Raw genomic sequence first — 72,089 nt, 5'->3', positions numbered from 1 at the left:
ACACTGTTCTATTTTTCCACAAATTCTCTCTTTCATTATTTGTTTTTCCTTTCTCTTATAGTGAAAATACTGGTTACAAAAAAAAATCAGTAATTTTACTCCTTTGCTCCATTTTATAATAAATACAAAATAGTTTCAGAATTATGTTACCTCTAAAAAATTAGAAGCCTATCATGTAAGTGTCAATAGTTTTGTAGGTTTTGGTTTTGTTGGGTTTTTTTTCTATTTTAGAATTTCTCTGCATATATTTGGTGGGTTTCTTTTAGCCATATCATCTTTAGAATAAATTTTACTAGTTTAAGAAAGAAAAGTTTATAGTTTTTATAGCGTTAGACTATGTTGTAGCCGAATGGAGACATCTTTCCAATGTGGAAACTTTTATATTTTTTCTTTATTTGATTACATGTTGTAAATAATCTCACAAAATGCTTAATAAAATAATGAGAGCAGACATCCTTACATTGTTTCCAATCTTGGTGACTAAATGTTCAATATGTTACATTTAAGTATGATAGTAATTATAGTTTTCTTTATAGCTGCCATAAAATATTACCACGAATTTAGCACCTTTTATAAAATATTATTTTAAAATTATTTAGTCCAGAAGTCCGAAACAGGTCTCATTGGCTAAAATCAATGTGTCAGCAGGGCTGTGTTCCCTTCTGGAGACCCTTGGGAAAGGGCTGTTTTATTGTTCCTTTGTATTGTTGGCAGAATTACAAAGGCTCTTCACTTTTAAGAGTGAAGATTACATTAGGCAACCCAGATAATCCAGGGTAATCTCACTATATCAAGGACTTTAGCTTTAATATCATTTGCATATTTTTTTGCCATGTAAGATATCATTCACAGATTTTGCGAAATTAGGGCATTAGGACATGGAAGTCTTTGGTGGTGCTGTTATTGTACTCACCACAATGCTTTTTTTAAAATTAGGAAAATGTAATCTTATTCATACATTGTGGAAAATTTTATTAGGAGTGGATGCTGAATTTTGACAAGTTTTTTTTTAAATGAGCATAACTTTTTTCCCTCCTCTATTATCTAAATACAGTGAATTACCTTTATTTTTAAACACTAGGAAAACTTTGCATTGCTGGGTAGAGCACCACTTTTGTATGATGTGTTATTCTCTGTATAGTCTACTAGTTATGAACTGCTAGTATCTTATTGAAGATTTTGTTTGTTAGTGTTCATAAAACATACTGGTTTATAATGTTCTATTCTTGTAGTATCCTTGTTTGATTTTGGTATCTAAACTATGGTGGTGTCATAAAAGGAGCTGAGAAACATTTTCTCCTGTTTTCTGAGAAAGCTTGTGTGAATTGGCTTTATTTTTATCATATTGTTTTATGTTCTACCATTGAAAACATCTGAGCCTAAAGTTTTCATTATGGAATGATATTGATTATTAATGTAATTTTAAAATAAATATGGATATGTTAGTCCATTTTAATGCTGCTATGAAGAAATACTCGAGACTGGGTAATTTATAAAGAAAATAGGTTTAATTGACTCACAGTTTTGCATGACTTGGGAGGCCTCAGGAAACTTACAATCATGGCGGAAGTGGAAGCAAACACATCATTCTTCACATGCCAGCAGAAGAGAGAATGAGAGCAGAGGGAAGGGGGAAACCCCTTATAAAACCATCAGATCTCTCATGAGAACTCACCCATTATCAAATTATCACGAGAATATTATGGGGGAAACTGCACCCATGATTGAACTATCTCCACCTGGTCCTGCCCTTGACACATGGGGATTATTACAATTCATCGTGAGATTTGAGTGGGGACATAGAGCCAAACCATATCAATGGATATTCCAAAATTCTATTTTTATTCAGTTTTGTTCTGTTGTGCTCTTTAGTGAATATGTCCATTTTGTTGAGATTAACAAATTTACTGATAAAAAGTTATTCATAATATTCTTTTTATTCTTTTAATTTCTGAAATACATGGTAATATTTCCTGCTTCATTACTAATATTAATAACTTGTGTTTCTTTGTAACCTTAATTAGTCTAACTAGAAATTTGTCATTTTATTTATCTTTTCAAAAATATGATTTATTTTTTCTTTTCTTTTTATTTCAAGAATTTCTTGTCTTAATTAAAATATTGTTTTTATTCTATTTCTGTGGGTTTAATTTCTTCCTCTTTTCCTAGCTTGTTAAGAAGGAAATTTGTATCATTTTTAATAAGCATTTCTTCCTTTTGAGATCTCAGATCTTTATAAAGTTCTATCGTATATCCTGGAAAGAAAGTATGTAGCTGTTCATTCATAGACTAGGAAGAAATACATTTTCCTCTACTTTTCATAGTTTTACTTGAAATGGACCCTGCAACAATAGACAGATTAGCAAAAGAAAAATAAATGAAAGTTTCATACACATACATCTCATGTATATGTAGAAGATACTTTGAGAAATGAGGAAATCTCAAAGAGGTGGCTTTGAATTCAGGCTTAAATTCCATTTTCCACTGAAAGAAGGAAGGATGTTTAGGGTGAGCAATAATGGGGAGGTGACCAGAAAAAGCATGGCAAATGAGAGTAAAGTTTTTATGCTGATGTAAGTCTGCGCCTTCTCCTTTGACAAGATAATCTATTTAGAGGCATCCTTCTCTCCCTGGTACAGAGCGAGACACTCTCGCAAAAGGAGATCTCCTTTAGAAATGTAAATTGCCCTTACTAAATTGTATCTTCTACTTTGTTTTCAGAGCTTCTCCTGTGTCTGCAGTTTCTCAAAATAATCAGCTCAAAATAATCCTTATGCGAAAGAGGAATGATTTTGTGTGGCATTCTTGTCTCCATACATCAATTCTTTTTTTTTCTTTTTGTGAGGGAAGATACTTTAATGTTTTCTTGTACAGGTTTTTCATATTTCTTGCTGTAATATCTGCTCCCAGCATATTTTAGAGATTTTTGTTGTTGTTTCCACAACAAAAGACAATTTTTATTACTTTATTTCACCTTAAATTTTTATTTCGATCGTATAAAATCTGTTGATTTTTAATTAATTTTTAAACAATTGTTCAAGGAATTTTTATCAATGAATTTCTAGTTCTTTCTAGTTATTTTATTAGTAAGTACAAAAATTTAAAAATTTAATTCAAATTTTTGTAACACTAATTATTCTCCTCATATCTTAATATAGTAGCTAAATTTTTCAAAATAATGGTACATCATAATGGACTTTTTTGCTTTAAAAAAATGGAGCAAAAAAGCCTGTAGCATTTACCCATTAAGTAAGCTGCTGGCTTTGAGCTAGGTATATTAACATATTTTATTATGTTAAAGAGTTACCTTTCAACTTCCATTTTATTGATGTTTTAAACATTAATAAGCACTTAAAGATTTAAAGGCCTTTTCAAGTTCTATAGAGATAACTGTACTATTTTGTCTTAGATGAATTAATATGATGAATTCCTAATCCATCATTCCTAAACTCCTCTTCATATTAGTGTATTTTTTAATGCTATTGGATTATGTTTGCAAATATTTTCTTTAGGAATTTCACATTACTATAAAAAAGTGTGATTTATATGAAAATTTATTTTTTTGCTATCCTTACCAGATTAGAATATCAATATTTTACTTGTTTGTGGCAAGTTGAGTTTTCTTCATTTCTTGATCTCTGAAACACTTTGTGTATTATTAGAACGATCTGTCTTAGAAAATTTTGTAAAATTATTGTGTAAAAAATCTGGGCCTGCTTACTTTCATGTGGATATTCTTGAACAATGTTCTCAATTTTTTGTTTTTTGTAGAAAATGTCTTTTCTAAGTGGAATCAATTATAGCATACTAAAATTTCCTAAGAAATTGTTAATTTTACCTGAATTTATTTTTAAAAAATTAATAAAATTAGTATTTTAAAAATATTTTTCATTTTGAATCATTATTTCCTACTTATTGTGACAGCATCTGAATATTTATGTCTTCCCATTTTTGCTTCCTTATGTATCCATTGGTTTATCTATGGCATTGAAAATTTAAGAATCAATGTTATGATTTGTTTTGTTGTTCTGCCAATTTTTCATTCTCTCCGTCATTCAGTTTTGATTTTGCACTTGTTATTTTCTTCTTCATTTTACTTTTCTCTTTTGCTCTCTGTGCTTTTTGAATTGAGCATTTTCTTTCTCTATTTTTATTCTTTCATTTGTGTTTCTGTGTCTAAGTTTATAAATTTTCTTCAGAAGCTGTCTTATTTTTATCTCAAAGAGTCTGATGTGTAGCATGTTATTGTTGTTTTAAGAAATCTGGAAATTTGAATTTTATATCTCTTTAGAACTAAAAGTTGATTAATAGAGTTAAAAAAATCTTAAAATACGTGACATTTTTCTTGATTTTGTTATTATTTTCTTGTTTTACTGAATGTGATAACTATTTTTTCTACTCCCATGGAATTTGATGAGATTTCCTGCATAAAAATTGACTATCAAAAATTTTTGTGTGTTCTATTAAATCTTGAAGTATTGTTTTGAAAAAAATCGTGTACTTACTATTATTGGAATACAAAGATCTTTCACACACATACACACAACATCAATCTTACAGATTTTTATTGTTTATGTCTTTTATCTTTTAGTTATTTGTTGGCTTGCATTATCTTGCCAAAATTTCAATTAAAATTCTAATTTTAGTGTTTTCATTTTTGTATCACCTATCCTTTCTGCTTTATAGAATGCATGTTGTGTTGTGTTGTGTGATGCATAGATATTCATAAATATTTTACCTTCAATGTGAAATGTGGCCTTTCAATAGCAGAATATTCTTTGGACTGTTTAATATTCTGGCTCCCTTTTCTGATATCAGGATTACATCAAATGCTTTCCATTTGCTTGCATAAACTTCTATAGTGTTGTCCATCCTAATTCATTTTTTTCTCAATTTGTGTTAGGTGTGTCTTTTGTAAATAACATCAAATTTGGTTTTGAGCCAATTTTAATATTTTTTTGCAAGTGAGTTAAGCAAATTAACATTTATAAATATAACTGATATAATTAGCATCAACTGTGTCATAATATGTTAGATTCCTAAATATATTGTGAACTATATTTATTGTAATTTTTCCTTTATGTGGTCTTTGTTTGATCTTTACTTGTAATTTTTTTGCTTTGTTTGATCTTTACTTGTAATTTTTTTTGGTGTATATGGAGCTATAGGAAAAGCATCCCCTCAGCCCTCTGAAGGTTCACAGAAAATGAACTGACAAAAGGCAGATTAGTACGAGGAAAATCCATACAGAATTTCATTGACGTGCATGAGGGAAGATCACAGTAGAGTGAAACCCAAAAACCCAATGTGGTCCAGAGGCTTGTACATACTTCTTCATAGAGGAAGGGCATATAGGGTGTGTATGAGTAAATAATTTTCAGGAGAAATGAATGAGCCCAAAGAACAAGGACCTGGGACAAAGTTGTTTGTGGTCTGGGGGAGGTGGTGGGAAAGTGAGGGGTGAAACTTCACTGTGAACAAAGGCAGTTTTATTATGCAGATAAAGCCTCCCAGATAATCTCTCAAGCTGCCCTCAGAACAACAGATGAAAAAAATCTGGGTATCATGAGGACTTCCAGTTTCTTCTCTTTTCTAGTGGGTAATCTTTTCTGGTTATTTGATAAGATTTCTAAGAAAGGAGTCTTAAGACAATTGCGTTACTTTTGGAAATAAAGATTTTAGTCAGATAAGGACAAGGGACTCTGGTGCTTCAGGAAAGAAAGAGGATCAGAGAGAGTGGGGCAGAAGGTCACAGAGAGACTTTGGTTCTGAGTCTTATTTCTGAGGCCTTTCACCTTTAATTCACAGCACCCAGCATATCAAAATGCCATATTTTGGGGTATTGCTTTCTGTGTCCTGATAAAGCTTTATGTTTTTATTCAAGTAGAAGCCTTTAATAATACCTTTGATAATGTACTGAGATCTTCTTTTAGTTTCTACTTTTTGTTTAATCGTATTTAAATATTTTCTTTGAGTGTTATCTATCCATGTCATAAATTAATAAGCTTATACAACATTTTTCTCTCTCACTTTTTCCTCCAATTTTAAGTTGTTATTTCTACTTAACCAAATCATCTATCATTTATATACTACTTTTCCCCCTTAGAGATACTTTTTTTAAGTCTTAGATTTACAGTTGAACTTAGTCAATACTTATTACCAGCTGCCTCTCAGTCATCTCTTGGTGGATGAAGCATGTTTTTATTATTCTTTAGGAATTTCTTTTGAAAGCATTTTCCTGGCATTAGGGAAATGCAAATTAAAACCACAGTGAAATACCCGCTACTCATATATTAGAATTGATTTTTAAAACACTGAAACTACTGAACCCTGGCAAATGGGATTGCAAAATGGTACAGCTGCCTTGGAACAATGTTTGGCAGTTTCTTAGAAAATGAAACAAGCACTTACTACATAACCCAGCAATCACAGTCCGAGCCATTTACACAAAAGAAATGAAAACCAATATTAAGAGACAATTACATGTCTTGGCCATCCTTTGGCATTTGATTTCCATACAAAGTTATAACGTTTTTGTTAATTTTAATAAATCTAAATCAGTCTAGAGGTAAGTAATTTCTTTATATTACTGAACCTTCATTTAAAGATGTGACTTTTTTTAAAATGTTGTTCTGCTTATTAGTATCATATAGATACTCAATTTACACATATTTTTACTTTGTATACAACAAACTGAGCAAACTAGCAATGTCTTCTATAGCGAGAAGGCTTTTGAGTTTTCTGTGTACATAGGTATGTCATTTGTAAAACTAGATTAATCAAAGCAGGGATAGATTTGCTTGGAAGCTGTGTTTCAAATCCTTTGAGGAAAGGTCTATTTCAAATAATCCTTACCCTTTGTGGCCCCAACTTAATGTTGGATGATAATTCCAGGGCATCTCTCCCTCCTTTTTGAGAACAATTTTTGTCTCATTAGCCTCACAAGGGGGTTAACATCTGCACTCAGCTTGTCAGCTTCTCAATGCCTCCACTGAAAGCAGAAGCCAAAAAGAAACACTAGAATTGTCGTACATTTCTATAAGAAATATGGTTTCAATGCTAGGCGCATCCTCCTGGTTTTCCATTTCTTTAGTATTTTAAGCATAGCTTTTAGCCTTCAATTAAATTTGTATTACCAATTGTAGGTAATCAAACATATGTTACCATATGGGATGCAACAAAAAGATCACAGTATCCCATATGTAATGTTCTTGCTAAGTTCCAATATGAATCAAATCATGATAAATAAAAATGAAAAATGGGAAACATTCTGCAAAACGACTGGCCTGTAATCTTCACAAATGTCATGGTAAGGCAATCACTTATATATATTTGAAGTGATCAATGATATTCTTGCTCTATCATGGCTGAATGTAATGGTAAGATAGAGATTACAGTTTCTAAAATCACACCATCCTGTGAATCCTGAAGAAATCATTCAAATTCATTTTATGATGAGCCTTCTGGAAATATCTGAGTGGCACAGAAAAATTTGTTCATTAATGATAACTTGTCAAATGACTTCATATAAACACATTCATAAGGCAGAAAAGGAAACAGATGATATGATAGTATTTTTTATACATTTAGCAGTAGTTTATTAGAAGCAGGGTACCATGAGAACTGTTAGCTTTTGCACAAGTTTCTGACCTTAGAATCAATTACTTAGAGACTGTCCATCTAACTATTCCCCAACGAGAGTCATCTAATCACACACACAGGCGTCAGGCGTACCCTAAATGATTTCTTGTTTTGTGTCAGGGTGGGATCCAATATCTGGCTGACCATTCAAACATTGAAAATTCTGAAGTACACAGCAGGCAATTCTCAAGAATTAACTATTTTGATACAGCAACTCTTATTGCAGATGATTTTTATTTTCACATAAATATAAAAATAAATCCACAACTACTTTTTATAGGTATAGAAAGTGTTAGCATTGATATGAAACCGAACATGAAAAAACATAACTTGTTTGCCAAGAATATCAAAAAAATTACATAATTTAGAATATTTACATGAACCCAAAGTTGCCCAAAGCATTGAACAAATGATCAAACCCGGTCTTCTTGAATAGAGGATAAATGAACACTGAAAATGCAAAGTAGATAGTGATAATGTAAGTACTGGCCATGAAGATTCATTTAATTTCATCAATATTTTTTCTTGAAAGAGTTTTCAGAATGCTATTGGCTAGTTAGGTCAATATTGCATTAATTATGACAGGTATAATAGCCATAATAAGTGTGGATTTCTCCTAAGTGCTATGACACAAGTAACATAAGGCTGTTGATCTTCAAAATGAAGAACTAGCAAGACAAATAGTTGGAAAATCCCAAATTTAAATATATATATATATATATATATATATGCACACACACACATATATATCCTCTACTTAATATTTCTCTTAAATTAAAAATGGGAAAGTGTAAAGAATACACATAGAGTAATTTTAAATTGCACATTAAGGAAAGGAAAAATATCTTTGTTGATGAGTAATACTTTAAAGAGTATAAGATAATTTTTAAGAAGCCATTTTTTAGTATAAAATAAAATGCCTGCTATGTAGAAAATTAAGAGTAGAAAAGCTAAATAAATAATTCTACCATCCGGAAATAATTAATGAAAACATTTTATTTTGTTGAGACACATGTACCTATCTTGAGATATTATCTTAAGATAAAAACACCTTAGATCTTTTGCCTCCTCCCATTCATGCCTTCTTTCCCTCACAATTTATTGTCACATTATTTGTTAGAAATATTTATATTTCATGAATAGTGCTACAATAAACATATGTGTGCATATGTCTTTATAGTAGAATTATTTATAATCCTTTGGGTATGTACCCAATAATGGGATTGCTGGGTCAAATGGCATTTCTAGCTCTAGATCCTTGAGGAATCACCACGCTGTCTTCCACAACGGTTGAACTAATTTACACCCCCACCAACAGTGTAAAAGTGTTCCTATTTCTCCACAACCTCTCTAGCATCTGTTGTTTCCTGACTTTTTAATAATCACCATTCTAACTGGCGTGAGATGGTATCTCATTGTGGTTTTGATTTGCATTTCTCTAACGACCAATGATGATGAGCTTTTTTTCATATGTTGGCCACGTAAATGTCTTCTGTTGAAAAGTATCTGTCATATCTCTCGCTCACTTTTTGATGGGTTTGTTTTTTTCTTGTAAATTTGTTTAAGTTCCTTGTAGATTCTGGATATTAGCCCTTTGTTCAATGGATAGATTGCAAAAATATTCTCCCATTCTGTAAAAAGATTTGGAACCAACCCAAATGCCCATCAATGATAGGATAGACTGGATAAAGAAAATGTGGCACATATACACCATGGAATACTATGCAGCCATAAAAAAGAATGAGTTCATGTCCTTTGCAGAGACAGGACTAAGCCAGAAACCATTTTTCTCAGCAAACTAACATAGGAACAGAAAACCAAACACTGCACGTTCTCAGTCATAAATGGGAATTGAACAATGAGAACATATGGACACAGGGCAGGGAACATCATACACGGGGGCTTGTTGGGGAGTCGGGGGCAAGGGGAGGGATACCATTAGGAGAAATACCTAACGTAGATGACAGGTTGATGGGTGCAGCAAACCACCATGGCATGTGTATACCTACGTAACAAACCTGCATGTTCTGCACATGTACCCCAGAATTTAAAGCATAATTTAAAAAAGAAATATTTATCTTTACTAAATGAGATCTTTCAGAAATTGCATATTCACCAACCCACTCTTAGTCCCCTATCCCAGAAGAGAACCATACTTTTGTGGATGGGGGAAGATGGGTGTAAAGCTAAGGTTTACAAAATATTTAACTTAACATCTTATGTTTATTTCAGAAGTTTATGTATATTTACATGTTCCAGATCAAAGAGGAAAACTGATTTTCATGGTAAAACAAAAAAAAGAGACAGAGAATATAATGGTAGTAAAAAAAAAAAAAAAAACTGTCAATCTAGCATCCAAATCCATCACAAATATGTTTCCAGAATGAGGATAGAAGAAAAAAAATTCAGGCCAAAAAAAATAATAAGAAAAAATGTGTGACCCACACATCTGGTTTAAAGGATGTAGTAAAGGTGTTTTATGGCAGAAGAAGGAAAATCTTACTGAAACATTCAAGAAGTAGAAAGGAACAAAAAGAAACAAAAAAAAACCATAAATATTTGGAACCCTATTGGCCCTTAACGTTGGTCTCTAACTTCCTGTTCCAGACTTCATACCAGGATTCTTCTTGGCAGCTTCCCCTGAAATACTCAAAAACATTATGACATATCTTCTCATTTCTTCCATGTGAGAAAATCCTCATTTAGATTCATTCTGAGGCTTGAGAACTGTTGCAATCTGTATTTTCTTAAGACGTGGTGATATTCTATTAATATTATCAGCATAGTCAATAATAGTATTTTCTTCGGCACTCAGGTCATTCCTCTTCAAGCTGCTGCTGTGAAGTCAGACATGATTGATTTTCCTATTTTACAGAATATTGTTAAAAATTTGCCAAATGATTTGAGGATTTCCCAGGCCTATCTGTAGTGTTTGAGGTACGGTTAGCATTAGAAAATATAGGAACTGAAATTCTAACCTGCTGTCAGCTGGATGAAATCTTGTCAGAGCACTGTCTAATTAATAAAAATGCACATCTCTAATACTTACTTGTCAACCCTATTTCATGTCAAGTACTGATTTGTTGGCATTGGACACTCACTTATTCTGAAATTTGACAGAATGCTTCCATTTCAACTGTGTAGACAATGGCAGAAATATGCTAATCTCTACTCTTTCTTCCACATGGACTTTTTCTTTATCATATACATGACTTAGTTGTGTCAAAGTGAAGTTTTTCTCTACATAATAAGTTGAATAAGTTATAGTGTTTAAAGTGAAATTTGACAGTTCAAAAAATAACATTTTTGTTATTTTGGCCAATCCTAGTGCTTAATTATCTTACTGTGCCACTTAGAGGTAGATGAGAAATAATAAGAAAAGAAAATGTTTCCATTGGACAGAGTTTTAATTTTATTCCTCCAAGGTGCTTTTTCTGCTTCTAATAGAAAGACTGAGGTGTTTACCATCTATGCCTTAAACATAAAGACATCAACTTTCCAAATATCACCTAAAGTGGTCTGTGTGGTTGTATTAGTTCTTCATCAAAAAATAATGATTTTTTGTAAAAATGATGGACTGGTATAAACTGATATTATCCTTGTAGCTTTGCTAATTGTATCTTCATTTATCACTAAAAAATACAAGGTCCAAAGTATGTTTAATTTCCGTGCCATGTCTCAACCAAAGGGTATATTATTGTAAATGTACAGTAGGCAAAGTTCTGTTTTCCCACTTCATCTAGGGAAGTCATTTCTGTCAGACACAGATTTAGGTACTTTGAAAATAATGATGCCCTTTTTCTCATATAGAGGCTTCCGGTTCTGTTAGAGTGATTACAGGAAACCACGTAGAAGGGATATAAATATAGATTATTACACTTACAAAGGAGAATCCAATACAGAGGGTCATATTTGCAAACTGAATAAAAATATATCAATTTTCAGATTTAATGAAAAATTTAAAATACACTATGGCCTGTTTTTTACACGACACTCATGTAAGGTTCATAGAATCACCGCTTAGGGCTTTAAACCCTCAGGTTCCCATGTAGCAGGGGAATCTTGACTCTTCACACATGTTTCTTCAGTATCTCCTAATAATGCAAACTTGGAAGGACCATATATTCAGGCTTCATAATTATTTGGAGTGCTTTAGTTCACAAGAGCCTATGTAAGTATATATTTTTCCCAATTACCATCACAGAATAATCTGTACTCTCTTCTGGGTTTTTGATATACACAGTATTATATATATATGGGATACATACTTCTCAACATTAGCTAATATCTCAGTTATGAAACTGATATCTATAGAGGGTTAGAGGGTTGCTTGAAAGGTGCATAGTCCATTCAACTGCCTTACCTGTCCACATTCTAGACCTTATTCAAAACTCCAGAAAGAGAATGCATATGTGGATTTGTTTGTTTGTTTTTGTAGGAGTTTTTGCTTCTTTTATATAGTACTTTTACTGAATTGGGGTTTGGCATCATGCCCTCGACTTCCGTAGAAGAACAGGTAAGAAACACATAACACCATAAAACATGTATTTAGTTTGGGGATGCTGTTTTGGTTGTTATCTACTATGTCACACTGTGCCTCTTTATGAGGACTCACGGGAGTAATTTCCTTCAAATTTCTGTGTTCCTTCCCTGAGAAAATGGTTTGTTCTTCTCTTGGGGACATAATTTATTTGCTCTTCCATCTATACCAATTATATAAGGCCTTATGATATTCTTCACCTTATTATCCTTTACCATGAATTTCTCTCAACTTCTTAGTCTCATAGCAAACTGTAGTGATTTTTGTAAGTTATGCCATATCTTTTTTTCAACATTTTGTCATGAAAATAAATAAAATACATTTATCACCCTCATCATGTTGTTGGAATGAATAAGCACTGAAGAGGTTACTGAACACCTCTTGCTGGTGAGGCTACCATAATTAAAACCCAATTTAGATTATTAAAAATAGCCTCTGATTCCACTTCTGCCTAGGAAGGTGGAAAGAGTAGCTACAATATTAGCAGCCGGATATCCTGCAAATCATAACATACTCTGAAGCTAACAGAGAGCAGGCAATCAAGCAGCCAAAAATTCAAGGAGAGGCAAGATCACTGGAGACACAGTGCAGGAGTGAAGAATGGTTGCCATATATGTGGGTGAAAAGAAAGCAGCTAACATTTTTAAGAGTTGCTGAAGACTGTCTGTTGGCTGGCATGAGAGTTAAGAAACTCCAGGGAACCCAGACACAAAGGGAGCTCGCGTGTATTCACAGGCTCTTTTCCATTGGTCCTCAACTGGATGATCACAAGAAGAGTAGGAGCAGAGCTGAGGTCCAGAGAAAGTCTTCTGCAAGGATCAGTCACCATTGCAGGAAAGGCATGACACCATCCCTATTCCGGCTGCCCTGTCTCATATAGAGCAAACAAAAAAATTAAGCACAGAGCGGAGAAGAGACAAATTTGTCCTGTAAAGATCCATCATTGATGGGAGACAGCAAAATAAAAGTCCTTCCACCCTTAGAGAAGGAACAGAAACACTTCTGTGATCCAGCACCTATACCAGTACTATTCGAGCTTTCATACCAGTAAGGGAGAGTCATGAAATTCTCTCCCACAAAAGACCAGCCCCAAATATTTGGCAATGCTTGTTTACCACAGAGAAGAGGGGGAGAAATGAAGAAGAAGCCTCACCTTCAAGGAGCAGTCACACAAAAAGTAACAAAACCTGCAGGTGGGCTAAGACAATCCAGAATCCCCCTGCCTTTCACTATGAGGCTATCAAGCAGTGATTAAAGGCAGCAGCAGATGTATCATTTCCAGTCTGACATGTAAAGAATTTGGAGATTGTCACTCCCATCCTCACAAGAAAAGCAAAAAGCTGAACAAGGAGAAAATCATCATCTCTTACACCTGTCAGAGAACTGAGGTCACAGGACAAACATCTGCCCTCAATATTGGGGATACAGGTGAACACAGAGAACCATTCTTACCAGGAACAGAAACTCATGAGCAGAAGCAGACTGCTGGCACCTGTCAGAATACTTAGACTGCAATTCATGAATTTCTGCAGATTCAGTGAGGAGGAGCTTGAGAATTATAAAGTCTGTTTGAGCAATCAAGATGTACTTCAATAGGTGAATAGATGAACATACCGTGGGATATCCATACAAGGGAATAGTACCAGCAATGAAAAGAAATCAGCTACTAAACTATGAAAAGACATGGAAGAATCTTAAAAGCATATTGCTAAGCAAAAGAAGCAAATGTGAAAAGACGATATACAGTATGATTCCAAATATATGACATTCTAGAAAAGGCAAAACTATGGAGACAGTAAAAATGTCAGCAGTTGCCAAGCATCTGGAGGGAGGGAGGGAGGGAAGGAGGGATGACTAGGAGGAGCATAGAGGATTCTTAGAACAGGGCAACTGTTAGCATCCTGTAGTGCCAGAGATCTGTAATTATACATTTGTCAAAACCCACAGAAAGTACCACACAGAGAATGAACTAATGTATCAATATTTGCCCACCCATTGTAACAAATAAACTGAACTGATTCTAATAATAGGGAAACTGTGTGTAGTTGTAGCATGTGTATGTGGAGCATGTGTGTGTGCGCACATACACATTAGAGTATATGGGAACTCTCTAATCTTTCTGTTCAATTTTTTGTACACCTAAAACTTCTCTGAAAAATACAGTTTATTTAATAAAAAAAAAGTAACAACAGTTTACTTCTGGGATCAGGGAAAGAGTGGAGTGCCTTCTTTGTCATAAGCATATAAAAAAGCTAAAAGGTGAAATTGCAAAAAATTGCTAAAACTCCTCTGATCCCGAAGCCCTCACTCTACTAACAGATCCTAAACCCATCTCAAAAACTGACAACATACACACACATACACACACACACACAAGCACACACTACTGGTTTGAACAGAAGAACGATGTGCCCATTTCCAAGTAAAACTACTGTGTGCACCTTTCCTATAGCATGATGCCTGGCATACAGAGTCAAACACTATGATACAAAAAAAAAAAAAAGAGCAAGCAAAAACATTCCATTTTCAAGAAAAAAGAAATCCAAACAACCAGATTCAGAGATCACCCAGAAATAAATATATAGCAAAATCATTAGAAAACATGCATTTAAATGGGGAATTTGAGCAGATCTTTAAAAACTATAAAAATCATATCATGGCAGTACTAGAAATAAAAATTGTGTCAGAATTCCTTTTATGAAATTATTATTAGACACAAAACAGCTGAAGAAAAAATAAGTAAAATTGAAAATAGGACAATAGAAATTATCCAAACTGAAACACAAAAAGAAAAATGAGAATTTTTTTTAAAGATGTACTTAAGAGTGGTGGATGATAAAAAACGGGCCACTATATTTGGAATACCAGAGGGAAGAGAGAGGGAAGACATAGCAGAGACAATGATTGAGAATTTTCAGAAATAATGATGAAATCAAATCACAGATCCAATAATTTCAGAGAACCCCAAGGAGGTAAAAAGCCTAAATATGTAATATTCAAAGAGCTACAATGCAAAGATTAAGAGAAATGTTTGAAGACAGAGAGAAAAAGACATATTACATATAGAACAAAGATAAGGAATACGTCATACTTCTAATAAAACATTATATAAAACAAAACAGCAGAGCAGCCTTTTGACAGTATCAAAAACGAAATCTGAAACCCTGGAATTCTATGTTGTGTGAAAATATTTTTCAAAAATGAAGGTAGAATAACATATTTCCCCTGAAAAAATATAAGAGTATTCATTGCCTGGAGATCTGAACTTAAAGAAATATGAAAGGAATTTCTTTAGTTACAGGAAACAAAATCAGACATAAAAATTTAGGTTTACACAAAGGAATGAATAGCTTCAAATGGCAAACAGAATGTGATTTTAAAGTGCATATTTTTATTTTTCATTTATTTAAGAGATAATTAACATTTGGTAAAGAATAGTAACAATGTTTTGAGTAGTTTATAAGACATATTTTAACACATATGACAGCACTGGCACAAAGTTTGGGAGGGAGTAATTATGAAGTTCTTATACATACGGTATAATTATTTTGAAATTGAATGGTGATAAATTAAAGATTTACATTGTAAGCCCTAAGGTAAGACTAAAAAAATGGAAAAAAGATTCGTAGCTAATAAGTTGTAGTAGAGAAACAATTGAATCATAAAAAAATCAATTAATCCAAAAGCAGGCAGAAAAAGAGAAAGAGAACAGAATAGATAAAAACAAAACAAAATAAAAAAGTAATAAGATACTAAGTTTAAATATGATCATATCAATAATTATCTTAATATAAATGGTATAAGCCCACCCATTAAATGACAGATTTTTTATATTGAGTATAAAAGCAAGATCAAACTATATGCAATTATAAGACTTTTCTCTAAAGTGTTAAAAGTCTTAAAAGCTATACCATTGAAAATGTTATGCTAACACTAACCAAAAGAAAGGTGAAGTGGCTGGACTTTAGAACATGAAATACCCCAATGATAATAAGTACACGTCATGATAAAAGGACTAATTTACCAAGAAAACCTAGCAATCTTAAACGTGTGACACATAACAACAGGGCTTGTATTTCAAAATACATGAAATAAAAAATTATAGAACTGAAAAGCTAAGTAGACCAATCCATAATTAAAGTCAGAGATTTCAACACCTCTTTCTCATAATCAGCAGAACAACTTGATAGATTATTATTGAAAATAATAGATATGTGAATAACACTATCAACTAACACTCTGCTCAATGACAGTGGGATATATATTCTTTTCATGAACATACACCAAGATCGATCTCAACTTAGAAAATAAAACTTTAAAAATTGTAAACTTTTATATTCCTACAGAATATTTTCCTATAGAATATTTTTCTGACCACAGTGAAGTTACACCAGTAACAAAATATATCTGGAAAATATTCAAATACTTGGAAGTTAAACAACACACGTCTCAATAACCCATCCCTTAATCATTCTAATGTTCAAAAATCAAATAAAATGAAGGCTTTTTCATTCTGCCATACCATGGAACAGGTTAAGCCTTTTGTACACAGGAAAAAACCCATCATTTTTGTAGGTGTTCCCATGACAGATGGTTTAGCTCTCTTAGTCATCGAATGTATGAATAGTTCGAGACAAGAAGGTTAGCATTCTTGTCTCTCCTGGATGAAGTCGTGTCTTGTTTTGTTTTGTTTTAGTTTTACCGTAAGGTTTAGTTTTACCGAGAGGTATAGTTTTGCTTACGGACAAGATCAGTTCTAAGAAAATGCTGAATGTGTCTTTGCAATGAATAGATCCAGCTGAGCAAGATAACTTTAAATTTGATTACTCTTTCCTGGTTGGAAATGCTGCAAAAATACCATGCAACGAAGAGTGATTCCAAAATATTAGAAGTGGTGTTATTTTTTTCAAATTCACTCAAAATTTTTAATTTTGAGAGCATATTCAAACTGCATTTTAGACTCTTTTCCAAAGTCTGCAATCCACCCCCTTACATTGTATCATTACAGAGTATATTTTATAAATATGTGCATTGATAACAAATGTCTTGAAATTAAAACTACCTGTCAAGGCACATTTAGTTTTGTCTGATGTCTCTTTTCTTGCTGTCTTTAATGAGGGCAAAATTATACAAAGTTCATGAGTCAATGACCAAATCAGCAACATAAAATAACTGTATTTTCAAGTATGAATTGTTTGAAGATGTTGGTATTCCAAATTTAATATGCTTTTAAGTTTATTGTTGAATCTTTCACCTTGTTGTTTCATTAAAAATGTTAGCGTCACAAATTTTATCGCTCTACTAACTACATATTATTGTAACACATTTAAATTCAAGCAAAAGAGAAACTCCACTCTAAAAATAAGCACTTTTATAGTTCATCATCTAGAATCAAGATCCAAAATGTTAGCAGTCCAGAGGAAATGGTGCATAGTACCAAAAGAACATCACATTATAATTAAGTTAGTAATTGTTCAATAATTCTTAGGGTATTACTATATAAATGTATAGTTTCTCCATATATTTTTAAATGATATGTCTATTAAGACAGTTATTCTTCATAAGAGTAGTGTCTACGTTCAATGATCTCATTCCATTTCAACATTGAGAAAACATGCCAAACACCTTACATGTCTAATAATGCAGGTTGTGTCTTAGTACTCATTCAAGTGAATAATTCATATGCTTTTTCTTTTCTTTTCTTTTCTTTTCTTTTCTTTTCTTTTCTTTTCTTTTCTTTTCTTTTCTTTTCTTTTCTTTGAAATAGAGTCTTGCTCTGTCACCCAGGCTGGAGTGCAGTGGCACGATCTCCACTCACTGCCAGTTTCAAGCAGTTCTCGTGCCTAAGTCTCCCGAGTAGCTGGGACCACAGGTGGGCACCATCATGTCCAGTTACTGTTTTTGTATTTTTAGTAGAGATGGGGTTTCGTCATGTTGCCCTGGCTGGTCTCAAACTCCTAGGCTCAAGTGATCTGCCCACCTTGGCTTCCCAAAGTGCTGGGATTACAGGTGTGAGCCACCACACCCGGCTGATAGCATGCATTTTAAAGAAAAATATTTATAGGGTGTATTTTTTAAACTTGAAAATGTATTTATGTATCAAAGTATTGAATTCTCTATGTAATGGGAATTTTTAATAAATAAAACAATTGAGAAAACCATAGAGAAAAATATGTTTATTTGTGTTCCACAATGAGAATTAACAAAATTTTTATTTTCTTCTTCTGTGTGCATGTGTGGTGCTTGCATAACTGAGATTTTTAAAAATCTTTACTTACTTTGAGTAATCTATAAAACAACGTATTTTTTTCTTGTGTCATCACATAGTATGGGGAAGAATCACATTAAAATATATTCCCCAGGTTTACTGAGGGGGGCTGCATTTAAGCATTTAATAATTATAATTTGGGCTTAAATTACTTGTGTTATTAAAATTACTACATCAAGAAATACCTTTGCATATCAGTTCATTTTGCATTTTAATCACTAGAAAGAATTCTTAAAAGTGAGATTATCAAATAAATATGAAAGAAGATCTTTAAGGATCTTGATACATGTTGTTAATTTTTTAAGATACTGCATATTTAGTTGTTTTTTTTTTCCCACCAGTGTGGGAATGCTTATATCATGCAACCTTGTCATAATTTATTATTTTTATTTAAAATACATTTTATAATCCAAAGTTATTTCTAATTGCTTTTTGAATGCACATTTTATTATTCATGGAAATATTTTTGTATTTTCTATTAACAACTTTTTAATTCTCATCCTTTACTGTATATCAAATCATAGTTTTAACATGCTTCTTACCAAATTGAAATAATTTTAAACATGAATAATATTAAGGTATGCAACATTTGGCATATTAATATATTAATGTCTTATATTTGCAACAAATGCTATTTTTATTATTTTGTTCATTTTTCTGAATGTAAGAGTAAATTATATTTACTCCAAAACATTAAGCACATAAAAATCCATAATTCTACAAACCCCAAAAATTGTTAATATTTTATGTATAGCCATAATTATATGTACCTTAATCTATAAATATGTTTTTATTACTAGAAATATATTACTGTAATTATATATAATTATTTTCATTAAAGCTTTATTTTATTAATGATTTTCCATAGAAGTATTTTAATAGCTGTCAAATACTCTAAAATATGGAACAGTTTCATTACTTCACCAATCTCATATTTTTGAAAGCTTAATGGTTTCCACGAATATAATATTGAAAAAAATATCTTGGTGGCTACATTTTTTGTGTTCTTTCTTTGCTTTTTCCTTAGGATTCACTTCCATAAGTAAAATTTTGGCTCAAAGAATATATAATCTAGCAAATTTATTGACTCAACATTACTATTTTTGCTTTAAGGAAATTACAAGTATTTATATATACTCACCAGCACTCTGAGATACTCTGCTTTATGATTACTATTATATATGTGTATACACATATACAATTATATACACACATGTATAGACACATTTGCATGCATGTGCACACACACACATGCTTATGCACATACACATATATGCAAAACAGTGGCATTTAGATGAAAAAGCTTAGACATTTATTGTTTAAAATATTACATCATTCTTTTTTTAGATTGAGTCTTGCTGTGTCGCCCAGGCTAGAGTGCAGTGGCACGATCTCAGCTCACTGCAACCTGCACCTCCCAGGTTCAAGTGATTCTCCTGCCTCGGCCTCCCGAGTAGCTGGGATTATAGACACGCGCCACCATGCCTGGTTAATTTTTGTATTTTTGTATAGACAGGATTTTGCCATGTTGGTCAGGCTGGTCATGATCTCCTGACCACAAGTGATCTGCCTAACTCGGCCTCCCAAAGTGCTGGCATTACAGGCATGAGCCACCGTGCCCATTCTTACATCATTCTTATAGTGGAGATCATACATTTGTTTACATTTCTATTGCCTTATTTTTTATGAATTGCACATTTTATAATGTAACTATTTTCTCTGCTATAATTACAGTAAGTTCAAATACTTTTTTTTTTCTTTTTTTTTTGAGACGGAGTCTCATTGTGTTGCCCATGCTGCTGGAGTGCAGTGGCACGATCTCAGCTCACTGCAACCTCTGCCGCCCAGGTTCAAGCGATTCTCCTGCCTCAGCCTCCCAAGTAGCTGGGATTACAGGCGCCTGCCATCGCGCCTGGCTAATTTTTGTACTTTTAGTAGAGACAGGGTTTCACCATGTTGGCCAGGCTGGTCTTGAACTCCTGACCTCGTGATCCACCCGCCTTGGCCTCTCAAAGTGCTGGGATTACAGGCGTGAGCCAATGCATCAGGCCATCAAATGCTTCTTAATATTATAAGGGGATCAACTCTTTCCCTGCCTTATAAAATATAATTTTCCCATGGTTTGACTTCTTTTGGTAATTTTGTATTTTTATATATCAAATTAGTTAATTTTTTTCTGTAGTTGAAGGTTTTAAAAGGTATTTCCTGAGATTAAGTTCTAACAATGACTTACACTTTATTTTACTTTATTTGTGCTGTAAATTTATTATTTCACAATAATATTTAAGATATTAATTGAGGATTTTCTGTTGTTTAAAAGCTTAATAGAAATTTAATTTATAGAGAGCATGTGTACATAATTGTGTCAACCATAAGCAGATAGCATGATGAGCTGTCACATATTTAACACCTGAGCAGCCAGCATTGACATCAAGAAAGGAATTGTGATCAAACACTGGAAGCCCCACGTGTCTCTCTCCAATGATTTCTCACCCCTCCCAAAATGGCAGCCACCATCCTTATGTGGTGGCTTACCATCATAAGGTAAGTTTGCTTCTTTTTAAAATTCGTGATAATGGCGTCATACAGTATGTTTCCGGCCAGAATTCTCTGGATTCTTTTGCTCAATATCATATTTGTGATAATCCTTTTCAACCATGTTGACACGAATACTCAGGGTTGTTTGCAATTTTGGGCAATAAAAAACAGTTTTGCAGGAACATCCTAGTATGTCTTTGGATGAACACAAGCTGGAATTCTGTGGGATATATAACTAAGGATTGAATTTCTGTCACATAGAGCAGGCTTATGTTTAGCTTTACTAGATAATATTGGACAATTTATCAAAGTGCATGTATCAAATTATAACCCCTCCAGCAACATATGAGCACTCCAGTTGTTCCACATCTTTTCTGGTAAGTGCTTGTTTTTTCCTTTGTCTGTTTCATTTGCATGTTGGTGTGTTTTAGGACTATTGCGTTATGATTTCAATACATACTTTCTAGTTAACTAGTGAAGTTGAGCACCATCACATGCACATATTGGTGACTGGGATACCCTCCTCTATGAAATAACATTTTTGGTCTCTTTTTCCACTTTTTTTTTCCTTGTTTTGTTAATTTTTTTTTTTTTTTTTTTTTTTACTTTACATTGTGGGATACATGTGCAGAATGTGCAGGTTTATACATGCGCCATGGTGGTTTGCTGCACCTATCAACCCGTCATCTACGTTTTAAGCCCCGCATGCATTAGGTATTTGTCCTAAGGCTCTCCCTCTCCTTTTCCCTGACCCTCAGACACGCCCCAGTATGTGATGTTCCTTCCCTGTGTCCATATGTTCTCATTGTTCAACTCCCACTTATGAATGAGAACATGTGATATTTGGTTTTCTATTCCTGCGTTAGTTTGCTGAGGATGACGGTTTCCAGTTTCATCCATGTCCCTGCAAAGGGCCTGAACTCATTCTTTTTTATGGCTGCATAGTATTCCATGGTGTATGTGTGCCACATTTTGTTTATCCAGTCTATCATTGGTGGACATTTGGGTTGGTTCCAAGTCTTGTGCATTTGTCTTTATAGTAGAATGATTTATAATTCTTTGCAACCCCATCAAAAAGGGGGCGAAGGATATGAACAGACACTTTTCAAAAGAAGTCATTTATGCGGCCAACAAACATATGGAAAAAAAAGCTCATCATCACTGGTCATTAGAGAAATGCAAATCGAAACCACAATGAGATACCATCTCACTCCAGTTAGAATGGTGATCATTAAAAAGTCAGGAGACAACAGATGCAGGCAAGAATGTAGAGAAATAGGAACACTTTTATACTGTTGGTAGGAGTGTAAATTAGTTTAACCATTGTAGAAGACAGTGTGGTGATTCCTCAAGGATCTAGAACTAGAAATACCATTTTCCCACTTTTTAAATTGGGCTAATGGACTTTTTTTTTTATTGATTTGTAGCCATACTTTCTATACCTCATATATTTTGGATACTAGTACATTTCAGGTATATGTATTACAAATATCTTATCTTGCTCTGTTTCATACTCTTTTAGTGGTGTGTATTATCCAAAGGGTTGAACTGTCAAAAAAGATTCATACAGATCAGACATCTCACCTAACAAAAATTGCTTAATGGTTTCCTGGATTCAAGTAAAAAGCACATGCAGCTGTAGCAACCCTCTCTAACAGAGGCTCACCGCCTTTTCCTAATCGCCCCTTTTATTTTTAAAGGCACATTTTATTGTGCATTTTTATAGAACCAATGAACTAGTTCTGGTTATTCTAACAAAAGACTAACAATATGTGTGGTGCACACCAGCTCAGAGGAGGAAGGAGACAGGAGAGATGAGATGAGTACATCCACCCACATGTAATTCTTAGATCCACAAATTCAGGTTTATTTACAACACTCTAGACCGAGAAGTATATCTTGCTAAAATATTTTGGGTTAAGAGTCCCACTGGTTATCCTGCTGCCAACAAATTACCGTTGTCTTGTTTATAAAGAGATCTGAGGGAAGTCAACACTGCCTCAGGTATCCTCATGGGGATAGTAAGGGCGTGAGGGGTCTGCCCTTACCTTTTTCATCCCCCCCAGGTGTCTTTTGCTGAACAGAAGTTCTTAATTTTAAGGCAATCCAACTTATTATTTTCTTTCGATCAATGTATTTGTGTTCTTGTTTCAGAAATATTTTGCTACCACAAGTTCAGGAAAATGTTCTCCTATGTTTTCTTATTATAGTCATATTATTTTACAAGGCACAATACACCTAAAATTGGTTTTTGTTTATATTGTGAGCTAAGGGTTAAGGTTCATTTTTTCATATTCAATAAACTCAACTTTCAATGAAAATATCTTCTTTCCCCACTTACTGTAACTTCAGGGATGCCTTTGTCATAATTACAGTATATGAATGTTCTTTTCTTTTTTACTGCTGTGGGTTTATGTTTACAACAAAGCTAAATTATCCTAATTACTGTAGTCTAGTAACAAGTCCTGATATCTGCTAGTGTAAACTCTGTCTTTGTTTTTTTTTTCTAAGTTTCCTTGGCTATCTTGAGAATTAGAAACTCCATGTACATTTTACAATTCACACACACACACACACACACACACACACACGGATTTTTTTTGGAACTGTGTTGAATCTTTAAATCCATCTGGGTAAAATTGACATTTTTGCAGTACTAAGTTTTCCGAAGTATAATCATGGTATATGTTGTTCTTTTTATATTCCCCACTATCGTGTTATGTGTTGTTTTTATTTGTCATTTTTATTATAGAGGACTTTCACATATTTTATCAGATTTGTCCTTAGATATTTGATCTTTTCAATGCTATTTTAAATGGTGTTATATTTTCAGCTTCATTTCTATTTAATGGTAATGAGAATATAAAAATAAAATTGATTTTGGCACATTGACTTTAAATCCAGCCATCTTGCTAAATTTACTCAAATCTAATATGTATACATATTCATCAGCTTCTATATGTTCACAATCATGTCATATACTAATAATTTTGCTTTCCTATGCAAAGATTGTCATTTGTTTACTTTAACCCTTTGTGGTCACTAAAACATCTAGTGCAATGTTTTATGTAAGTGGTGATGGTTCCTCTGTTAGGTAAAATTTGCCTTGGATCTCTTATATTCCTATACATCTTGTAAGTAAGCCCTTTTGTTTTAGACTAGGTATTCACGTATATTTAAATAGCGAAAAGCCATAAAATCTAGAGATCCTATTGCTCCAGAGGTGCGTTTGCTCTCTAGTCTAATAAAGATAATGCCTCCCTCCAAGGCAAGGGGTAGGTTTGCTTTCAACCCCTGCAAAATATTCAAGTTCCCTAACCTTAGGGCTACTCAGCTCTGATCTACACCCGCATCATGCACAGCATCAACCTGGGCTGCTGCGTCATCCTATGGGACTTAGAGGACAAAGGGAATGAATACATCCTAGATGCTCACAGTGCTTGCCATGCTGAGAGAATCTGTCCTTGTCTGACACTCTTGTTTGTTCCTTTTCTGTTAGTATCCATGAAAGAGCAAAACACTTCCGTGAGCTTTTTAATTAGGGTAGTATCTCAAACTCTTCACAGTTTTTGACACTTGCTTCCAGATTTCCTTTTTAACCCCTGGGTTATTTGTTTGTTCCTGAGTTTCCGAGTGTTTGGAAATTTTCCTAATCTCAAAATAATTGATGTCTAATTCAGTTCTATTGTGATTAGAAAACAATCTGTATGATCTCAGTTATTTTAAATTTGTTGAAGTTTGTTTTATGGCTCACAATATAGTGTAACTTGGCTTATGTTTTGTGAACTCTTGAAAAGAATATATTTTACTGTTATTGGGTGGAGTGTTTTATAAGTGCCAATTAGATACGCTTGTTGAGATAATGTCATTGAGTTCTTATGCATACTTGGTAATTTCTTTCCAGTTGTTTTATCAACGATTAGGGGAAAGTTGTCAGAGTTTTCAAAAATAATTGTGGATTTGTCGTTTCTCCTTGCAGTTTTATCAGGTTTTGCTTTGTGTGTTTTAAGCCCTGTTCTTAGTCACATGTACATTTAGGATTACTAAGACTTCTAGATGAATTGAATATTTATATAATTTGATCCCTGTTTATATATTTTTGTATATATAATATCTCTCTCTGCTTATGGTAATTTTATTTGTTTTGGATATATCTGCTGTACTTGATATTATGTTACCCTTGCTCTATTTTGGTTAATGTTTGCATACTACACCTTTCCATCGTTTTACTTTCAGTCTGCATATAGCATTGTATTTGAGGTGAATTTCTTATAGATAGCACATAGTTAGGTCATGATTTATAATCCAGTGCAATTAATGTCTTTCAGTTGGTACATTTAGGCCATTTATATTTTATAATCTTTGTTATCATAATATCAGTAATCACTGATAGAAAAGGGCTTATGTCTGCCGTTTACTTCGTTTTCTGTTTTTCCTATCTGCTTTTTTTTTTTTTTTCTGCTTTTATGCTCCTTAGTTAGTTGCTTAAAACCTTTTTTAGAATTTAATTTTGATTTATCAATAGTTTTTCTCAGCATACCTCTTTATGCAGGTTTTTTAGTGATGGCTCTAGGTATTTCATGATACATACATAACTTACCGCAGTCTACATGTGTTAAAACTTTAAATTTTTTAAAAAATAATTTTTTTATAGAGATAAGGATCTCATTATGTTGCCCAGGCTGGTCTCAAACCCCTGGCCTCAAGTGATCCTCCTACCTCAACCTCCCAAAGGATACTTTATAAATTTGAGTGAATACAGAAATCATCCCTCCTTTTGTGCCACCTTAGCTTCCCCAGTTTACAATGGAATTGTCTCATATTTTTACACATATATTATCTGGTATATTTCATATATCAGAGGTATAACTTTTGCTGCAATATCACACATTATTTAGAAAACTCAAGAGGAAAAGGAGAGAGTCTATTAGATTAGTTTATCCAACCACATTCTTTCTTTGTCCAGATGTTCTAGGGTTACTTGTTTTATCATTTTCTTTCTGTTTAGAGAACTTCCCTTAGCTATTCTCATAGAGTAAGTCTGCTGGTGACAAATTCTTTTATCCACTTTTTACCTGAGTATGTCTTGGTTTTTCCCTTCATTTCTGAAGGCTATTTTCAGTGGATATAAGATACTGAGTTGACCAAGCTTTTCTCTCAACATTTGAAAAATGTTGTGCAACTTCCCTCTGGCTTCTGTGGTTTCTAATGGGAACTCTGCTGTCATTCTAATTATTTGTTATTCACAGGTATGGTGTTGTTTTTCTCTCTCTCACTGCTCTCAAAAAAAATTTTTTTGTCTTTAGTTTCCAGAAGTTTAAATATCATTTTGTAGTTTTCCTTGCTTCTTGAATTATGTCTTTTACCAAATTTTGAAAAATTTCAGCCACTACTTTTCTAAGTACTTTTTCAGCTCCACACTCTTTCTTTTCTCCTTTCTTCACTAGGATGCAACAAATGTTAAATATGTTTTATAGTTATGTAGGTTCTTGAGGCTCTGTTCATCATTTTCTTCCAGTCTGTTTTCTCTCTGCCATCCTGACTGGATTTTTTCTATTGTTTTATTTTCAGGTTTACAGATTCTTTCCTTTGCATCTAAATTTTGTTTTGAGTTTATCTATACATTTTTATTTATTATATTTTTCAGTTCTAAAGGTTCTGATGGGTTCTTCTTTATAGTTTTTTGTTGTTGTTGTTGAGCTTTCTGTCTTAGCTGATGCTGTCCATTTTTCTCATTTATTACAAGCATGTTTGTATTAATTTGTTGCAGCATTTTATAATGGCTAATATAAAATGTTAGAAATATCTGACATAATTCTAACATCTCTGTCAACTCAGTTGGCATTTGTTGATCATCTTTTCTTCACTTAACTTTTTATCTTCCTGTTTCTCAGTATGATGAATGTTTTTTTTAAATTAAAACCTGGGGATTGGGATATTATGGTAGGTGATTCTGGACCTTGTTTAAACCATCGGTTTTAGCTGGCTTCCTCTGATACCACTCCACCAGGGGAATGAGGAGGGATGCCACTTCATTACTGCCCGAGGTAGTGAGTGCATCACAATGGTTTCCTTTTGGCCTCTACTGACATCAAAGTGGAGGTATCATTTCTACCGGGCAGTGGTTAAAATCTGAGTCTTTACCCTATAGACTCCTCTGACATCACCCTAGGAAAAAAGAACTGTATTACCATGCCCATTTAAGATAGCAAAGGCTTACAGGGGATCCCATAATTCTATCCTTGCCAGATCATAACAATCTGGCAATTACTTATATTTGGGCATGTTTATTATTGTCATTATGTTTTTGTTTTCTATCTGACTTCCTGCTTTTTTTCCCTCCGTCTGTGCTCTTTCTATGGTTAATCAAGTATGTCATGTAATTGAATTTTCTCTCTCTTATGTTGCTAGTTCTACATTATTTTGTTTTAAGGTATACTTTAGAGATCAGACAATTCACTCTTGACATGTTATAGGCTAATAAAAATATTTTTTCTATGTCACTTAAATATCTTTATTTAACTTTTACTTTTCAAATTTTTTTCTGGGTGTAGAAGTTATGGGTTGGCAGATAAATTCTTTCAATCCTTTGAAGATGTCATTCCATTGCCTTTGGCTTTAGTTTTGTTGTCTTTTTTCTTGGTAAGAAATATAGCATAGGATTTCCTTTCATTATAGGTGGTGTGCCTTTATTTCTCTGGTTGTTTTCATGATTTTCTTTTTGTCTTTTGTTTTTCACCAATATTACTATGATGTGTCCAAGGTAATTTTCTATGTAATTATCTTGTTTGGTATGAAGAGATTCTTTTTCTCATAGTTAAATGTCTTCCAAGATTTTTGTGAAATTCTCAATTATGACCATTTTGAATATTATTCTGCTTCATTTTTTCTCATTTCCATCTAGGTCTCCAATTAAGTTGACTTTAGAAATTTCTTATAAATTCTACATAGTTCTAATTGTCTTTTCTGTATATTCTATTTTTAGTAATTCACTTCAGTTGGACTATTTTTTATGGAACATTTATACCACTTCACACAAACTGCCTTTTAGTGTATTCCGCATTCTATCAAAATAATCTAATGATTCTTTAATTTAAAATACATTATCAGTCTTAGAATTTTCATTTGATCATTTCAGTTATATAGATTTCCCCATTACCCATAAAATTCTCCATTTAATCTATTTTTCACAGATTTTTTGCCTGTTTTTCTTGAATATATTAATCATAGTTTCTATTAAAAATTTTTTTCCCAGTTAAAGCCAATTTCTGGAACACCTGCAAAAGTGTTGCTATGTTTTTTTTTTCTTTGCTCTTGGGAATAAAGTTTTATCATAGGTTTATGATATTTTTTCATTAAATGCCAGACAAAGCACGTACAAAATAGAGATTGCCCTGATGAAATTATTTTTCTCTAGCAAGGATTCATTCATTCTTCCCTTCCTGGTGAGAAAGAATCATATCTGTTTATCTTGATATAATGAGACTGGGCTAAATCAAGGCAAGGCTGTCACCCTAATGTGTCTACTCTTGCCCTGTGGAGTTTTTAGCCAACTGACTATCCCCCTTTCCTTCACTGTCATGACTTAATCACTATTTTCAGTGTCACCCTCAAAGATCTCTGATCTTCTTTCCAGTAGCTTTCTGTTTAAGTTATTAATCTCAAACTCCATGCAGTTTCGGTACTCAGCAAATGTCCTGGAGAGGAAGTGAACTTGCCAAATATTTCAAGCCTCCCCTCCCCATTGGTGGTCTCAACTCGTGCAGTTTTATTCTTGCTAAGCATTAACAAATGCCCACATGCAAAATGAGCTGTCAAAGGCCCACTCACATTCAGAGGTGCTTGAGTCTAGATTCCAAGGCCCTGGAGCTCTCATTGCTTTAGCCATTCTTCACTGACTTCATACACATCATTTCTCTATTTAACTTGCTCTACTAATTTTGTTAAGCATGAATATTTGCCTCCTAATAGATAGTCTAACCAATTTGAAGGTAAAGTTCATGGTTTAAATGTAAACCTATTAGTCGGGTCAAATGTATCTGGGTATATGGTAGGCATTCTTTTCTTTTCCAAAGAGTTAACTAATTAATCTCTACAATATCATTTACTAAATAATGATTTTCCTATTGATGTGAAGTATATTATTTTTTACATTAAAATTAAACATAAAGTTGCAATGGTTTCTATCAATATATACCTTCTTCAGCGCCACACTTAAAATAAAACTGTGACACATTAAAATATGTATATATATTTGACTGGCAAATCTCCATTATTACTTTCAGTTTTTATCATTTTTGTGGGTAGTCTCATGTAGGTATTATTTTAGGTAAATAAATATTGTACCTAGTGATTTTTTTTTTAAATCCAAGAAGAAACCAGTGCTGGAGTTTTGAATGAAACAATAAAATTAAAGCTCTTTTGTAGTGAATCAATATTTTTACTACCTTAAAACTTCTTATTCAAGGAATGGTACATATCTCTCTATAATTTTTTATAATTTTTACAATGTGGTTTTACTTATTTCTATATATGTTTATGAACTGATATTGTATAATGAATGTTGTGAGTGAGATGATTCTTTGAGAATAATTTACAATGACATATCTGAAGTAGCTGTTTTATTGGTTCTGTCATGGGGTATGTTATGAAACTCTTACATTCTAACTAATACATTTTTTTCTTTTAAGTGTAAAAACCATCATGTACAACTCAACAATTTATTGAAACATAAACTCTGCCTGAATAAAGAAATAGGACATCACCAGCACTCCCAAGACTATCCTCTCCCTCACCTAAAGGTAATCACTATTCTAATATTTGTGGTTAGTACCCTCTTGCATTTTTATTGTATTATCACCTAACCGTACATATAGAAGTATCCTAGTTTTTGTTAATTTTGTATACTCATAATGTTATTTTTTGACCCTCCTCTTTGGTCAAAATTCCATTTGAGATCCATTTATGCTGTTTTTGATAGCTGCAGCTTGTGAATATTTTCTGTTATCTAGAATATCATTGTATTTGTAGATTATTTATTCACTCTCTTGCTAATGGATATTTTTATTATTTCCATTTTTGGCGGTTATATGAATAATGCTGCATTGAATATTTCTGTACATATTCCTTAGGAGTGTGCCTTGCCCTTGGGTAAAAACCTAGATGGGAAAATTTGGGGACATTATTTTAATATTTAATACATAATATTAAACTTTTCCCAAAGTGACATTATTGATTTATATGCACACCAGTATAGGAGATGTCCTATTGATCCACGTTTTGACAAATATTTTTAAAATTATAGTTATGTAGGTGACTGCAGTGATATCACATTGATATTTTCATAGGAATTTCCCTCATTAGAAAGATGCTTGGGTGTATTTTCTTGTGTTGTCACCATTTAGATGCTCCAATTTGGAAATTTTGGTCCAGGCGTGTCCCTGACTATTCTGTCTGACCTGTGACTTTTCTTCTTAATTTGTAGAAGTTTTCTCTACATATTATTAGTATGACTCTTTTTTAGATTATGTGTTGCAACTATTTTAAAACACCTTGCAGTTTCCCTTTTTATAATCTATATGGTGTCCCTAAGATCTGAAGTGATATCTTGTTTATTTGCCTCCATCTCTTTTTGTCTCCTGGTTAGTTTATTTTTATATCAATTTTATTGATCTTTCCAAGAAACTAGTTTCGGTTTCAATGCTTTTTTTTTTTCATTTTTTTAGCTTTCTATATTATTAATTTTTGTACTTATTTCATTTTTGTTTATTTATATTTTCTACTTTCCTTATGTACAAATTTAAGTAATTGATTGGAGACTTTTCATCTTCCTAATACAAAAATTTGACCAGTCACAGTGGCTCACGCCTGTAATCCAGCACTTTGGGGGGCCAAGGCGGGCAGATCACCTGAGGTCAGGAGTTTGAGACCAGCCTGGCCAACATGGTGAAACCCTGCCTCTACTAAAAATACAAAAATTAGCCCAGCATGGTGGCGCATGCCTGTAATCCCAGCTACTTGGCAGGCTGAGGCAGGAGAATCATTTGAACCTGGGAAGCAGAGGTTGCAGTGAGACAAGATTGCACCATTGCTCTCCAGCCTAGGCAACAGAGTGAGACTTCATCTAAAAAAAAAAAAAAGATAAAAATTTAATGCTATTCTAAGCAGTACTTTAAGTGCATTTCACAAATTTTAATATATTATTTTCTTTTCTTTATTTAAAATATTAAAGTAACTTTTATAATTTTTTAACCCATAGGTTATTTTAAACGGTGTTTATAAATATCCTAATATTTAGGGGATTTCCCAAATATCTTCCTGTTATTGATTCCTTATGTATTTTCCTGCAGTTCAAAAACATACTTTATATGATTTTAAGTCTCACATATTTATTGAGAATTATTCCATGGTGAGAATATGGTCTATGTATTATTAAGTGTTCTCCAGAGAAACAGAACCAACAGGATATCTAATGATGTAGAAGAAAAGATCTGTTATGGACATTAGCTCACATGATTGTGGAGGCCGAGAGTCCCATAATCTGCCATCTGCAGGCAGGAGGGCCAGGAAAGCTATTGGTGCAACTCAGCCTGTGTCAAAAGGCCAAAAGCCTGAGACCCTTAGAATGGAGGTGGAGGTGGAATGCGGGCAGATGTGAGGGGGGTGACAGCCACTGGTATAAGTCCCAGAGCCAAAAGGTGGGAAAACCAGGAGCTCTGATGTCTGAGGGCAGGAGAAGATGGATGCCCCAGGTCAAGAAGAAGGAGCAATTCAGTTGTCCTCTACCTTTTTGTTCTGTTCTGGCCCATAAGGGACTGGATCAAGCCAGCCCTTCTTGGTGAGAGCCAACTTCTTTACCCAGTCTACTGATTCAAATGCTAATCTCTTCCAAAAATATCCTTACAGACACAGCAAGAAATATTATTTTATCAGCTGTTGGGGCATCCCTAAACCCAATCAAATCAACACATAAAATTAATCACCACAGTCTACCCTTATGAACATTCCAGCTGCACATTCCATGAATGCTTTATGTTCACTTGAAAAGTGCACTTGTATTCCAACACTGTTGGGCAGATTATTATATATAAAAGTCAATTAGGGTAGAGTTGTTAAATTTTTGGTACCCTAAAGCTTTTTCTCCTGGTTCCATCAATTAATATGAGAGGAATGCTGAAATTCCCAGCTATAACTGTAAATTAATCTACATCTTTCTGTTTTCTTGGTTTTGATTCACGCATTTTAAAGTTTTGTTTTTAGGTATATACACATTTATGATCATTAGACTCCTGTTATCATTATGGAATGTGATTCTTTGTCCTTGCAACTATCCCTTGTCTTGAAGTCTACATTGCCTTATGGAACACAGCTGTTCCTGTTTTCTTAAGATCAGTTTTTGTAGAAGATATCTCTTTTCATTCTTTTCAGTTTAACCCATTTGTATATTTATATTTAGAAAATGACTCTTGTAGATGGAATAAGTATAATTCAATCTTGATTGTTTTAGCCAGTTGGATGATCTGTAATTTAATTTGAGTGGTTAGAAAATTCTAACCATATTTAACATGTCCATCAATATGACTGAGTTTAAAATTTATCTTCATGTTACTTATTCCTTATTTTATCTTTACATATCTCCCTTTAAACTGACATGTGCTAAAATGATTCAACTTTACCTCATCTTTGTCTTGTGAAACTTGTGCCTGTTTATGTCATTTGTGTGTGTGTGTGTGTGTGTGTGTTTGTGTGTGTGAGAAAGAGAGAGAGAGAAAGAGAGGGAGAGAGAAAGAGACTGTTCTAGGATTCTCATCCGCCTTTAATGTATCATAATCAAAGATCGAATAATATTATACCACCTCAGAATAGTGTGAGAGCCACCACAGTGTACTTTCACCTCCCTCCCTTTATCCCTTGGACTACTGGTATCACATAAGAATGTCTATACACGTTGGGAATAGACCCCCAAATCTGGCCATAATCTGGCCCCAAAACTGGCCGTAAACAAAATCTGTGCAGCACTGTGACATGTTTGTGATGGCCATGATGCCCACGCTGGGTTTACCAGAACAAGGGCAAGGAACACCTGGCCCACCCAGTGTGCAAAACCCTTAAAGGCGTTCTTAAACCACAAACAACAGCATGAGCAATCTGTGACTTAAGGGCTTGCTCCTGCTGCAGATAACTAGCCACAGCCATCCCTTTATTTCGGCCCAACCCTTTGTTTCCCATAAGGAATACTTTTAGTTAATCTATAATCTGTAGAAACAATGCTTATCACTGGCGTGCTGTCAATAAATACATGGGTAAATCTCTGTTCGAGGCTCTCAGTTCTGAAGGGTGTGAGACCCCTGATTTCCCACTTCACACCTCTATATTTCTGTGTGTCTGTCTTTAATTCCTCCACCACAGCTGGGTTAGGGTCTCCCCGACAGAGCTGGTCTCGGCAGTACATCTCTACATGTATTTCTTATGTATGTACATGTAATAAACAAGTCAAAAGATTGTGGTAATTTTTGCTTCAAACAGTCAGTTATCTTTAAAAGAGTTTTAAACGTGAAAATATTTTATATTTATCAATACATTCACCATTTCAAGTACTCTTCATTTATTTTTGTAGATTGAAGTTCCCATCCAGTGCCATTCTTTTTCTTCCTGAAAGGGTTGATATGATATTGTGTATAGTGCTTAGAGCTAGTTTCCTGACAATTAGTTTTCTTTAATTTCATTCATCAGAAGTCTTTATTTTGCCTTTGCTTTTATAGACATTTTTTCTGGATATATAATTCTAGGGCTTTTCTTCAGAACTTTAAACATATTTCTCTATTATCTTATTATTTTGTAGTTTTTGATGAGAAATCTATTGCCATTCCTAGTTTTGCTTATGTGTATGTGATAGGACTTTTTTCTCTTTAGATGTTGTTACGATTTTCCTCTTTATCTCTGATTTTCAGTGATGTGATTATTAATACATGTCTTCATGTGGTCCTCTTTATGTTTATTCTGTTTGGGGTTTATTGAAATTTTGGGGATCTTTGAGTTCATCATTTGTATTAGTTTGGAAAATTGTACCCATTATTTTATCAAATATTTGTTATATATTCCTTTTTTTTCTTCTTGGACTTTGATTTCACATGTTTTAGAGCTTGATATTTTCCACAGGCAATTCACACTCTGCTCATTTTTCTTAATCTAATTACTCCCTATGCTTCATTTTATTATAGTTTCTTTTGTGATGTCTGTTATTTTCTGAACCTTCTCTGGCAATCTCTACTAGATTACTGTTAATCTTATCCAGTATATATTTTTCAGATTATTTTCTCTAGAGGTTATATATGATTTTTTTTTTCTTGAGACAAGGTCTCTCTCTGTCACCTAGGCTGGAGTGCAGTGGTGCAGTCACAGCTCCCTGCAGCCTCAACCTCCCGGGATCAAGTGATCCTTTTACCTCTAATAATTTCTAGTACCTATGTATTATCATAATTTTTCATAAATTAGTATCAAGCGCTTCACAAATAATGCAAGACTCTTACAGCAGTACCTGCTCATTTACCACCACTAGGTCTTTGTGCTCTGGGATCAGACATATTACTTCTACGTATGTTATAAACTCCATAGTGTGTGGTTCTTAAATTGTCTTTAAGTGGTTAGTTTTCTTGTAGTGTATTTAAGAAATATGAAAATAAGACTGGTCTCATGTTTACAATATTCACTTCGTCTCATGTTTGTAATATTCACTGCTCTCCCTTCACTTATGTACATCCAAATTTTCCTGTGTTATTTTTCTTCAATCTGAAGAAACTTTAAAAATTTTCTATAATAAAAATTCGCTGGTTAAACACATAAATTGTTGTGTATCTAAAACTTCTCTATTTAATTTTTATTTTTGAAGGAGATATTCTCTGTATATGGAGAAATTCTGCTTGTATAGAGTTTTGTTTTCATACTTCATTTTAAAGATGTTCCTCCACTGTTTTCTCTCTTGCATTGTTTTCAATGTGAAATTAGTGAACTTTTTTTTTAATTGTTGCTCCTCTGTGTGTAATTGTTTTGTGTTTCACTGTAGTAAAGTCCAAGCATGGCTTTGGTTGCCTTTATTCCGACTGGTAACTATTCAGCCTTTTAGTCCTGTGCAATATTTTTCTCCAGTGAGGAAAAAAAATTCAACTTTTTTATTTTAATATTTTTCCCTCTAGTCTTTTTTTTTTTCCTCTCTCCTCTCCTTCTGGCTCTCAAATTGTACATATCTTTGGCACTAATATTGCCCTAAGATCACCACTAGCTTGTTCATTGTTTCACTGTTTTTTTCCTCATAGTCATGTTTACTAATCTTCTTATCTATAGTTTCCAATATGTTGTTAATCCCACTGGATGAATTTTTCACATATTCTATTTTTCAGTTCTGCAGTTTCAATGTTGTTTTTTGTAGTTTTACTTTCTCTATTGACACCCTACTCTTTTTACTCATTATGTCCAAATAATGCTTTATTTCCCTAGGTACGAATGTAGTATATACTTAAAAATAATTCTGTACTAATTTCAATAGCTCTGTCATTTCTCGGTCTCTTTCTATTGCTGTTTTCCTGGCTATATAATGTATTGGCTTCATATTTTTGGTACAATGTTTTAAAGAATTGAGTTTTTTGTTATGTACCTTTAAAAGCTATTGGTTGTTTTGTTTCTCTTTTTTTCCTTAGACGGTAGTTAAATTCTGCTAGCCTTTTTGAGACTGTTTTTAGGCTTTGGCAGCAGAGGTTTAAAGAGGGAATTACTCAGTTTAATACCCAGATGCCTTCCCTGTGTCCAGTGTCTGCTCTGGGTATTTGAAGCTTCTCTCTTGCTCCACAGTTTCCTGTCTTCAATATTTTCATCCATCTTACGGATCCCCAGTGGCTGTACTCTTCCAAATTAAAACACATTCTTTTTCCTGTGCAACCAAATACACAGCCAGAAACTTTAGGGTGACGGAAAGCCTGGAACTCTCTTGCTGGGTAGCTCTTTCTTCATGGCTCATCCGCACAAATACCAGCTGCCTCAGCCTCGCAGGCCTCTCCGCTCCACCTCCTCATCCCCATGGGATTGTTTCACTCTGCTTAGCACTGACTCTTCCTGCAGTCCACCTGCAGGCAAAAGCCACCTAGATATCTTGCTTGTTTCCCATTTGTCAGGGATCACACTACTCAATATCTGAAAAGAACTGCAGTGTATAATCTTCCCAGGTGCATATGTGTTGAAGACAGATGGATGGTTAGTCTGGTGACAGATACTCCATTATGGCCAGAATCAGATGTATTACTCATTAGTTTTTAATAGCAATCTTACTTACGTTGGGCTCTAAAAACAAAATATGAAGGGATGATCCCTTTTCTTCTATTCTGTGGAAGAACTAAGGTAATATTACTATTATTTCATGGAAAGATTTAATAGGATTCATCGTTGAAACAAGTTTGAAATTTTCTCTTAGTTACTTTCATAATACAAAATTCAATATATTTAATAGTTGAAAGACTTGTTAAGTCTTTTTTTAGTAAAAAAAATTACGGGAGCTCTAAAAAATGGTTTTCTATGAAAGAAAAAATGTTTAACTTCAAACTTCCACAAATCCTAATAGCCACTGCTTCAAAGTATATTATATTGTAAGGTAAATATTCTGCTTTCAGACAGGTTATCATTTGTCTGTGGAAACAAGGAGACCCAGACAAACAAGGACTAAATAAGTATAATACCCACGTATTCTTTCTAAAAAAGTACTTGAAATATTTCAGCAGCTTGAGAGATGGATGAACCTTCCAAGTGAGTGTTTTTATAAAAAGGAGATAAAGAATGAATACAGGCAAAACTTTAACAAAATTGTACATTAACAAGCAAGCTACACGCAAGGTTAAAAAAAGAATTATAAAATGACATGATAGGAGCATATTTATCCTCATGTATTATTTTATAATTATTGCATATAGATCAAAGATTTAATCTTACATTAAATATAAATGTTGATGGGGCATATTTAAAACAATGTGGTATTAAACCACAGACATAGGCAACAACTCTTCCAGTTGCAAATGACATAAAGTCAACTCAGACCAACTGAAGTAAAAAGGCACTTCGTGTTAAACACAGTTGATGGGAGGCTGTTGGCTTGGACCAGCCACCAGCATTAGGCCCCAGCAGACCAGACCAAACCAGAATGGAGGGACTTGTGCTATGCACGATGTAATCAAACTAAACTGTGAAATAGGCCAGTTTTCTCAAAAACAAAATTCCAGTCAACCTGAGCCAGCACAATAAGGAAGTCCCTTCCATTTAACCCTGTAAGAAAATAATTTTGAAACGACCAGTCCGCCTCTTGTTCTCTGTGTCTGCTTTCCTTAGCCCTTTTCTGTCCATAAAGCCAGACTTCCCTGGCTCAGCTCGTTGGAACACTCATGCCATTTAATAGAATATATACAATTTACAAAGCTAACTGCCTAATGATAGACATTGGATATTTCTGTTTGTGTGGGTGTGGATGGATGGTGGGGGGGTGTGTAGGTGTCAGGGAGCATAAGAAGGATGAAGAGAGAGATCCCCGTGCATTTAAATTTAGGTCTAAAACAATGTCAAAAGCAGAATATATCAAAGCACATCCTAAAGCTTCTGAAATGTTTAACTCTTTGGCCTTTTTGTTAAGCCCAAATATCTTCTGTAACAACAAAAAAGTTGAAAAATCTGGACCATTTGACTTCAGAAAGAAAATGTGAGGCTTTGTAAATATTGTCATTTTGAAAATATGAGACTTTTTTTCTCCCTCATGTTGGATGTCATAGTTTTTAGGAGTTTTACCCAACTGGCATGAACCTAAACCAGGAAGGAGACACAGGATGTTAAGCAGTAAGGTTGGGTTATGCTAAAGAGTGGGTTATGAAGGTAAATAGCAAAAAAAGGCTGAAATGATGGGTTGTCAGCCTAGGTTAGGAGTACTTCATGATAGACTTGGAATGCTTGATTAAAGAAATTAAACTTCTATTTTAGTTAGTGAAGAACAAAGAGGACAATAGCATTTCCAAATCTCTTCTTTAGGCAGTGAATGGTTGAAATAAGTCAAGTCTGCTTTAAAGTATTACATGTAGACATAAGGGTAGAAGCTTTTATTATTTAGGTTTAAGGTACACTGCTCTCCAGTTTTTCTTTGCAGGGAAATATTTCAATGTCTTGTTTCCCTCACTTCTGTACAATCAATTCTGGAATATTCAGCCAAATTCTAGAAGTAAAAATGTCTGTAAATGTAGCCGATGTTCTAAATCTCAACTTCAGGTAGAAGATAGCTTTCTTTTACAACTTTCAGGACATGTATCTCATAGTGCTATATATCCTCTTGATCCTGCAGATACAGAGGACATTTTATATTTCTTGCAAGTAAATTATAAATACATAGTACAGACTAACAGTATACCTTGAAGCTGTGACTCTTGGTTAAATGACCCTGTATAACAACATTAACTTAAATGTCTTATAAATTAAAACTGTTTCTTTTTTGTTGGCTTTATAGCAGGGTTACTATAAACAATTTCTATGCAGACCTTGAGCTTTGTGGCTGATTTATACTTATTGTGCTTTATGCACTGTGACTCCTCTATATGTGACATTCTCACTTCTTAGGAAACTCACTTTACTGCAAGACTTCTGTTTGCTATTGCACATATGTACTATAAAATAGAAAAAAGCTCTTTTAGATGTTGGCCAGTAATTTTTTTTACTTGACTTCTAAGACATAAAATCAACTTATGATTGAGCTGGTGCTGTAGTTTACATGTTTGGCTTAAAGCTGTGAGAAGTGGAGAAAAGCTGCAGGCACTAATTATGCCTAGTACAATCATTCCTCCTCCTTTTTGTCTATTTGTAAAATCTATTACAAAAATCACCTTTTCCTATTTATATGTTAAAATTATCTTGAGTATATCTTAGTATGAACATCTTGTATCAAATAAGAATGTTCTATCCATTAAACAAATCGAACAAGATGAGAAACTGAATAATAAGCATGTTTGGATACTTAGGGCAATAAACTCTGAGTTTAGATACTTTTCAGAAGAGAAAGAGCCACTGCACAGACAAAATATATTTGTTCCTCCAAGGACAAAGCATATATCTGAACTTTAGCTGGCTCTACCCACCCCACGGAGGTGATGAGACAGGTTCATGAGTCAACAGGATCTGTTTATTGAAAAAGGCTGATAGAAAAATCTTCAGTGATAAAGTTCAAGGGAACAGATTCAGAAGAAACAGACAGAAATAACAAAACAAGTATTTTGCCTCAATATATGGATTTTTAAAATAAGAACTACTTAACCATTTTTTTACATATTGAAGTAAATTTTCTGTCATTTTTTAGTCTTCAAGACAATTTGTCAAATATTGTAGAATGAGTTTCTGATACAGAAGAAAAGCAAAGCCTGTCTTTTGTATGAAAAGTATAGAATCAAATCAACCTGAAAGATATGGTTTGTATCACTATATGCTCTTAATTGAATGTTAATTGAATGTTGAATATGTTCTTAATTGAATGTTGTGACCTCATTGTTATGCTGCAGTTCATTTACCCATTCCTGCTAGAATTTATTTTGGTTTTTACAGCCATTTCAAAACTTCATTATTCTCCTTGTACCCAACACTTGGCTTTCATTCATCAGCAGATGACCTTGTCTACTAATTCATTAAGAATACTGAAATTGATAAGTGGGAACCACATAAATTTATCTCTTATGCAATGTGATGATGACTCAATCTTTATCATTAGCATTATTTATTGTAAGAGGCACCTTCTGCTGGCGTTATTAATTATGTTATTATTTCCAAATAGTCTCTGTTTCTGTAGAAAGCCAGGAGTGAATAACTCTGCCCTGGGAACAAGAAACTATTTCCCTGCAGACTAAAGCGCTCCCTAGACTTTAACTTGCCCATTCCCCTTTCAACATATTATGACTATGAGGCAGAGATGTTATATAAATATACCAGAATTCTCTTTTTGGCTAGCTTGTTTTTAAAAAATTGTGAGTCTTCTTTAGGAAATTGCTGGAAAGTATAGAGAATGAGGTACTGAACAAAGAATTTACCAGGATGGCTCAAAATCCCATCGCACTAACCTGGTGGTTGTCTGAAAAGCAGACTAGAAGCCAGGCATGCCTCAGACTACCAACAAATAATCTGCCTTGAACAAACTCTAGCTAGGATCGTCAGAGACTGCTCCCCAAGTAGGCCTTGACCTTGGCTTAAAAAGACTTGAACTAGGGCCAGGTGCAGTGGCTCGCGCCTGTAATCCCAATACTTTGGGAGGCCGAAGCGGGCTAATCAGCTGAGGTCAGGAGTTGGAGACTAGCCTGGCCAACATGGCAAACCCTGTCTCTGCTAAAAATAGAAAAAATTAGCCGGGCGTGGTAGCGGGTGCCTGTAATCCCAGCTACTTGAGAACTGATACAGGAGAATCGCTTGAACCCAGGAGGCGGAGGTTGCAGTGAGCCGAGATCGTGCCACTGTACTCCAGCCTGGGCCTCAGATCGAGACTCTGCCACAGGAAAAAAAAAAAAAAAAAGACTTGAAATAACATTGATATAGTTTCTGTGAGCTCAAGGTTGCATCCCTAGAATGACCCCGGTCCCCCTAAGGTGCCTGCCTGAGAAAACTCGAGGCTGCCCAAAGAAAGCAGTTACTGTTTGCTTCAGCCAACAGCTAAAGATGGGGCCCTTGTTCACTAGTGTGTATGGAAGGGCAGGAGTCTAACTTTGACAAGGACTATTTAGCAAGCCCAGATGGCTTTTATGTGGACAATCTACCCTTCCTGCTTTTTGTAATTTTCACTTTGCTGGCTCTACTGGCCCCCCTTGCCTCCCTCCCCATGCCCTCATTGTCTCTTTAAGCATTCAATCACCTGTGAACAAATTAAAGTTGAGTTCAGTTCATGCTGGGCTTTTTCCTACTGTAATAGTTATTACAGATTAAAATATGTCCTTCCCACTTTAAATTGTGTCAGTCTTCGTTTATCTTTGATGCCAATCTAACAAATTCTTGCTGTGAGGAAGAATGTGGCACAATAGAAATAAAACAATAAGGAAGACTTGTCCAGGGTTTTCCTCTCAGACAGGTTGGTATTCACATTTATCAGAAGTCCACATCGAACTTGCATCACTTGGATTTGCTGAAAAACATAAAGTAAAGAGTTAAAATTAAAACAAGCATATAGTGTTTCTGATACATTGAAGATAATCATAAATACAGCAGAAAAACTGAAAATAGATATTGAAACATACATTAAAATGCAAATTGGCAAAGATAAAATTAACACTTGAATCTTTATTATCAAAATTAATAGTTTACATTTCTCTATGAAAAGATAGAGGATGATTCAGGGAATGAAAAAGTAATAGAATGTGAATAAAAAATATACAATTGAATGATAAAGAGCCTTAGATTCACCTGTAATAACATACGGCAAAACAAATTTTAGATGGATTGTACAGTTAAATGTTTACAAGATAATTAGGAAGCTATCATATTTTATCAACTGTAATATCTGTGTATTTTAACATTTTTTTTTTTGAGACAGTCTCACTCTGTCGCCCAGGTTAGAGTGCTGTGGCATGATCTCAGCTCACTGCAGCTTCCGCCTCCTGGGTTCAAGTGATTCTCCTGACTCAGCCTCCCAAGTAACTAGGATTATAGGTGCACACCACCATGCCGGGCTAATTTTTGTATTTTTAGTAGAGACGGGGTTTCACCATGTTGACCAGGCTGCTCTCAAACTCCTAGCCTCAAGTGATCCATCTGCCTTGACCTCCCAAAGTGCTGGGATTACAGGCATGAGCCACTGTGCCTGGCTATTTTAACATTTTAATATCATCGAAATAGTGATTCATCTTTCAGTGAATGGCATGTAATAGTATTATTATTTTTTAGGTGTGCATAAAATAATTGTGTATTTTGTAATCAAAATACTTTAATTTTGATGAAGTATGGTATATATAAAAGAAGGTAATTACTTATCTGATTTTGGGTGAGAGGAGGGTTTCTGAGTAATGTGGAAATTACTCTAAAATCATAATAGCTAAGCCAGACTCCATAAGAAAGATTGCACTGGATAAAAATGCCGACTGTAATATTAAAAGTCAAACAACAAAGTGAGAAAAACTTTGCAATGTAAGTGACATATACTAGGTTACTACATTTTTTTTCATTTTACATAATTTCATACTTAGAGAAAAGTTGGAAGGCAAATGTAAAAAATTCCAGTATACCCTTCACACAGATTCTTGAAATGTTTACATTTTCCTGTATTTGCTTTAGTCTTATCTCTTTCTATAGAAAGCTAGATATATAGACAGATAGATGATGATAGAGGACAGATAGATATACAGCATATGTATTATATATATATAACCTTTGAAAATAAATTACTGAGATGATATCTATTAATCAACAAATGATTCAGTACCTATTTTCTAAAAACAAGGACATTCTCTTACATAATCACAGTACAATCATAAAAATTAGAAAATTAACATTGATACAAAACGATTAAATTATTATTAAAATTTCAATGATTATTCAAATAATTTTCTTTTATAGGACAAAAATCCAAGAGTATGAGTTGCATTCACTTATTGTGCTTCTTTCCTTTCCTTTAATCTGGAATATTTCTTTAATTTTACTTTATTTTTAATAACCTTGACTTTTTAATGACAGAGGGAAGTTATTTTTTCAAATGTTATTAAATTTGAATTTGTCTAGTGTTTCTTCAGTATTAAATAAACATCATTTATTCTTGTCAGAAATACCCTAGAATTGGTGCTATGTTTTTTTCATTACCTCATTTCAAAAGGCACAGAATATCAATTTATCCCAATACTGGTGATGTCAACTACTCGAATAAATTTGTGCTTGCCATATTTCTACACTGTAAAATTACTATATTTTATTTTGTAATATAAAAGTATCTTTTGTGTAGATATTTTGAGGATATGTAAACATACATCCTGTTAATCATCAAACCTTCTCCCACTAGTTTTAGCAACCATTGCCATCCCTTGCCTGAAACAACTACTACTACGTTACCATTTGTAATTTCCTAATTCTATCAATCTTCCTGTGAATATTAGTTAGGATGCCAATGTAAGAAAACGCCCCCATCGTTTGTTTATTTTTCTACTTCCCTTCTTTTTCTTTTTTCTTCTTCTTTTTTTTTTTTTTTTTGAGTCTCACTCTGTTGCCAGGCTGGAGTGCAGTGGCACCATCTCAGCTCACTGCAACCTCCGACTCCTGGGTTCAAGCGATTCTCTGGGCTCAGCCTCCTGAGTAGCTGGGATTACAGGCACCTGCCACCATGCCCGGCTAATTTTCGTATTTTTGTAGAGACGGGGTTTCACCATGTTGGCCAGGGTGGCCTCGATCTCTTCACCTTGTGGATCTGCCCACTTTGGCTTCCCAAAGTGCTGGGATTACGGGTGTCAGCCACCGCACTTGGCCTTATTTTTCTACTTACCTTCTTATTTTCTGATAGAAGTGTGGACTCATGGATTCTTATTTATTTAACAGGTAATACTCAATTAAAATTATTTTATTTTGATATGCAAATTGCTCCAACATTGTCCAGTGGGAGCCCCTTAAATCCCTTTATGGGGTAGGGTGTGTGTGTATTGTCGTGTTCTTTTATTCACTAAACATCTCCCTTACTTTCTGGCACAAAGAGATGTTGCACACTCATCCTCTACTTCATTACCCTAGTGCTGGCACCAGCCATCTTTCTAAAGAATCCTGATTTCTTTGGGTGAAGATGGGCATTTAGTTTGCTAATTGTTACTAGGATGTCATTCTCCCAGCCTTTCTCAGAGGACAGAGCTAAATATATATATATATATATATTCACTTAGAGAGATGGAGATAGATAATTTAGATAGATATAGTTACAGCCATGTATATTCACACATAGACAGATATATTGTTAAAACTGGATGTTATTATATATATGCATATCCATTGATCTATATAAATATATCTGTACTTATATATGACAATATATATCTGCCTATATATATTTATACAAAAATCTATATCCATATCTACTTGTCTATTTATATGAAACTGTGAGTTCTTGGTGCCTTTGACTTTACCACAACATTACAGGATTCATTTTAGCCTTTCCTTATTTATAACTTTCACCTTTGACAGTGAGAAACCTGATTCCCATTATCCACAATACATTTACTTCTTATTTGTTCAGTATTAGAAAACACAAATAGTAATTTTAGATTTGCCATTTTTCTCTTTGTTTTAGGCTGAGAACATAGAGTCCCAATACTGTGTACAAATGTTACTTGGATTAGTTGTTGCTTCTCCCCCGGTGTGGTTAATGTTGTCCATTTAAAATAAAGTAAGTACATTTGTTTCTGTTTTAAGTTGGCATTTTTCCCCATCTCTGTTGATTGTGTGTGAGTGTGTATGTGTGTGTGTGTGTGTAATATGAAACATTAATACGTCTCCAAATGTCAACTATTCAAGAAAGACTACTCAAAGAAGTGACCCTCCCTCCATCCTACTTACACTCTTTCTAGTCCACCATTTTTCTTCCCATCCCAACCATTCATTGTGGACATTTCCAATTATTAAAAAATGAGACATAGAAATTATATTCTATGTATAAAATTGTATCCTATTTATCATTGTAAATAACGTCTTAGTTCAGGTTCTCCAGAAGTATGGCTTGAGTTAAGGGCATTGTCCACACTAGTTATTCAGGATGTGTTCCAGGAGGCCTAGAGGGAGCAGGGCAGAAACCAGGACTAAGTCAAATAGATGTGGATTTCGGAGGAAGTGATATTCTGAGTGTCTGTGGCTGAATCACTGCAGTTGTCCAAGGGTGGTTCTCTGAAGGTTTCAGGTTCAATTGGTTAGGAGTTAAGAAACCAGAAGGAGAAGCCCTGGTACCCTGACCAGGAAAGAGGAACTAGATGAAGCAAGAAATCCTCTGCTCCAACATGGTTAACAAAATGCAGTCACTGAGCTTAACTGAAGGGTTAGCCAAACGAAAATAGGAAGACAAGGATGAGGATATTGACAGGGCCATGAATTAGACTAACGTGCCTGCAATCTCTACTCACACATTTGTGACATCAGAGCCTCAAGGTCGTCCCTAACCTTTCTAGCAACAGATAAAGAAATAAATTTAGTATATCAATTAAGGATGACCATAAGTTAAAATATAGGCAAATATTGAAGAACTAAGACTCCTCTTAGTAGTAAGATTGAACAGGAATTTCATCAGACTGACTTCATGAGTATTACTCTGTGAAATACTCTGAGCAATTTCATTCACAACATACACTCTCTAAAAGCAGCTTTTTTGACTGCGACCTTCAGTTCGGGTGTGTTTTTATACTAAAGTTTTATACTAAAGAATTCAGTAAAAGTTGTAAAACACATACATTTCTTAAGGCCCTTTTTTTCTTATTGTCCTTATAATTGCTAAGTTGTTTTCCTAATTATTGAACTACGATTCCTTCTTTGATACCAGAAATGGAGTTTCTCTTTCTTGGAAGGCTCTCCTATCAGGGATATGGGACTAAAGGCAGAACCAAAATGACAAATTGGTGTGAAATACTGTCCCAAATGGCTCAAGGGCCTCTCTCTGTCTCTGTCTCTATCTCTCTCTATCTTTTTCTTTCTCTCATCTCTATCTCACTATTTCTATACCTATTTATACATAACTATATCTCTATTTATCTATCCATTTATATTAACCTATGAGTTGATATTGGTATCTTTGGCTTCCACACAACACAGGATTGCAAAGACCTACCAGGTGCTGGGGAGTCTCCAGTTCCAATATGTTTCAAAATTACAGAAAATGAGGGTTCACATAGGAGATTTTCTCCTGACCTCCCAGGACATATCAGGGAGGCTGCATGAAGGTGTGTGTGCCACGTGGCAGGAGGCACTTTGACACACTGGACTAGATTAGCAGGACACCGTCCCAATACGAAATAGTTCTGAAACCGAGTCATATATGGCAGTTGAAGAAATATAAAATAATTACATGTACTGGTATTTACAATCTCTGTAGGGGAATCTACAGAGTAAAAGTTAAAGCAATTTATGGGAGTTAAAGAGACACTTAAATTGTGAGGACAAACTTTAAACAAATAAAGTGACTCCAAAAAGAATAGAAACATCATGGGGAAAATTTACATCCAATGCGTGTTTCAACTAGATGCTGATTATAGTCCATATTTTCATCAACCAGGCTTTCAAGTCCTTTCAAACTGCCCGATATTATGGTTTTAGAAAACTATCTTTAATAGAGTTTGTCTTTGGGAACAAAAGGAAGTAACTTTACAATCTGTGAGAGTCTGAAAAAGTTACTGAACTTCTCCAACCCCAGTAAGGTTATCTATAAAATTTGAATAGGACTTTCGTCTTGATTTCCAATTGGTGATATTGAAGTAAGATGCTCTGCACAGTTTACAAAAAATGGGCATGACACATGGTAGGTAAGCAATAAATGGGAATCTTTCTTCCTCTCAGCCAAAGTTGCAGAATTTGTGCCAAGATCCATTTGGATAATAAATTCAAAGTATGTAGTAAGAAATATGGTAATACCATGAAAATTATACTTTCCTACATAAGACTTCATGATTTCTTAAAAAGCCACCAAACAAAAGTCAAAATTTTGCATTCGGTTCCCATCCTCGCCCACTGCATATGTGGCACAATTATCGTCTCTATAACTCCATTACTCCCTCATTTCACAACACTGAAAACATCCTCATTTACCTTTTATGGTTATTGTGAAAATCAAATGATAAAAATGTACACTATCAGCTATAAAATAATATAAAAACAGTAGGTGATGGTAATATCAATGTCATGTGATTATAGTCGTAAAAGTGTAAGTGTGGTACAAAGCTGAAATGCTAGACCCAGGGCAGAATAGTGTATTTCTTTTCTTGAGTAGATTCCTTATTTCAATTAGTGGAAAAAATTTCTGTGGATAAGAGTATGACACAGGAACAATTTTCAGATTTGAATGTTTTTGGTAATTATCACCTGTAGAGTCACCTCCATGGCCCTTACACTCCACACCTGGGTCACAGATGGCAAAGCTTCTTGGCATTGACAGTGTTCTTGAGTGAGGATGGAGAACAGCCACTTTCACAGGGCGTGGAAACAAGCCTCTAACCACACACAATTCTTACCCAACATTTCCTACTCTTCTTGAAAGCATTCATTTTTTAAAAAAACTCCCAACGCTGCATCCATTAGGTAGAATAGGATAATTCAAGGGGCTCCCAAGACTTCACAGGACGAACTCACGTAAAGCTTCAATAACAATAAGGGATATAGCATGGTTAGAGGAAAATCCTCAGGAAAGCATTGTGTATCTAAAAGCACTACAAGCACCCCCGAACCCCAGGGTCCTTTCTCAGTGCCACAGAATGCACCTCAGGGTGACCATCTCCTCTGCCTCCTGGGGGTTCCTTGTCTTAGCACTTGAAGTTCCGTGTTCTAGGAATCTCTTGAGTCCGGTAACCCAGGATGGTTAGTCACTCCAGATGAGCTTCGTCTTCAGCTTAGGAACCATCAAGATATATGTGATGAACTGTGGTTTCAGGGAATTCCAGGCAAAAGGTCCCATAAGATCTGCATTCCACTGGTTTTGCAGCAGGGTCAGTCTGGGTAACCTGGTGCGTCCAGGAGTAAACCACCCATGAATGGAAGTATTTGTAAAAAAACCATATAGACATGTAAGCTTGGGTGTCTCCAGGGAACTTTCAAATTTTAAACAGCATATTATAGTTCACTAGTGAGCCCACCCCATTTCTGTTTTGGACAAGGGTCAAGATCAGACGTCCAGGCAACCCAGAAGAAAGCACAGAGCTATCCTGTCCAGCTGTAAGACTACCTTATCTTTTGCACTATTAAATTCTTCTCGGTATCCAAGGAATTTAGAGTTGTAGAGAGACCAGCACAATCCGCCAGTGGTGGGCAAGACTCTAACTTGGAATCCCCGAGATGCCGCCCCCTGGTGTTCATCAGCATAATTGCCTCCCCTTGAATGTGGGCAGAGCAAGTGAACATGATGCAATTTCACTCCCGTGGTTGGGATACTAACTTTGAATTCATCAAAAGGAGATTCTTCTGGTTGGGCCTGACTTTGTTAGGGAGCCATTTCAAAACCTGTGAAAGGACAGAAAGCTGCTGTCCTACTGGCTTTAGAAGAAAGCTAGCCGCCAGGCTGTGAGAGGAGGAGGCCACACACAGAGACCTCCCGGCAGCCTCTGAAAGTGAAAGCAGTCCCTGGAAGCTGAAAGTCCAGCATTTGGCCTTTACACTCTGAAATCTCAAAGACGCCATCAACTTTCAGAGATAAATGTCGTTACTCTTTAAACCCCAGATACTCAGTCTTGGTGCTCAAAAGTCAGTTTTTTAATGAATAAGAAGTAGCCAAACTGCTGGAAATGAATTTCAATAGATCACTCAGTGGACTATAGAAAAGATTGAGGGTGATGCAACACTCTGAAAAGGTCATGATCTTTAAGCCTTATCTAAAGACATCACAGGCACATGAAGAGGATTAAAATCACATTGAAAGCATTGTTTACCCATAGCTAATGACCAAATGGAATTTCATTTCTTTTGTTATTACAGCTATTTTCTAAGCAAATGGACATGTACTTTGGTAAATGGGTTTAACCTTTCACAGATAGAAAAAATAAGAGGATTTTCATTAATTTCTCTTCTACAAAGCTAATGCTGAAATGAAACTCCTCCAGCCATTGTATTTTTGTACAATGCATTATATAACTTTACAATACTTAAAATTTTAGTCATATGTATACAAAGGAGATCATTAGCATACCTAATATCCCTAAAATGATACAGGTCAAAGTTACTATTGTGTACATGGCAATGACATATATTTCTCTGATAAAAAGTCATTATTTCTTAGCCTATTAAAGTTGAAATTGTCAAATATTTAATTTTCCATGCTAAATTTAATTTTATCAAGAACATGATTATTGTAGGCATACATATTTAACATCACTATCTAAAATGGCATATAATCAAACTCCAGTCTTGTTAAAAATTCACAAAAATAGAACTACCTAATACTACTTGAGGTCTTAGTTCAAAGAATCAGAGAATAGAAGGAAGGTAAGAAGGTAAAAAAATATATATTCTACCTCCCTTCTGTTTTTAGTGGAACAACCCCTATGCTACCTTTTTCATTCCATTATTATAAAAATTCTCCTGAAATTTTCTTCCTTCTTTTCCACTCTCCTCATTCATCTCTTCCTCTTTCTAAGCCACCTCGACTACTGATTCCTCCCTTCATACATCATCTCCCCTTTCTTTGACTCTAATTCATGTCCTTCTTTAAAATAAAATAAAGTTAACCATCACCTTATTTTGATTTATGTACAAGTCTCTCTTACGTAGTCTGTGAGGAAAATAACAATAAAAAGAACTTCCCCTAACAAAGCTATTCCATGTAGCCTTTCATCGCATCTGCCTCTTTCACCTGAAAGAAAGGCCGGTGCTTCATGTCTAACTAGGCAACAGTACCATCCTATCTGAATAAAATCAGATTTCCAACAATAACAATGAAAACAACGTGACTGGGCCTATTACAATTTGATGCTTTGCAGTATCGTCAATCAATTTGTCAGCACCAGTAAGACTGCCTAGCCTTAGCTGGCTCTATTTTTCCATCCCAGGCATGCACTGCTGCCCGTCCTTATATAGAAGGCTATCATCGCAGAAGTAATGACTACCAAGGTAATTGGACCTGTCACACCTGGCAGCCTGGTTTCCAGCTTATGGGAGAAAGGTTTGCATCCCAGAGCTGAAGAAATGGGTTCGTGTTCAATGAGATGAAGCCATTTTGAAAAGGTTGTCCACGTAATATATCTCTTGTAATAAACCCAACTTCTGTCTTTTCCACTGGACTCGTGTTTCTATGATTTTTTTTAACACTGCCTATTTTGCTTTTGGTTGAAGGATTGGAATCTGTTTAATTTTTTATTAAGTGTAAGGAAGTAGAAGGTAAAACAGTTGTTTAATGTGTATCATTATAAACTTTTAGCAAGTTTGCAAAATATTATCTTTGTTCATAATTATTTCAACATAGGATCTTTTATCTTCTGTTTCAAAACACAAGGAATCTATAGTTTTCACTTCTTCTGCCTACTTTTGTCTTTTGTCCACTTTTTCAATTGTGTTCAGTTGACATTATGACACTGAGCATTCTCATCTCACTTCCTTCTCATTTTCTGTTGCTCTTCCAAGACATCGTGTAGTCGGGCTCATCAGTTCCACAGTACAGGACTTTCAGCCAGACTCCTTCTTCCACAATTGGATTGATGGAACTTTCTGTTCTCTGCATTACCTTCGATTTTGATTTTATTTTCTGATGTAATTTTGCTTGGGGCACATTCTCTGTTTTCTGTAGTTTTTTTTTTCCCCCTTGTTTAAATATACATTACTCCCTCTTTGATTTTGTGAACAAGAATAACATCAAAATATTATTTTTATTTTTATGTCAACAAACTGTCTGAAATGAAAGATGTTATTTTGGGTGTTCAAGGATAACCCCCACATTACTCTCAGCAATTAATATGAAAATTGTAAATTAATTTCCTTTACACCTTAAGTAAGAATTAACATACTTAGAGAATAATCTTGTACTGCCATGCACTGATTTGCAGATTGTGATAATGGGTGTTGAAGCACTGAGTTCAAAAGAGCTGGGGGTTATGGACAGAAAGGTGATAGCAAGAGGAGACTCTTTATGAGTGCAGAAATCTTAAACAACAGGGAAGGCAGTGACGCTCAGTTTCCTAAAACAAAATGTCCCCAAAGGTTATCCAATCAAATCTCAGCCTAACCCCTGAGACAGTACTAAACACATAATAGGCACTTAAAGCATGATGTCTACCAGGAAATTAGATAAATGCATGAACTAATATATTCAGAGTAATATTTTTATAAAAATGAAAAAACAGAGAAAGAGAGAGAGAGCAAAAGAAAATATAATCACACGAGTTCAGCAACTTCTCCCTCTCTCTATTCATTTCTAAACACCCACAGGATTTCCTGACTTACAAAATTTTGGGAACCAATGCCCTTTAAATCACCAAACTTTGCTATAGTAATGGGTAAAATAAGGTGCTTGGATGCTCGCTTTATAATCATAGCACTTCATGTTATGTAACATTTTAAAGTTTACTGAGTGCTTTACAAAATGCATTATCTCATTTAAATTCATCTTCTGCAAATGATTTCATATTGCCCAGATGAGTGTCAGTACACCTTAACAAAATTTTAAAGCAAAAATGGTCATATTGCCTGATGAATACAGCTCTGCTCACAATTTTTTTTTTAATGGTTAGAAGAACACATTGTATTTGCATTTAAGCTTGCAGGCAGGAAAGTGATATCTGGAAAATACACTCACCAGATAAATAAGCTAACTGCTCTGCTTAAATCTATCATTGGTTGTTTCAAATATAGGACAAGGAAACTGAAAAGCTTGTTCAGGCTGGAAAATCCAATTATAATTTTATTTATTTATTTTTACTTTTTATTTTTTATTTTTTTTTTAGACAGAGTCTCGCTCTGTCACCAGGCTGGAGTGCAGTGGCACGATCTAGGCTCACTGCAACCTCCACCTCCTGGATTCAAGCAATTCTCCTGCCTCAGCCTCCTGAGTAGCTGGAACTACAGGTGTGCAGCACCACGCCCGGCTAATTTTTTTGTATTTTTAGTAAAGACGGGGTTTCACATGTTACCCAGGATGGTCTCGATCTCCTGACCTCGTGATCTGCCTGCCTCAGCCTCCCAAAGTGCTGGGATTACAGGCATGAGCCACCGCCCCTGGCTCAATCATAATTTTAAATGAGGGAAATGGTTGCTGTGATCGCGCTCGTCCCAAACCCTGGGAGTCATGTTGCAGGTTGGGATTTGAGCACAGTGGTGGCCTCCCCAGGTGAGCTGGGTGGTGGCGGGGAGGGCTCATTCTGATCCAGTCAGTAGGGCTGCACTGACAGTAGAGAACTCAGCAACGAGAACTATCTAGTGGTCACCATGCACCAGTCATTCAAACAATGTCAGGGAATACTCCTCCCAAACAGGACAAACCATATCCCCAAACCCTTATCCACAGCCTACCTGGCTGCAGTTGAGACAGGACGTTTCAAGATAAAAATCCTAAAACAGGAGACAGCTGCCCTGAAGAGTCTTTGCATAGTGCAACTCATCCCCATACTACTGGAGGCCCAGGCCCCTACAGCCTTAAACTTCCTAGATGCATCCATGCTGACTTCCAATAAGAGTGGAAACTCCCACATTCAGAATACACATCATAATCATGTATCAGTAGAACACATGGGCCTTAAGCTCACTTAGATAATTAACTGATTATCCTAATAAGAAACATACTATTTTCTAACAGCTGACTGTTCTATAGGAATCAAATGATGTGATTTCAAATGTCATGTTTTGAATATTTGAGTTTCAATCCCCTCATTAATCACCCACAGAAAACTGATTCATTACAGATATTAATTCAGTTTTGTCTGTTGCTGTCAGATTACTATGCCACAAGCATAAAGTGTGTCATTATAGAATTTATTATCAGTATAAAATTTCTGCAAAGATTACAGAGATTTGGCTTGATAAGAGCAAAATGAGTCAAGAGTGATGGAGAATAATTATCTCAAATGGTTAAATTAAACAATCAGTCTTTTCAGCTGGAAATAAAGCCCTATTATCAGTCCTGGACTATCTTTTGAAGAAGATGGATTCCACTTCAAGTGCTTCCTCAGAGTTTGAGGCTGAGACCTACCTTCTCCATGCCATTATCCTTTCCAGGTAATTTCTGTCATCTGCTGGCTTCAAGGAAGCACCATGCTCAGAGCCTTTCAGATGTCTTTGAAATCAAAGGTAAGGCTCTCTGATTTATTTTCCACTTTTCCCCTTAAATAGCATTCAAGTGCTGCAGGAATTAAATGTGCATGATTTCGCCTGGTGAATTTTAGGATATGTGAATTTAATCTTATAAAGCATGGCTTCAGTGTGTGTAACTGTTCTACTTTAGCTGTAACTTTAAGCACATAAGAATGAAAATGAATTACTGATGACAAAGCAATTACTCCAACTCTTGTAGTTCAAGTTAAGCTGAAATAAAAGTACTTCTGTTGCAATGAAATAAATAAAAGACTTGGTTACATATATAGAGAAGATCTGGGTGGAAACTTCTTTCATATTTTTATTTTTACATGTATGAATTCAGTTTTCTCCTTAGGGTTCCAAGAAGATAAGGACTAGAAGAGGAAACTATTGTTTGCTGAATCCCACTATTTCCCAGGCTCAGCAGTCAAGTGGGCCTTCTCACTGATCCCTGAACAGAGATATAGGTCTTCTCTAAGGTTCACACAGCTTTTCTCAAGTGGTTGAGTTGATATCATATATCTCTGAACCAAGTGTTCTGTCTTCATTTGTTTTGTACTGCTGTAACAGAATACCACAAACTGCATACTTTGTGAATAAAATAAATTTACTTTTTATGGTTCTGGAGGCCAGGAAGTCCAATAGCAAGGTGCCGGTATCTGGCAAGGCCTTCTTTCTGCATTATCCCATGGCAGAAGGTGAATGGGCAAGAGACAGCAAGAGAGCAGTAGGGCTGAACTCACTTTCATAACAAACCCACTCTCTCAAGAACGGGTACCCACTTCTGCTATAACAACATGAATCCTTTCACAAGGGCACAACCCTCATGATCTAATCACCTCTTAAAGATCCCACCTCTCAACAACGTTGCTTTGGGGATTAAGTTTCCAACACGTGATCTTTGGGGGACACAGCTGAACCATGGCATGTCTAAAGATGGTACTGCACCATCAAGAAGTAAGAATGTTCTAGGTATCCAGAAAGCCAATCCAAACATTTCCTTCATCTTGATAAAGTTGCAGAGGTCTGGCTGTTCAGTGTTCTCTGAAGAAGGACTTACATGCTGGATCTTCCTTCCGGAATAGACTGAGCTACTCTGCAAATCTCAGCAAAGCCTGCACTAGAGAAGTGTCTACCCACTTTTAGCACTCATGCCTCAATTATATTATTCCATATGATCCTCTGCAACAGAAGATAAGGTGACAGTGTTTGTCCTCTGAAATCTGTGGAAGACAGTATTGGCTTGCACACCCCAAAAGGAAGGGAAAAGTGGCTCAGATAATAGAACTGGAGTGTACACACTCTAACAGCCACCACTCAGAGACAAAGTAGACTCTGAATCTGTGTGCATGAATCCTGTGAAGACCTAAGCTATTCACTTAGCAGCCACAGAGACCACCACTATGAATAGGGCACAGTCTTCAAGGGTGAGGACTCTTAGTGCATAAACTGGCCATATTCATTTCGGGGTTTGGACAGTCCTCTCCTGGTGAGTCCTGAAGAAGCCTAAAATTATGTCTGGCCTTTAGGGAATACCTAATTGGCTGAGAAGACATTGAAAAATTTCTAACATAGAGAAATGAAACAGTCTGTATTTATTAGGGACCCTGAGCCTCTGGGTCCTGACCCTGACTCCTCCATGTAGTAAGAGTCATATGAGGGCTGGATTGACTGAGTCCATTAACTGTAAGTGATCACTAATTAGTCTCCTCCAAAGCAGACCATGGAAAGTCTTACCCAGGCACAGCTATTTACAGAGGTGATCAGTATATACCAGGCTTCATTTGCATTGGAATTATAAATGTGACCCATATACACAAGTACTCGAATCTCACCCTTCACCTCTCACTACCATTGACTGCAAATTTTCCCCAGAATCTCATTTCCGGATATAACTAAATATTTCCAGAATAATTACATAGGCTACAAGAAGATCCCCTAGAACCTAAACTTTACTTCTCCCCAAAACTTCTCCCCTAAGCTATACAAGCTGAGGAGAAGCTTTGGGTCACATAAAAGAGGGCAATGCCCACATCCCCAGCTCTTTCTGCTTCATTTCTCCTCACAGCCCATCTTATCTTTACATCACAGCTTCTCCCCCCAGGATGCTGCATCAGTGGTTCCAAATTGGGGTTCGGGGGCAGGAATGCCCTCAAGTGGAATACAGACCCTCACTCCCGCCCACTTCCAGGTGTGCTGCACTGGAGTCATTCTGCATATGTGGCAATTATTTTTTTTTTCTTTTCTTTTTTGAGATGGAGTTTCACTCTTGTCACCCAGGCTGGAGTGCAATGACGCGATCTCGGCTCACTGCAACCTCCTCCTCCCAGGTTCAAGTGATTCTCCTGCTTCAGCCTCCCATGTAGCTGGGATTACAGATGCCCACCACCACACCCAACTAATTTTGTATTTTTAGTAAAAATGGGGTTTTGTCATTTTGGTCAGGCTGCTCTCGACCTCCTGACCTCAGGTGATCCTCCCATCTCGGCCTTCCAAAGTGCTGGGATTACAGGCTTGAGCCACCACTCCTGGCCGATTCTCTTGAAATCCCAGTAACATCCCTCTTACGTCAAGTGTCCTTCAGAGCCTTCAAGTCAGTCATGCAATAATGCCCATGGAGAGCCAGACACTGCCATAGACGAGGACAAAATGTTCACAAAGCATCCAAGTTCCCTGCTGCACTCTAATGGAGGGAGGTAGACATATGTATGTAAATGTAACAGTAGACGATATAATTTTAAAACGTTTTTCCCAAACATTAATTATGGTAAGAAGAAAGACTAATGAAGATTTGGAAGGAGGGCCGAAGGTCTATCTGAGGAGAAGACCTAAAAGATTGGAATCAAACGCCATGTGAAGATATGGGGCAAGAGCAGAGGAACTGCAGGTGCAAAGACTGAGAGAGAAATGAGATTTGTGCAATGAAGGACAAGAGAAGGGCAGGGAGGCAGAGTCCAAGGCACAGGGAGAAAGTCACAGGATGAGGAGAGATGGATGGGCAGGGCCCTGCAGGTGTGGTGAGGCGTGTGGATTTCCTTCTCATTACAAAGGACTCTGATGGATTTTAGGCTGATAGCAACTTGATCTGATTTTACTTTTAAAAGATCACTCTGGCTTCTATGCAGAGAATGTACTGAAGGAAACCAGGAAAACCAGTTTTAGTTAGGAAAATGATGCATTTGAGGATGACAGTGGCCTGGCCCATGACTTCCTCCTCAATATCTGTGAGTTTCGAAGCAAGACCAAGTGGGCACACCCAACCCATGCCATACTTTTTCACCTTGCTTTCTCCTGTTCCTGACAAGGGAGATGCATTTACATTTTGGACACAGTGGCCCTCATTGCCAAGTTCCATCCACAGCTCTCAGCTCTCTGGATAAGAGTGTTCACACCCACCACATTGCACAGCCCTGGAAGAGGAAACTTCAGTGCCTTGGATTCCCATAGTGTGACCTAGAATGGTGGGGACAGCATGTCTCCTTGGCATTGCTGCTGCATCCCCCTTGGGCAAGTGTACAGCCATGGAAAGGTGGCTCTTTGCCTTCTGCAGCACAGGGCCCAGGTCTAAGGACAGTGCCAACCCAAACAAGGACAGCAATTTACTGTCATCTGCAGGGTGTATTTTGTGGTTGAGCCATCCACTGTGCTGAAGGCCTGAATATCAATTAGATAGGTCCATCTCTGAGTAACAATTGAAGAGATGGTCTGATGCTCCTCAAAGAGGTTCTGCATTCCATAAAAACTGAAGACTACGCATAGATACCTGTGTTAAGTACAATTGAATATTTCATGACATTAAAATCTTCTCTGAACATTTTTTCTTAGTTAAGATAATTGCCTTTCTGGAGCTCACACTGTACAAAATCTTTCATATCATCAGCCAAATACTACAAAAATATTTTCTCCCTGAATTCATTTAGCAAGCATTGGACATAAACATTGTCATCTCTATTTTATAGATGAAGTAAGTGATGATTTTAAAAGGTTAAGCAACAGAAGAATTTCCTATGCAAGTCTAGACCTCCAAGGTGCATGCTTCTACCGTTATAGCCTTTGGAGGCCTCAAAAGAGCCTACAAATCCAACAGCTCATCTCCTCTAGCTCTTCCCCATATTCCAAACCAGATCCCAAAGACTGAGAGAATAATGTCAAATCTCAAAGTAAAGACTATTGCTCTCCCTCCCAGTTCTTACTGTGCAGCTTAACAACTGCTCAGTTCCTTCCTGGCTTCACACACACACACACACACACACACACACACACACACACACACACACACCATGGCTACAGAGCGTGGTTTCTTTGCAATTTATTTTCTTTATGTGGGAACCAAGTACTGTTATGTTTTGCCATTTTGAGAAGGATATATAAAGATATGCTCTGCATCTCATAGTGGCTGGATTGGAGGGCAAGGTTAGAAATAGAGGTTAAAGTATGTGTGTTGCTGGAGGAAAAGCATATTTTTACGTTCCCTTTTTCTACTTGGCAAGCAGATGGCTGGAACCTTCTATGAGTGCCAGGAAGAAACAGCTGGCAAATCAAAACATACTGCAAGTGGTTAGAAGTGCTTATGAGCATTTGGAAGAAACAACAATTTTGAAAGAGGGGAAAAGTTCAAGCCATACTTAACATGCAGAGATGAGCTTGAAGCAGGAAGCTGGAATGCTACAGAAACTGAACAGAGGCAGGATCCAGCATGAATTGCCAACCCTCCTCAAAAGGTGCCTGCCTCAGTAGGATGCAATGGCCATAATGCACCTGAAAGGAAAGGTAATTCAGAGAAAATGAGGAAGGAGGTGGGAGACGGAGAGAGACCAAGAAGACAGGGAAGGGCCAACAGATCAGTAGGAAAAGAGCAGAGCCAGAGAATCAGGGTGATGAGTGGGAAGAACAAAGGAGAGACAATTGAAGATGACTTCCCGCTGGAGGGGTCAGCTCGTCTCTGAATTCTGGAATTCTCACTTGTTTTCATATTCCTTTGACATGACTCTCCCTTTGAGCATTTAAAGCCAAACACTTGGTCCCCAGCACCTCCTGTTTTTCTGCATAGAAAAAGAACAGGATGTTGACAAACAGGACTGAATGCAAGGATCCTCAAGGCTCTTTCTGGATGGAGCTGACTCCCAATCTGAAGTTGGGAGCAAACAAGTAAAACACTTCCCAGGCCCACTCAGACCCACAGCAGTTTCATAGGCAGGTACTCGGGATGGCAGGATCCTCCCACAATTCACAAGTGAGGAGTTCAAATTACTACAGAAGTGTGACTCGTCACTAGCATCAGATACGCTTGGAATCCTTACACCAGGCTGTCTGTGTGACAATGAGTTGGTCACTTATACTCTGGGAGCCCTGGTTGCCTCCTTTGGAACCAACATCCACCTCATAGTTTGACATGGAAATTAAGTGAGACAAAACAATCAAATGATCAAACAAAATGTTCTGCACACTTGGGGATGCTCCATTAATTTCAACAACTATTTCACTGATGACCTCAGAAGATAGTCATGGGCCATGACAGTGATAAACCTATAACAGATAATTACTACTTCACATTATTTTATGATTGACAGTTGCCATATATGGTCATTAGTATTTCCTTTCTTTTTTTGCTATTTTTATATAAAGAAATGTTTCCTTTTCCTCAATATGTTCAGGATCTGAGAGTCATGAGGATTATGGATTTCAAAAAGGGTAGGTCAAACATCTAAAATGTTTATGTCGAAGACTCTAAAAAATAGTATTACTGCTTTGGATATTTTGATGAAATTTGGCCAAGGCAGATAAGGTAATTCAAATATCTACTGCACAATCAGAAACTATTCAACAGCCTACACAGAGAAACAGTGTGAAAAGAACAAACATACCAGATGACTTGGGTTCCATATAATTGTCCAGTAAACTTGAGAAATATATTTACACTTTTGGTGCCTGAATATGCTCATTTATAAAATATGCATTAGGTTGACGTAAGATCTCTTCTAACTTAGGAAATTCCTTGCTATATGTGGGACCTGAGGTTTCTTTGCTAATTAGATCCCAGGCAAATTTATAAAGGAAATTTGTCGTGTTTCCCAGCCTTGCTAGATTTCTTCCTTGACCCCTTCTCACTTCCAGCCTCATCCATGCTGCCTTCTGAAGACCTAAGATTTCCCACTATGGCTCCCTCCAGAATTCTCTCTAGTCAAATTGGAGAAGGTCCTAAACTGAACCTTCCTCTGATCACATTAACTTTATTTGGACTCTTTCCCATTTGTTAAGTTTCCTATTAAGAATGTAGACAAGGCAGAGATGAGAATCAAGATGTAAGTGTTAAAGTGAGGAATCACTTGAAGGCAGATCTGAACTGGCCTGCTGTCCACTGCATGAAGTGCAGGTCCAGCCCAGAGGCCTTGGAGATCATTGGCCGACTCCATTCCTCCCAACATTTTAGTACCTCTGCAGCTTCAAGGACCACATTTTGGAAGTAGAAATCATTGGAGGAAAAGTCTCTATATTGTAAAGACCTAATACCTAATTATCATGAAAATTAATATATTTGATTTTCAGCCATCTGGCTCAATTTTTTTTTCTCTCTACATCCAAAAAAAAAAAAAAAGATTTTTTTAATGGTTAGAAGGCTCTTCTTTATATCAAATTAGAGCTTATCTTCCACTATTTTTAATCTTTTGGTCCTAGATCTACCCACTGGTGCAGCTCTCTCTCTCAAACTGTTTTCTGCTTCAACACATATCACGTGTGCAACAGACTCCTCTGGGAGTAAAATTTTCATGATTATTAATGATGTACCAAAAATGGCTGCACATTTGAGCTGCTGTACTAAAAGATCAGAGGTGATGTATGCACAGTTCCTAGCACAGTAGCTTGTTTCACTTTTTAAAAAAACATATTCATGCATTCTTTCATCCATACTTTCATTAACATGTGTTTATTTATTGCCTCCTTTGGGCAGGGACCATGCTAGTGCTAAGGATCATCAGTGGTCAAAACAAGCAAACGAACAAACCAACAAGTAAACTCTTGTCCTCAGGAAAGGAAAGTTATTATTTAAATACAGTATTGATCCTTCTCTACCTTGTAGAATACCTGTACAGTCTGTGCAAACAAATCTCTCAACTGTGGTTAGGGAGTGCTCTGGAGGGGCTTATGAAACAATGTTCATCTCTTTTTCTGTCTAATATTGTTTCAGATGGTAAAAATGCCTATCATGTTCCCCTTTGACTTCTTACACTTTCCATATTTATTTCTCTTTGACCTGCCTTGAAAATCTCTCACTTTATTGGTTGTCCATCTTTAAGGCCACATTTTCTTCAGAATGAAAAATGAAGTTCATATGTTAGTGAAAGATTGGGAGAAATAAGAAAATCAGGTGTTTGAGGTTCTTCAGAAGCTGAAGAAAAGAGCCAGGAATGAGAGTGGGAGAAGAAAAAGAACGTGGATTGTGTGAAGTGAGTTAAATAAGGGTGGTAAAGAGTTTTACTATGGGCTAGTTCCCACCAGACATCCAGCTGTGATATCATCCAGTCCTGGAGAGCTGTGAGACTGCGGTCTGATGAGTTAAGGATTCTGAAATGGGGGGATTAAGCAGCTGTGAGGTTGAGGTTTCTAGATGCTATCACCTTGGGCACCAAAGTAACAAGTGGTGATGCAAGGTCCAGCATGGGTAAAAATGAGACTTTAGGTTACAACATTGTCAACATATGGGGGAAACCACTTATTAGCACAGTGCTTTGTGCAGATGACATGAACCACACAACACATACATTTCACCCCTTAATTGAAATAATAATAGGTAGGGAAAGGTGGAAGTAGAAGAATGATCACCTCATAAAAGCATTTAATAATCAATCATTGGGCCTTAGGAGAACAAGAAGCCTACCATCTTGGGAACTACAGGAATTATTTGGGTGTGTGGGGGGAAGGATTACACTTTCATTAAGACAAAGAAGTAAAATGAGCCATGCGTGAAGGTTGGAAGGGGTAGAGTGAAATAGCTCTCAGCCATCTTTCTATGCCCACTACAGTCACAGGAGCAACATACACAGTGCAGAGTGTTAATGTTGAGTTTGCAGGAAAGGTGGGAGGAGGAGAGACACCACGTGGGGTTAATTACACACCACGTGGGGTTAATTACACCACATATATAATTGCAAATCCAGACCCTCTCTGCTTCCGCAGGCTGAGTTGCTCCCTGAAAAGGATGCTTTTAAGAGTCAGCAATGCTGGACAATTTATTTGCAGTAATACAGGGATTCCAGATGGTGCAATGCAAAGGAATAGGAAGAAAATGAGCCATCAAAGACAGCCAGGTGCAGTGATGCATGCCTGTAATCCCAGCCTTTTGGGAAGCCAAGGCAGGGAAGATCACTTGAGCCCTAGAGTTCAAGACTAGCCTGGGAATTATAGTGAGACCCTGTCTCTACAATGTTTTTAAAATTAGCCAGCATAGTGGCACATGCTTTTGGTACCAGCTACTTGAGATGCTGAAGTGGGAAGATCGTTTGAGCCCAGGAGGTTGAGACTGCAATGAGCTGTGATCCTGCCACTGCACTATAGCCTGGGCAACAGAGCAAAACCCTGCCTCAAATTAAATAAATAAGTAAATAAGTAAATAAATAAATAAATAAAAACAATGTGGGCAGAATATAATGGCAAGAAATGAAGTGTGGAGAGATTGACAGGTCTTTGTAGGTGCAAGTTCAACTTCAATGTGAATTTCATACAAAATCCCAGTTGTTGACACAGCATCACAAGGCAGTATCCATTTGATGAAAAAAAGTTTGCAGCAGCAATATTTGTGTGAAGTTATAATTGTTGACAGCATAAGATACATTATTTATATTTTAACTTTTAGCACCTTCCAAAATTGTATAGAATTTGTTTAGTCTCATCCAATTAACCCCCATCCCAAGAATCACGAGCTTAATGTAGCGGTTTTATTTCCCGTGAATGTAAAACCAAAGGGTCTGAGCCCATCTAAAGTCAGTTCACTCTTGCTATGGGGACTAGAAATCCAGAACCTTGGAGCCATCATCTGAAATCACTTACAATTTTGTTCTGTGTTTTTTGTTTCCCGTTATTTGCTTAGATTGACTTCTAGTAGCTACCTCCACCAGGACCAAGCTAGTGAAAATTTACTAATAATTCAGTGTTGTTAGTTGCTAACAGATTGTGCCTTGTAGGTCTCTAAGATATTTAGCTAAAAAACCACCAGGGAAGCAACTGAAACCAATTCTCCACTGACATATTCTTGCCCATAGCTATAAAAACTGTACCTTTATGGTTTTAACAGTCACTCTACCCACTCATTTCCATTTTCCACATCCATTATTAGTTCTGAAGACAGAATAATCCCAATGCCTCATCATCTCCATTTAACCTCCTCAAATGCTATTGGGTATCATGGTTATACCCCTGGTCTTCCCACTTTCTTCTGGAGCACATCTGATGTGTCAGGACAGGGGATACCACAGGATTTCACATCCTTCCTTCCAGCTCTCTGAATTCTGTGCCCTCTTCCTTGATGATAAGGGCAGTCAACTTGGAGACTCACTTTCACCTTCTGCTATTTGTCCCAAGATTACATCTTTCAAAAGTCATTTTATTTTTAATGCATGTCTACCACTATGCTTTATTTCTCTCTCTCAATTCCAGTTTCCTAATGCTTCTTTAAATATTCCAAATTCAACAGATATTTGTGTGATTGAGGTAATGGAAACGCATGAAGATATGATTCTGAGAAATGTTTATTTTACAATGTGATCATGTGTTATGATGGCCTTGGGCTTGCAAGTGGAAACTACAAGGGCATGGAACCTGACTACAGTGCTAATAACAGCCCCAATACCTCAGGCATGGGGGAAAGCCTTTCGGGACTTAGTATCTTATCTGAAAAATGGGGATAATGTTACTTAACTTCTTTTGGGGCTATGTGTGCTACACACAGCATCTAGCATAAGCCAATGCTCATGAGCCATATGCACATTAGAAATTATATTATCTTAATTCTTTCTGTTGGTTATATATTTTATATTGGCAATTCCTCAACTTTCTTCTTTGAGATTACACACTATAAACCTATACACTTTATCCTCTGCTCATTCTAATTGCATATCTTTGTGCAATGTCTTCTGCTTTTCTCTTACTACCTTATTACCTAAATGAGTCATCAATCAAGGTTGCCCATGGGATTCATATTGCAAAACAATATGAAGATTTCTTAGCCTTCATCTCATTCACTCCACCAGCGGCATTTGACAGTGGATCAGTTTTTCCTACTTGAAAGTTTTGCTTCACTTGACAGCTGGAACACCACTGTTTTTATTTTCCTCCACCTATTTTACTGGGCATTTTTAAATCTTGTTCTTTGCTGATTGCCTTGATCAATCTGATGCCAATTAGTATTTCCCAGGGTTCAGTCTCCCTACCTCTTTCTCTTCTCCGGTTATACCCAGTTCTTTGTTATCACTTCAATATCAAGGCCCTAAATTCCGCCATGGTCCCTCCACCAGTCACAAACTCTTCCCACAACTTAAACATTATTTTTCTAAATCTATGTATAACATTTTCATTTGCAAATTTATGAGACATCTCAAAACCAATTTACCCAAAACAAAATTCTTAACTTCTTTTCCTATTACTCTTTAGAAAATTGTAAGGTCATTTCTGTAAAAGGTAATTCCATTCTATAGTTGCGGATGTCCAACACTTTAAACCTCCTGGCTTATTTTTATACTCCACATCCAAACAATCAGGAAATCCTGTTGAGTTTCTATCATTGAAATATGCTCAGAACCAAATTATTTCTTTTTATCAATACCCCTACTCTCCTAGTTCAAGCCACATTCTTCTCCTGTACTATTACCTGAGCTTTCTATTTTTATTCCTGCTTCCAGGCATTGGAATGAAGCAAGGACCTCCCTTAGGGGCCTGCCTCACCCCTGGCCCCCCACTCCTGCACAGGCATGAAATAAAGGAAAATCTTGAGTTCCTTCAAGGGAAATTCAAAGCATCTATCCAACCTTGAGAAGTATATAAACAACTTGATAAGCAAGAAGTTAATAATAGCTTAAAGCAGAGCCACAAAATGTTTGTTTACCTATAGAAACTAAAGATAACATCTTAACATGGGTCTCTGAGCTGTTTTTCAGAAACCTGGACACCCATCAAATGAACCCACTGGCATGTAGACCTCTGAAAGGGGGAGCTGAGACCTGAACTCTGACCGTTGTTCTTTGTTATAAATTTCTTCCTGAGGGGCCAGAAGAAAGTAACATCCATGAGCCAGAGCTAAAATTATCTTTCTGCTGACCCCAAGTTTTTAAATAAAGTTGATCTTCCTTAACCAATTGCAAATCAGAAAATCTTTGAATCTATCTATAACCTGTAATACCCTGCTTCAAGATATCATGCCCTTTTAGGCCAGAATCAATGTTTAATCACCATGTATTGATTTACAATTTTGCTTCTTGCTTCTGCTTTCCTGAAATTTAGCCCTGCCTTTAAAAATCCTAACCTGTGAGCTAGTGTGGAGGTCAAGTCTTAAATATGAGCTGTGTAATTGTCTTTGCTTAGAGTCTTGCAAATAAATGAATGCCTTTCTCCCACTGCAGACCTCCGTGTGGATGTTTGGTTTTACTGCACCAGGCAAGCAGACCCCAGTTTGCTTCGGTAAGAACTTGCCCTACTCTGGGCTCTTCTCCACTCATTAGCCAAATCAGTCTTCAGGTTATAAGGCAGATCATGGCATTTCTCTGCACAAAACCCCCCTGTATGAGTTACTCATTAGAAAATTCAAACCCCCATATGGTCTCCATGTCCCCTCCTCTGCCAATATCACTTCACCTTCCTCTCCTGCTGTTCCCCATTTGGTCACGTCCTCACCTTGCTGTTCCTGAAAGACTCAAAAAAGGACACCACTCAGAAAAGTGGATCTTACTTTTCCCTCTACCTGGAGGTCTCTATCCACACATAGACATCTAGCTTGACCTGTCCGTTCATCTGAGTCTCCACTCAAATCTCACCTAGAGGAAAGACTTTCTAGGACACAGTTTCCAAAATACAGCCAGCGAACATCATCTTTCTATCCCTTCACACTGCTTAATTTTCTTTTGGTTTTTATCACCACCAGATATATTATACATTTTTTAATCATCTGATTTTTCATACAATTTAAGTTACACAAGAGCAGAAGTTATTTCCTTAACTCTCAAGTGATAGATGAATAAGTGAATTAAAGAATGATCACATAAATAAGAAGCTACCTCAAATCCTGACTCTTCCCTAATCTGGCCCACTAGCTTCATAGATGTGGGTATGCTCAGTATCACAAGGCTTTGTCATTGGAAGGGCTCACACTTGGTTTAATGCTATGTTGTCACTGTCAAAATTCTTAATAATTTTTGTACAAAGGATCTCACATTTTCATTTTGCATTAGGTCCTGCAAATTACGTAGCTGGTCTTGTGTTTTGGACTACCTTGATCAATATGTTTGATGTTTCTCATTGCATTTATTGGAGAGATTTTAATATTTCCTATGTTTCATTTGTATTCTTAGACAGATTGTTTTCAGTTGCTTTGAATCCTGTCTGTGTTGTAAGGGTGGGCAGTATCAGCTCTATTAGAGACTGACTTCCCTTTCCTTGGGCATACTGGGCTCCAAGGTAGAAGGCATAAAGCCAGCTTATCTTATAAAAGTTAGAAAACAGTTGTAATATAATGATGTTCTTCTCTCCAAATTGTTAATTGCAAACTCTTTCAACCTTCCTTCATATTTCATCCCTTCTTAACAACATAAATACAATAATTGAGAATTATTTTAGTTGGCTTCCTCATAAGAAAACATTTGCACTTGGGGTGGATATAATCTCCATGATTCCATGGGCCCTCAATACTCTAATGTTCACTGGTAGCCACTGAATTGATTGGGTCACACCATGTTTTAGTTTCTGCACACCAGATGTCTGTTACAACCACAGATGAGACATAAAAACACAAATGTCAAGAAATCTAACTCTGACAATCAAGCTTTACTCATTTATTATAAACATAAATTATTACTAACACAAAGTAAATTAAATACTAAGATTTCAAGGACAGAATTTTACATAAAAATAAACAGAAATAGAATAGAGGCAAAGATAGCAGAAATGGATTCTGCAGTTAAGACCTTTCTCTGGTAAACTTACTTTTGCTTTCCTTTTCCCACAACTAAATTAATGTTTTTGTTCATGTCAACCTCTTGAGTTTTTTGGTGTATAGGAAATGTCTATAAATTTCATAAATTTAACAAATATAGTACATGTATTTATAACCACATTTATGGACCATTACTTCATACTGCTTTAATTAACAATGAGCCTTACTGACTTTGTCCCTGGACTTACTTGCTAATAGTAGGATAAATTCAGCATGATTACCAAGACATATAAAAACTTAGTATCAAAGCTATGCCAAAAAATAAAACAGAAAATACTCCAATTGTTAAATCATGTTAAACACATGTGATCTTAGTTTATCATGGAACAACTGCTTTGGCCAAAATGAAACCAAAAAATATTTAAATAGAAAAAAATGATAATAATTTCAGGCTAAGATTGTAAGGATGGCATCAGATAAAAAATGTTTTTATTCCCACATTTAAGGATATATTGGTTTAAGAAATGCTGGCTGATTATAACATAGAAACACCAAAATTTCAGTGGCTGAACCCCATTACATCATATCAGTTTTTTTTAAATTCATTTATAAGTCCATTATAGGTCCTTTTGGTCAACAGTCAGCCTTCTGTAGAGTAACTACAGAATCCAGTTAATTTCCATCATGTGGATCTGCCATCTCCCATATGTGACATCTAAGATTTCTGTGCTCAAGAGCATTAAGACAAAAAAAAAAAAAAAGAAGGAAACATGGAAGTGATCACAGCATCAATTCTTGTTAAACCCAGTCCAAATCCATACCTAACTGCAAAAGTGGTCAGGACATGACTCTAGCTGACCAAGATAAAAGAGTAGGCCGGGCACGGTGGCTTACACTTGCTATCCCAGCACTTTGGGAGGCCGAGGCAGGTGGATTGCCTGAGGTCAGGAGTTTGAGACCATCCTGGCCAATATGGTGAAACCCTGTCTCTACTAAAAATACGAAAATCAGCTGGGCATAATGGTGGGTGCCTGTAGTCCCGGCTACTCAGGGGGTCATTTTGGGGGTCAAACTCAGGAAGCTGAGGCAGGAGAATCACTTGAACCCTGGGAGGTGGAGGTTGCAGTGAGCTGAGATGGTGCCACTGCACTCCAGCCTGGGTAACAGAGCAAGACTCGGTCTCAAAAAAAATGATAAAAGAGTAAATGCCTTTGCAAACATCTATGCAATGTCCTAATCTACCTCATGCATCCCCAACTACTTATGTTTGCCCTCTTACCACACACAGAAATCTCCCATCCTTTCCCCATGTGAGAGAGTACACAGTTATATCCAATCGCTGCATGGAGCTTAAGATCTAGAATTTCCAGGTGTTGTAGACTCTTCTCTACTGTTCCCAATGCAGGTCCTCATGGTGTGATGATCTGTGAACCAATGTACACCAAAACATTGGTGTAGCAGGGAGAGGAATCCGAATGAAGATTCCATTGTAAAAGGAAAAAAATCAGAGACAGCATTACGGCATTTACAGTTGGCATAATTATAATTTCCTGCAGGGCAGTTATGAGGAAGGCACTGTCCTGAGAATGGGAAAAGTCCCTGACAAGACTCTGGTTCTGTCTTCTGAAGGAACCCTCGTGTCCATTGTCCTCTTGGCTCCCCTCCCTGGGAAGTTCTCCTTCAGCCAGTTATCCTACATGGGCTCATCTGAAGGGGCAGCAAGGAGGGCGCCCTGACTTGGGGCTGCAAGGCTTTCACAACCCACTTCCTTGTGGTGGAGAGAGGATGCGGTGTTGTTTTGAACCTCAAATAATAAATTATTTTGCTTGCTTTATTTGTGTAGAGGCTCCTGGATTCTTTTTTTTTTAAGTTCATGTCCACAGGAATGAGGATTATTTAGCAATACAATTTTCTCAAGCACTTTGTGAGTTTCTGATTAATTTGCTTGTAGTTGGTTTTAATTTTATGTACCAGTAAACATAACTACTATTTTTGCTTTTGTTTTTTCTAAACATAGCCTCAGATCTACTTTCCTCTGCCCTTCTCTTTCTCTATCTGTTCATCGCTATCTCTGTCTCTCTTTATCCTAAGTAGTATTCACCCTAAAGGCATCTAAAAAATAGACTTGAAAGGAAATAACACACCCATATTCTAATCTCTGCTATAAGGTTCAGTTTTTTAAACCAAGATTTTCTTTCCTGTCACTCAAAGCCTTGTTTAGTCTTTATCTTATGAATAGGATTCCAGAAACAGTCAACCTTTCCAATGTATAGCCCCTTGATCTTTGGACTCTTTATTTTCTTTGATCTCTGCTTGGCATGCCATCTATTTTTGTCTAAACTTTTTCTTTTTTACAATTCTATTCTAAGGGCACCTAACAATAGTCAAAGCGCATGCACTGGCTCTTTCCCACCCCTTCACTTAAGGCTGCAGGTTGATCAGGCATATGGTCCACTTGCCAAGTTATCGCTGGCTACAGCTTAACCAAATATGCTTCCACTGCACATTGATCATTGAGGTTCCAGCCTATGAAGACATTTGAGCTCAATGCTAAATGTAGATTTGTTAAGACAATGCCCAAGACTTTAGTTCTATGCAAAAGCAGAAACACACCACAAAGTATCATTTTCTAATTTAGTTGAAGTATTAAAATGACTCCCAAATGTATTGGTGTATACAGAAGTGGAGAGTAGATACAAAGTGTGTGGTTGTGTTAGATTCCTATGGCTGCTCTAACAAATTACTGCATACTTAGTAACTTCTAATGACACAGATTTGTTAGCTTACAGTTGTAGAGGTCAAAAGCCCAAAATAGGTCTCAATGGGTTAAAATCACTGTGTCAGCAGGGCTATATTCCCTCTGAAGTCTTCAGGGGAAATGGTCATTGCCTTTTTTAGCTTCGAGAGGCTGCCTACATTTCTTGAATTGTGGCCTCTGTTCCATCATCAAGGCCATCAGTGGCTTGTTGAGTCTTTCTTGGTCACTCTCATGATTAAATTGGATCCAATTAGATAATCCAGGACAATCTCCACAGCACAATATCAGTGAATTAGCAATCTTGAGTGCCTCTGCAACCTTTACTCTGCTTTCTCATGCAACCTGACGTATTCACAGGTTCTAAAAATTAGAATGTCAACATCATTTAAAGGGGATGGGCATTATTCCATCTAGTGGCAAAAAGAAGTCTCTTATCAACTTTTGCCCCCCTATCCCGTTTTCTATATGTGATTTTCCATTTTACCATCAGTGGCCCAGTAAGAAGAGAAATGCTGAGATTGACAGGTTTCTATAAGCCATATCTGGAAGTGAAGCAAGTCATTTCTGGGCAGATTCATTGGCTAGAACTCAGTCACAAAAAGGCAATTAACAAACTCTTATAGAGGTTTGAATAGTTAATCTCACTATTTTCATTAATAGAATAGCACACTTATGTAGTGAACAGCCAGTTAGGCCATGTCACATGAGTCAAGGTATTGATGTACAGAAGCTGAAGACAACAGAAGAGCACAATGTAGTATAAAATATTAATTTAATAAAATCAAGGCTTCTAAATATATTGCTCTGTTTACTTCACATTGTAATATGATAGAAAAAGGTCATGAAGATATTTTTATTTTAACCATGCAAAGGTTCAAAGGTTTCTTCATGATAAACTACTGGGAAGAGGCGTAGGACATGAAGATGAGGTAGTAATCTTCATTTTACACGATCCTGTCTTTTGTTTTGAAATTACGTCACTTTTTCTGCTATGATATGTGGACCATCAGTCACATATGTAGCAGACATTTTTAAATTTTAAAAACTTGTTTTAATCTGTGTCTGTAAGTTATGTGAAATGTGAGAAATTAACTGCATTTTGTGAACAGTTATTTGGAAATATTTTCACTGTATGTGGCTTTGTTGCCAAAATGACATGTGAAAACTACAAAAATACTAATATTTTCACACTAAATAACTTGAATACAGTATTTTCTAACTTGTTTAAAATTCTCCCAAGTAAAAAAACTTTTATTAGGATTTTAACTTGCTTGTTAAAATATATTAAAAAGTAGCTGGCTGACTAGACACAGCCAAGAAAGCCTCTCCCACTTTGAGAAACCAAAATATCAAGTAAATCATTACACTCAAACAGATCTTTTGAGATAACACAGTCAAAGTCAAGAAGTGACACGGATACTGAATTTGAAGAGGGAGAAAGCTAGGAACCCTTCATGGAGTCACCAAGTGCCAGGACTAGCTCCAGGTCCTGAACAGGTTCTAAGTAAGGGGTGAATGAAAGAACTCCAGGGTACCACACTCCCACCATGGACTTCCAGGATCCTAGCTACAGGATACCCCACAAACCTCCATAGAGATTTGAATTAGCAGGGGGGACTGCCCAGAAAGTAGGCATAGGCAGAGCTCGAACATGCACAGAGGCCAGAAGGTTTTGTGTGCAGAGCAGCCAAAGCAAAACGTGACCACAGGCACCCATCCTTCAAGGTTTTCCATTGTGCTGTGAGTGACTATAACTCCTGAGGACAGCCAGGCTGGGAGGGAGCAGGGCTGCTCCATTCCTGTGGGACTGGGGCACATCTAATCTGTGGGTCCCCTTTTCCACCAGCACCTCTCAAGACCCCTGCCTGGCCACTTCCAAAGAGGGTGCACATAGCACCACCTCTCCTGGCACTGCTGAGTGTTTAGCCAGTGGCCTGAGAACACTTTGTCCCTCCCCCTGCAGTACAGCCAGTACAGCCAGTGCTTGCTCTTGAGGGGATGGAGGACAAAGCCACAGGCCTAGACCCAAACTCCCAGCATTTGAGCACACTGCCCAGGGGTGAGATGAAATCCGTGGCCTCGAGTGGAAGAGCAGTGCCCACTCTCAGCACACTAAGAGTGAGGCACAAGTTCATGCACTGGCATGGGAGCTGGACACCACCCCCTTCCAGAAGACTGATCTGGGGAGGATATAGCCTGTCAGCCAGCTGCAGCTTCTTCCTGAGAAAGCACCGCAGCCTGTAATGCCTGGAACAGCTCCACTGTGATCTGGACAGAAGGCTGGGGATGAAACTAGCTGGTCTGGCTTACTCGTGGGGTAGATACTGGAGGAAGACTTAGTTTGGGGAGTTTGAGCTGGGCAGTCCCCAGTGCAGTCTTCTGGGCAAAAAAAATCTCAGGCTGCAGGTACCACACCAGCTACACATCCACGTTACCACTGCCCTTCCTGGAGATCCTCTGCCCTTGGCCCACAGTATCACCAGACCACCTGCAGATATTCACCACAACCTACTCTGACTCTGCCAAGCTCAGAGGACCAGAGGGTCCCTGGGGAGTCCTGGGCCTTCTGGTGACCTAAGCTTTGGCTGGGGCTGCCCCTATGCAAGGGGGGGAGTGCAACATTCCAGAGGCCACCATAGGGCTGATGAAACATGAGCATGTTGCCAGTGATTGGTGGAGGCTCACCCAAGGCTCAGGAACAGACTCCCTTCCTCCTTCCCCAGAGTACAGCTGTGTAAGCACTGAAATACAAATGAGGCACATGGCTGAATGACAGCCTATCTGACGGCCCTTAATCTTAATCTTAATCATAACCAGAATTACACTACCAAACAAAAATAAATTCCATTAGCACACACTGCCTATGAAATCCAATGCAGGAGAGTAGCCACAATTAAGAAAACTGTATAGAGTCTTGATACTCTGAAAACACCCAGAAATGAAGTCAATAGACTATACACACATACAATACAGTCAAACTCTCAAGGGAAAAAAGAACATAAAAACTAAAAGTCTGTTACAAATGACAGCAACTTCAAAAAGATAAGGGGACACCAGCCCTCTCAGATGGGAAGCAATCAGTTCAAAAATTCCAGCAATTCAAAAAGTCAGAGTGTTTGCTTACCTCCATAAAATTGTACTAGCTCCTAAGCAATGGATATTAAACAAATTGAAATGTCCGAAATGACAGATATTGAATTCAAAATTTGAATGGCAAAGAAACTCAACAAGATTCAAAAGA

The 72,089-nt window shown here is 36.2% G+C and overlaps 1 long non-coding RNA gene across 1 annotated transcript; it reads left to right on the top strand.

Moving 5' to 3' along the window:
* Nucleotides 1-20,948: 20,948 nt before the first annotated feature.
* LOC134810487 (uncharacterized) lies at nt 20,949-44,367 on the top strand. The gene is made up of 3 exons (XR_010158732.1): nt 20,949-20,993; nt 29,678-29,788; nt 44,284-44,367. It is a non-coding gene; the product is annotated as an uncharacterized LOC134810487 (long non-coding RNA).
* The last annotated feature ends 27,722 nt before the right edge of the window (nt 44,368-72,089 follow it).

This window comes from Pan troglodytes, chromosome 6 (assembly GCF_028858775.2).
Source record: "Pan troglodytes isolate AG18354 chromosome 6, NHGRI_mPanTro3-v2.0_pri, whole genome shotgun sequence".
Lineage (NCBI taxonomy): Eukaryota > Metazoa > Chordata > Mammalia > Primates > Hominidae > Pan > Pan troglodytes.
Note: the sequence above shows the minus strand (reverse complement) of the source record. Positions and strands in the feature narration are given on the sequence as shown.